Here is a 70,146-nt window from a genome sequence, read left to right as displayed (position 1 = left end):
ACCAAGTTGCCAGCCACACCAATGTCTCTCAGCAACATTACGCAGATCACAGTACACAGAGTAATTCTATATAAAAACAAGGTCATATGATGCACAAGATAGATGGGATGTATTGTGGGGTTTATATGTCATATATGGGCCATTCTACCGAATTGGTGCAAAGTGCGGTCCAACAACAATAAAAACTATTTACCAAACAATTCAGAAATAGATATTTACTAAGAATATGTTATGGTCTATTTAAACCCAAGACATTAATTGAGATAGGGATTAGCTAAATATATACAAAATCATCATTTATAGGGTACTTTCTATTGGGAAGTAGCTGTCCCTAACCCTGGCATCTAAATTTCAATGTCTGTAAATAACACTTTTTAGATTTTTTAGATTTTTTTCAATGATGTAATTTCAAAGATCTTTACGATTAAGTTTAAACAGAACTTGGACGATTTAGATTTATTGTGGGTTTAATTGAAAAAAAATAAACTATACTCAAAAAATCATGTCCATAGTTTTCATGTCACTACCGAAACACAGGAGTTTTAGTCCATTGGCTGAGCCTGTTTTTTAGCCACACCCCTGCATTTATAACCAGGCAGTGATACTGCATCCCTGTCCCTCATGGCTGAATGGTAAGTAGCTAGATCCCATACTTTTGATATAACTGTGTTCCAAAGTCTGTAAATCAGTGTGTAACCTTAAGAATGGTCACTACCGAACACATATTTTTCTTCAATTAAGTAAACTTTTGGGGGTTTTATGCAAAGTATTATGTTTGTTTGTGTGTACACCTCTTCAAAGATTTGTTTGCTAGCCATGTACTTGCTAGAATTATTTATTTATGCTCAAAATTAGCTAGAATTGTCACTACCGAAACAGTCACTACCGAAACAGTCACACTACCAAAACATATGGTAACGTTTCGGTAGTGACATGATCGTTTCGGTAGTGACAAAATGGAATGGTAAGATGAATTGTATAAATTGAACTTTGAAATGTGGTAAAAATTTCATTTTTATTGATTTCATTGTGAAAACCTTGAAGAAATATTTGTAAAAATACTCTTCAGAGAAGGGAAGGAAACACAATCTGAACATGTTAATAATAATACTCTTTTACCATAGTGTATTACTATGTTTCGGTAGTGACAATTTTTGGGATAGGAAAAACATTCCAACACATTCTGAAAATACAACATAAAAATTGACGGTTCTTTTACTAGAAATGTGTGCTTTAGATATGGTTCAATATACAAACGGACAAAGTTTTGGGAATAAAACATACAACTTTTCAAAATATTTCCAACCTGACTTTGCACCAATTCGGTAGAATGGCCCATATTGGATATATCACCTTCTATCAAATAGCTGGTCCTTTGGAGTTCCACACCATCAGTTCAGTTGACTTAAAACATTAATAATTAAGTTGTACTCATTATGTTTAAAATATGCTCATCAAATTTGCAGTGGACTGATTTACTGATGACCCATTAATCAATGCACACACTTGTGATGGACATCGCAGAGACGTTTCCAGACAGGGTGTAGTTAAACGCTCTCCAGTTGATCAAATCATCAATGATATGAAGATTTGTTGACGGCTGCATCTGCATGAATTGTGTGACCAGAGAAGTTGCCCTTCCGTATCCCCAAAGGTAAACATCACTGATCTCTCCCACAAAGCACTGTGTGATATCAAAGTGGCCGCCATAAGTATCTTGCTCCTGACCTAACATCACTATAGGTTCCGTCGGTATGCCCTTGCCTGAGGCGAGATGTCTGATACTAAACATTTCTCCATTCAGCCATAAATAGGTCTCCCCACAGGTGCTCCAGCTGGCACAGACTGAGTTCCACCGATTAGGCGGGCTTGCGTGGCGTGTACGTGTGATATCATTATTAATGGAAAATGAAAACTTGCCAGTCCTTTCAATGAACAGCAAGACAGCATTCTGGTAGTCAGACGTTGAGAGAGAGAACAGAGATTGCTCTTTTAGAGAAAGTTTTGTGAAGTACCTCATGCACAAAGTTACATGTGTGAGGGGGTCCTCATAGTCAGGTGTTATCTTGACATAAGATGTTTTAGTATGCTTGGGGAAGCAAAACTTCTGGTCCTGCATATCTGTCAGGAAGCAACGGCAATAATCAATTATTCATATTGGGGTAGAAAACATGTTTCATTCGATACAGGAATTGGAAATAAAGATATGCAACAGAATAAAGTCGTTTGAGCTGAAAGAGTAGTGAAGGTGAGTGAATTCTGCATATTGTCAACTTATTATTAATTTATGAGTCTTACTTTGGCCACCGTTTGTGGGCAGCATGGTGGTTGTGTCTCCCGTCTTCTTGGTCGAAAGCACAATGATGCCGATTAGCAGAAGAACACACAGCAGACCCAAGACTACTACCAGTGCTCTCAGTATACTCCATGCGCGGCCTGTATGAATGTAATAATGTGCCAAAATAACATTAAATACATGTGTGTGTGTGTGTGTGTGTGTGTGCATAAGTGTGTGTGGTGTGTTCATACCTGTATGCTGAGACTTGCCAGTATTTAGTATCATGTAGATGTTGTCTTTTGTATCCAAGCTTGTCTCACCATTGTCAGTGAACTCTTCATTTTCTGAAAGTTTTCTATATGTCTCCTCTGCCCTCTGTGTATTCATTATAATTGCTGTTGAATTAAATTATTTGTCCAGATTTGAAGAGTTCAAAACTGGTTGAGTGTCTGAGTGGTTGAAAGTTGAGTGTCTTCTGAATTCCTCTTATTTTGTTCATCACCAGGTGCAGGGCAACTACTTTAGCATTTCCAAATCCTCTTCTTCCATGGAAAGGAGGCAGATTATTTTGTCATTCCTTAGTTAATGTGTAACGCGCTGTAAATTGCTTTTTTTCATTTGACTACCTTTGGCCAGTAAGAAGAGGCAAAACAGTTGGTTGTGAACAGTCTGTGATTTCTGTAAACTTCTGTAAAAGTCAGGGTCATTACGTTCAGGGCATGTTTTATTTGGCAATGCATTGAGGGAGATATCTGTGTGGCTCTCTACAGCATGCCCAACCTCTGCAAAACTATTTTTCTCAGTCCAAAAATATCTGTGTCATCTGTGTTATACCACCACCTTGTGGTTAGGCATGGTAGTTGATATACACAAAATAAGTGACATTTGGTGGTTAAAACTGGCATCAGTTTTAAAAATGTGTTAATGTGTCACTTTGTGGTTGCTCATGTAGATTCGGAAGGATATAGACAAATTGTACATATCACATACATAAAACACACATAAAACTGATCTCAAAGACATTATTGTTTCATCTACGCAATATTGCCCAAAATGAGGAAAGTCCTATCCCTCCAGGATGCAGAAGAACGAATCCACGCTATTATGTCACAACTAGACTACTTCAATGCTCTCCTGTCGATGTAGCATCAACTCAATAAAGAGCCTCCAACTACTACAGAACGCTGCTGCACACTTACTAGAACTGAAATATATGAACATATCAACTGTACTTGGCTCTCTGTTTAAAGCAGAATTGATTTCTAACATACAAAGCCCTAAACAGCTTAGCTCCAAATCACTTCAAGAAATGAGTTGTCCCCTACCGCCCACCAAGACCACTTCGTCCTCAGAGTGCAGATCTCCTTGTAATTCCAAGAATATCAAAAAGCATAACAGGAGGCAGAGCCTCTGCTATCAAGCCCCCCTCCTTTGGAATAATCCTCCTGCTTCCATCCGAGAAGCAGACACCCTTCCATTCTTTAAATCTACAATAACGATATTCCTCTTCAGTGCACAGTCATGAGTAATGCATCAAAAACCCGACACCTGTCACAACATTCTTCATACTTCTTGTCAGCCATGTTGTTGTGTTTAGCAGGAGTGGCCTACAGACAGTGCATGTTGTACTGTGAAGGAGTGCTCTCACGGATCCCAGGTACAGCATGCAGCGTAGGTTGCGGCTGCAGCCAGCCAGTTGTGCACTATTGTGTATCCTGTCACCCTTGCTATCCTTACAATTTGCATGCACCATGTCAGCCAATCACAACTAAACATACTGTAACTCTAACTAAACATAAACAAAATTCCCATACACCTTGCCGGGCAGCCTCTCCTTCTATATCATATTCTGCTAATTCTGCTACTGATAAAGTGGCCATATTACCTACTGTTAATTGTTTACCTAAATGTATCTCTTTATCTGTTTATCAAATTGATGTTTACTAACCAAATTCTCTCTCTCATATAGCGTGACCTTGGCTTGCAAATACTGATGGCTGTGCAAACATGGTCCTCATCATATCCATGAAGTGCATATATGCATATTAGGCAGTCGAACTCCACCCACTCACTTTGTCTCTTTCTTTCCCTCCTAGGCTAGACTGTCTCCACTGTGGGATGCTGCTGTATTCTCTTCACCTCATCTACTTGCAGAAACCCTGGGCCTACACCTACCCACCCCCACCACACTGTCATGCACTTATTCCACCCCATACTCTGCTAGCCTTTACCTGCAATGTAAATAATTGCCACCATCGACATCATTTTATGTTCCATTACTCTATACATCCCTGTAATAGTAACCTTACGAGCACACTGTATACTCACTAAGCTGTTCTACAATACTTAGATGCTCTCTCCCCACCTTATCCACTATCAATTGTGTATGTACTGTAGGTTCTCCCTATACAATCATGTTGTTAGGGTCAGTGATCACGTCAGAAACATAAATGTGTTCATATTTGGGTGTCTTTCTTTTCATGCAGACAATGTCCAACCAGGAAGAATCCTAAAGAGGTTATGCCCTTTGGAAGAATGTTTGCTTTACATTTTAAAGACTGGAGAGAGTGGAGTTTTTATGATTGTTTCCTCCAGAATTCATAATATTTAGAATCATGAACCTAAATCATTTTTCCGGTTGTTTTGCGTGGTCACCATGTTTGATGTGGGCTAATTTGACCTTCTCATTGTTGCATTTGACTGTGACTGATTAATATGCATGGTGAATTAAGCACCTCTATGTTTTTTTTTTTTTTTTAATATTTATTCATAAGACATCATGTAAAATACATTTTTATGATGATACAAATGCAGAATTTCTGAAAAAAGTGAACTTGTCACAAAACATTTTTTTGTTCTCATCGAAATGTTCTCATCTGTTACTCAAGATCTCTCGACTGAGTGAACTACATTTAATCAAGTGTAGTACATTCAGAAGCCTACATCTCACAGAATAGTGTAGTCTTTCAAAAGGCTAAAGAATGGGATCTTTCTCAGCTTTTCACGTACTTTTATCCGTCGCCAGGAACACAACTTTGTTTGGATTTACAAGCGAAAACTGTATGTTGTCGCCACAAGATTGGGAATTTATCTGCCTTTTCTTTCTCACTCACAAATTCCATTTTACTTAATTGAAAAGGTAAGAATTTTGTAAATATTTTGAGTGAAAGACCAAGAGGATAAATAGCAAAGACACATTTTTTTATAGCCTGTTTTGCCCGTATTCACTAAGGGTGCCAATAATTGTGGAGGGCACTGTACGTATATACCATGTTATGTTTGCATGTATTGTGTACATTTACCACATGTATTCTAGCATGCTTATCCTGATGCGTGTATGAATTCATATGCTATGCTTCTGATTGACTCCCCTCCCCTTCTCCTCACTTGCTTGCTCCATGGGGGTTCAGGCCACGGGCTCTGTAAAGCGCCTAAAGACAATGTTATTATTGGCGCTATATAAATAAAATGTAATTGAATTGAATATAGTCATATTGGAATTAGTATGAGATTGGCTTCGGCAAGGATGGCAGTGAAGGACTGACACTAATATGCCTGTGTGTCAAACTAGCACATGAGACAGAAGACACACAGGATGAGCTCAAACTTTAATTAATTGAAAACCACATACAGACATCCAAGCCAAATCATTCAAGCTAACCTTACCATTTATTGGCTATATGTCCCTCTACTCCAGTAATGAATAATCCCATCTTTCCTCATATAATTTAATGATATACTGCTCATGGAGAAGTCATAGAAGTATATAAAAAATTATGAACAGGACAAATGAATAGACGTTCTTTTAAGTGCAGTATCAAATTAGTCTTAGTACTTATTGGGAGTTCATGCCGGGTGATTGCACACGGTTGTGCTGGACATCACCAGGACGTGTCCAGATAGGGTGTAGTTTAACGCTCTCCAGCTGATCAAAAACTTGCCGTGACTTGGTGACGGTTTCATCCACATGAATTCTGTAACCACAGCAGTTGGCCCCTCATGTCCCCAAAGGTAAATATCATTGACCTCTCCCACGAAGCACTGCGCGATGTCCAAATTGTTGCCATAAGTATCTTGTTCTTGACCTATCAGTACTATAGGTTTTGTCCTTATGTTACGACGTGTGGAGATTTTTCCAAGGTCAAAACTTTTATCATTCAGCCACAAATGCGCCTCTCCACAAACGCTCCAGCTGGCACAAACTGAATTCCACTGGTCAGGCGGGCTTACGACGTCGGTGTATATTTCGAATGCATTGACAGTCAATGAAAACTTTCCTGTCCTTTCAATGAACAGCAAGAAAGCGTTATCGGTCGAATAAGTGGCGAGAGAGAACAGAGACTGCTGCTTTCGGGAATACTTGGTCTTGTACCTCATGCACAAAGTTACATGTGTGAGGGGGTCCTCATAGTCGGGTGTTATCTTGACATAAGATGTGTCAGTATGCCTGGGGAAGCAAAACTTCTGGTCCTGCATATCTGTTAGGAAGCAACAGCAATAATCAATTATTCATATTGGGGTAATTTAGTTAGCAAAAACATGTCTGAGAAATAATCAAAATTTTCATTCGATACAGGAATTGGAAATAAAGATATTCAACAGAAGTAAAGTATTTTGATCTGAAAGAGTAGTGAAGGTGAGGGAATTATGCACATTGTCAACGTATTATTAATTCATGAGTCTTACTTTGGCCACCGTTTGTGGGCAGCATGGTGGTTTTGTCTCTGGTCTTCTTGGTCAAAAGCACAATGATGCCGATTAGCAGAAGAACACACAGCAGACCCAAGACTACTACCAGTGCTCTCAGTATACTCCATGCGCGGCCTGTATGAATGTAATAATGTGCAAAAAATTGAATAAAATATATGTGTGTGTGTGTGTGAGTGTGCACATGTGTGTGTGTGTCCATACCTGTATGCTGAGATTTGCCAGTATTTAATACCATGTAGATGTTGTCTTTTGTATCCGAGCTCACTATTGTCACTGAACTCTTCATCGGCTGAAAGATTTTCATAAGTCTTCTCTGTCCTCTGTGTATTCATTATAACTTCTTTTGATGTCCAGATTTGCAGAACTAGAAATTAGAAACTTTTGAGTCAACAAAAGAGACCAGCAATACCTTACATGTCTTACAATTCAGTCTGTCATTCTAAAACAAACATTCCATTTCACCAGCTCAAATTCCCGTGCACAGATGACATGATTTTGTAATTCTTGAGTTAATATAACTAAACAAACCTAACCTAATATTGTGTCTTTGCTGACTGTAACCTGGGGCTGGTATTATCACCAGGACTTTATACTTCACCAAATTCTATAGAAAAGGTTGATATCATCTTGCCTTTCAGTTTGGATACTGAACTAGAAGGTCCACATGAGCCACTTTGCTGAGGAGAGAGGAGAGCCCTTTCCACCCCTCACACTGTGTGACTGCGTGTGAAGAGTCATGTACATTGGATTCAATAGAGCAGGTGTTTTTTCTCAGTATGGTGGCGCGTGGATCAGTCTAAAAGTTCCAAACATTGTCTAGTGCAACTTCACAGAGGAGAAGTACATTTAACAACTGTGAGCAATAGTTCTGTTTCATTGTTAAATCTGAGTTTTAGGGCATTTCATCTGTATTTTACTCTAGAATTTTCACCACTTATTCTGCCTTGACTGGAGAGTTATTTTGTGATTTTGCTGCCATGTTTGACTGCCACTGTAAACGCTCAATGGCCCTTTCACTGATGACCACCATCTTCTTCATTGAGGAAAGTCAATCTAAAGTTCTCTTGTATGAAGATGATAACCCCAATAACTTTATCTGTGTAGCTCCAAAAAAGAAAGAAAATGATAAATGAACCAATGGTCATTGCATAGCAATGGAAATTAATGAAAATAAGACCCCTGTAATTTCAGCAATACTTTAAAACACAGTTTTATTTATGCTTCTCTATCTCACATACAGGTAGACTGACAAACAGACTGAATCCTCTAACTAGGATACATCTCTAAATGCTGTCCTACCTAGCCACAATGAGTTGTTAACATTAAAGCAAAGCCTGTGATTTGCATTCTTGCTAACAAAGAAACGAATTAACCTGTATTAATGATATCCAAAAGCAAAATCATCAGTAAAGATGTATAACATTTGTGAAACAAATAAATATATTCTTTAAATGATAAAAAAACAAATCCTACATATAACAGAAAAACTAAAGCCATATACAAAATCCAGAAGATTTTGAATATCATTAAAAGTTAAAAGGTGTTAACAGAAAGCAAGTACACTTTAATCATAAACATCCAACATTAGCTAAACGCCATGAAATTAATTTGCTATCCCCCCGTGAAGGAACAAGGACAGGACAGAAAATACCAACCATGCAAAACAAATACAAAACAGGTAGGGGAAGGGAAATTGTTCTTGAGTAACAGTTACAAGAAAGTCAGAGCATGACACACAATCACTACAATTTCTCATTCCGCACGGAGTTAAAGAGACTGGGTGTGGGTGTTAAAGTCAACAGCATACAGGGAAGTTTAAAGGTGGTGTGGATTTCATGAAATCAGTGTATAAGCACAAAACAGGCATAAAGTAGAGATAGGGCTAGCTAGCGGATTGGTGCTTTGAGTGCAGCATCCACTTCCTCTTCAGGCTGGAGGGTATGCCATTGGGCGATAGGGCGTCTGGGATTGGCCAGCATATCTGACCAATGACGCAGGCCAACGCCCGTAGCACCATAGCCAATGAAAATTTTACCAATGGCATCATTGCTGCCTAGGCTGTCATAATCGTACACTGTGACGATAAGCTGGACTTTCTGAAAGGGACGAGAATAGAAATAATTAAAATGAGCCAGTTTTTAGAAAATATTCACTAGGTATGTGCATTTTCTACAATAATCTAAAAAAAAAAAATGGTAAATAAGGGGGCTTACCTGTATTTGCCCAAAGGGAATCTCAAAGCTGAAGCTTTCATTAAAATATGGGTTCAACGTATTCTTCTTCACCGTCGTCTTCTTCTTCTTCAGCCGTTTACCATTGTGCTGCAGCACTATCTTCACAAAAGGATCTGGGGAAGATCAGTTTGATTAGATTCAGTTTTATAAAGATCCCTACAATCTTGCTGGATTGGTCGACCATAAGGCCATATGAGTCTGCTCAATGAAGCTAGCAAAGAAAATTTCATGTGGCGAGTATGAAGACATTCTGATGTAAAATAAATACGACAACATACTCCTGAAGTGCAATGCACAGTAATAGTATTGTTCTTCTGGAATCCAGTGATATTATACCATTTTGAGTTGAACTAACAACTAACCCTGCATAGGTTTGGAGAGATTCATAGCTAGAGGCATACGTTTAACTCTTAGGTGACATTAGGTGATCTAATCTCTAAATGAAGAGAAAAGAGAAGAATGACTCTAAAAATATGTATTACCAGATAATCCACCAACATCCATCTTCTTGAGATTCTTAGCCTCCATAATGCAGACGGTGAGTTTGCCCGCTGTGGGGACGTAGCGGAGAGAAATGCAGCAGTCACCCAGCTTCTCTTCCTGGAGGAGGGGAAAGACAAAAGGGAACAATCAAAGGTCAAAGGTCAAACACACATGTCATGGGCTCGGAGAAGAACCAAGAAGTTAGATCTGATGAGAAGAAGAGAGCACAGCGACACAAACCTCCTCTTTCTCTCCATTCTCCAGATCTCTCCACTCATGCAGAGGCTGAGCCATGTCAAAACTGTTCATGGGGATCGTAATCTGGCCTATGACGTCATGTTTCCCGAAGCGGTCAAAATCAAACACCTGGAGCACCAGAGTCTTTCCTCCGAGTTCAGCATATGGGATCTAGGGTATGGAATGAGAAATCAGTTGGATCTGGTTAGGGAATTCAAGTGATAACCATGACAAACATGGTTGACAATGATGGGGTTGTTGCTTTATACTTTATGTATGTAAGTTATGTAAACTGTGAATAGTGAATACCAAAACACAGTATGTTGTAAATGACCAACATATCTAAATGACATATTTCTTTTGAATTTGATGGAGAAATACAAATTCCACTCAGTATTTTAATACATTCAGGGGTACCTTCACAGGTGTCATTCAGAGAACGACAGACAAACTATTGAGGGGAAGCAAAGACGTCTGGGGGCTCAGGACGTAACACATGTAGACACATCATCAACATCCTGGAAAATGAGGACAAGCTGCTACAGACACAGACAGAGAGAGAGAGAGAGAGAGAGAGAGAGAGAGAGAGAGAGAGAGAAAACAACAGACGCGGACACATGTCTAAACTTCTAAACACACACCTACTGACATCACATTGAGACACCTATAGGGTCAGCTCTAGCACAGCTACTACACATCAACAGCCACGGAACCAAAACATGCACAAAAACACTGTTATGCAACCTTAAATGTGAAGGTCTCATTGAAAACAGGAGACAGATTTTTGCGCTGCACTTTGGTCTCAAACTTCTTCTTTTTGTCGGGTAGGAGGTAGACTTTAACATAGGGGTCCGACGTGCCGCCGATGTCCATGGCTGGCAAGTCCTGCGCCTGCAGAACTCCTACAGTTAGCTGTGGACACAAAATGACCAAATAATTATGAATCAATTATAATTCAATGAATCAATTACCTTTCGTTAGGTTGCTACAAAATTTTGCAAAAGCAACTTGAGTTTGATCACTAAGAACTGACGCATTGAAAGGATGAATTCATTAATGGATGAATTAATGAAGATATTAAATCATATTGTAGCTGCTTAATCAAAATGTCTCCAGTAGTACCCCGCCATCTGTGAAGTTGTAGTCCACAGAGAACTCCAACTTTCCCAAATTTTCCTGTTCTGCCTTCTCCTTTTCTGACTTCTCTCCGTCTTCCTGCAGGAAAGAACAAGGGGCTGTGAAGTACTCGTCACGTAAGACAGACATTAGCTGTGAAGTACTCGTCCCGTTAGACAGACATTATTTCCCTTCAGCCAGTGTCATTGCTGTACCTTTTGCTCTCCATCCCCCTCTCCTTGATCTCCTTTTTTCCTCCTGCGGCCTCCTCCTTTCCTCTCTCGAGCCTTCTTTGATTTTTTCTTCTCTCCAAAACACTTCTTGAAGACACAGAAAGCGAAGCAGCCAGCTAGAGCCAGGACCACCACCACAATGGCTCCCACTGCCCACATGGGCACTGCAGTGGAGGCAAAACCATTACGCCATTCAGATGAAACAGTCCGATTCAAAACAACCTACAGTCTCTCATTGTACATGCATATGCAGCCATAAGTATGGTGTGTTTATGGCTGCATTAAAGATACAAAGAAAATTATAGATTTTATTTCATGTTGACTGAAATAAAATCTACGTTTGCATTTACTAAAGAGACACATATCTGGGTGATGCGAAATGTGGTGGCAGAGAATAAGCAGTTACTGCTATTAGTAACAGGGGAAAGAGGCATGACTACAATGACTGAAGAATGAACTGCTGCTAAGATACTAAGATATGTATGGTTGCTATGTACAGATAACGGGCAATGCTATAGGTTGGTTCATCCCCCTGGCAACACATTTGACTGAAGAATCTACAGTTAGAACATGGTTGACAAAGGAGAGCTACTTGGGCAGATACATGGCTGACTAGCAAACATCAATGATGAAGAATATACAAAAACTTACTTCTGCTGTGTTCTGTTTAAAAGACATTAAAGATGAGATTTGTTTACGAATAATATAGCATAGCACTCGTGTACAGTTATACCTCTTGACTGCTCTGTATCAATAGCTTACGCTCTCTCTCTCACACACACACACACAAACACACACACACGTCCACACACATACACACATTTTGTTGTGATGTTAAAGACTGTGTAAATGCATGAGATGGTTAAGAGGATTTGGATTTAGTAAAGCTTTAAAGGTTACAGAAAATGATGAGTATCTACGACTGATCACCAAAGGAAACTTTCACTTTGTTATTTACTCAAATATTAACTGAAAGAGATGAATATAAAGAAATCAATGTATGCATTTAAGTGTGGCAATGAGGCAATAGTCATTTGTTCTCATGGAAATCAGTAGGGCTGCTGTGGGATGGATATGTTGTTAAGTTAGTGATGGAGGCGGCGTACTCACTTGGAAGGTGGCCTAGCTCATTCATGAACTTAGACTTCATGTGATCAAAGTTGTGGTGTGACGACAGATGAGGGGGAGGGGGAGGGGGCCGGGGTTCTTCCTCCGGTTCCACGGGTTCTGCTGCCCTCCGGGTACGCAGCCCCACACTGGCAATCCTCATCTTGGCTACACACACAGGAGAACCATGTAGAAACATGTGGTGACTCTAAAGGGCTACCAGGTAGGCAAATCTGTCCCTCGGCATCCAGCATTAGTTATGATGCAATCTCACCGTTGTTCATTTCTCTATTGTTTGTTTTAAAGCACCACAGCACTGACCTTTTTAGCACATTAGTAAATTGCTTAAAAGAGATGTGCCATTTAGGTGTCTTTGTGAGTCTGGATACAAAAAATAGGCAATGCTGTGCATGTATTTGTATACTTTTTATGTATTTGTGTGTAGTAATATATCACAGGGAAGCCCTGGCTGACCCTAATCCTTTCACTACATCCCATCTCTCCCTCTCTCCCTCTCTCCCTCTCTCTCTCTCACTCACTTACTTACTAACACAGGCTGCAAACATAGCCTCCTTCAGCTGCTGAAGCATAACAAGATTAGGAGCAAAATTAATCCACACCCAGACCCTAAGTAAATAGGGGAAGCCTCACCTCCTCAAGACCATAAACTCAACTTGCTTCTCAACTCTACACCGTTCCCTTTCCCCCCCTCTCTCTCTGTCTCGCTCTCTCTCTCTCGGCACAGAATGATGCACAGCTGTGTGGACTTGATGGGATTGAACAAACAGATATTGTGCCCAGTGGGTTAGTGGATGTTTACATCAGTCAGAACTGTGTATGGATTATCTAAGATTTCACCATGCACCTGACTTCGATGGCTGTCACGGTTTCAGTGGTCACCAAAAACGTGCCTTGAGAATGTTGCAAAATCAATGTTCAAATATGTCTTAGGGATGCCAAATTATATCAAGTAGCCGATAAGATAGGCCCTGTAATCATGTGAAAGGTGCGCAACCGGCACCACAAAAATGAATGGGATTAGCTGAAAAAAAAAACTGCAGATGGCAATATGAAAATGCTTCGGTAAATATATGAATGTAACGTAGCTAATAAATACGTCTCAACATTACTAAAATTACTTACATCATACAAAGTAGGTAAAATGATTAATTGAAATGGAAATACATTGATCTCACAAACTCATCTTAACCTCAGCTATTGTTTCCACGACAAAACGATTACTTGCGGATGCTGTCGGCGATGTAATGGAATGCGCTTGCAAAGGGTTTTGAACGATGTTTTTTTTTTATCAAGAAAATAGTCATTCAGGAGGTGCGCATTAACTGACACTGCAACAGGTTAGACATAGCCAACAAATGTTGACATGGCAACAGTTTTATCCAGAAAATGCACGGGATCATACTGTAAAATTACAATTACTTATTTTGTACCACGACCTTTCTGAAAAAGTGCCAAGCATCTTACCCGTAGGGTTTCCCCCTTCCTCAGTACGGTATTGATAACTGGCCAAGCGAGTGATCAACTGTTGCACTGCAGAGTGCACACACCTACACAGAACTACGCCTTAAAGTCACGGCAACATCCACTATGTCACCTTTCTTCTTGTCAACATTCCGATGACTGTTATCCTACGAATCCCCCTCCTCATCTCTTTAAGCTAAAGCGCTGTCAAATCACTAAATCGGAGCTTGGCTGTAATCTCCCTCGCCCCCACCCCCCGCATCTGCTGCTAGTCATATTTTTATAAATATCGATTTCAAACAAACAGTGCAATGCAGTTTTACTCACATGTTGTTGGACCTGAGATTGATAAAAGTGTATCTAAATCACTTTTGCAATTGTTTGTGCGTAATCTTCGTCCTGGCTCATTAGCTTACACACGGGCGCTTCCAGCCATGGTCCTCTTTATCTGTCATGCCGCAAATGGAAGTGCATCGGTTGCCTCCCACTGCCCGCTAATCCCTGCGACATAAAGCATCGTTCCCATCATTATTCAGCCATCTGCGAGAACAAACACGTCTCAACAGTCTATTATAATCTAGCAGACCACAAGTGGGGAAAGCACGTAAGTGGTGTGCTGCGGGCTCCCAGTTTTCCAGTAATTTTTCAGCATAAATCATTCACAGAATTTATCCAATCGATATCGAATATGATTTGTAGCTGCCACGGTGATCATCTCTCCACCATCTCCCCCAGCGCTATAGAAGTACTGCAATTTTCTCTAAGTTATAGTCTAAATCTTTAAAGTCTTATATTGGCATGATGTCAAATTCTGTGCATGAATACAATTGTAAATACTGCTGGGCACTGGAGCTGCTGCTCCGGAGCTTTACTCATTAGCTAAGTGCTTTTGCTAAGCACTCCAATAGCTTGAAACTGGGTGTGGGTGGGGGGATACCAGGGAGGGAACAGAACAACATAAGAAAGTCCTTATTAGACTCCTTCAAATATATATTTGTATATGCTGTTTTGAATCACTGAAAAGCCGTGCAGCTGTATGATACTCCATCAAAGATACATGCTGTATCTGAAAAACAGTGCAGCAATGACCGGGATGATTACTTGTGGTTTCACCCGAACACCTTCACCTCTCGCCCTCTGTCGAAGTCAAACATGAGCTCCATGAACAGCAAAGACTGACATGCAAACAGGTGTTTTAAATTACACTCTAATTGCGTCATTTTCACATTTTCTCAACCACGTTATGGCATGCTATATTCACATGCATTTTTTTAATGAACGAATTACACGTTTACTGTAGTTTGACAGTAAATACATTTGACAAGGTATCTGCATTAATAGTCTAGAGAGGGTGGCATTAATAGTCAAACCATAATGAAATACTGCAAAGCATAGTATGCACAACCAAAAGTCTGTCTAGAAATCTGAATAAGGATTAGGCAGAAAAATCCTCTAAAATCTGTTCCTTTTTTGTAAATCTTAACATATGTACAAAAACATTGTTGCAAGCAGTTCTAGAAGCATCTGCTTAAATTGATTATATAATACAGCTTCATTTCTCATTAAAGTCGACCTACTATGCTTTTCCTTTCCTTTAGTGCATTATATAGCTTTTTGTGCATGTAAACAATCTATAAAGTAAAAAAAAAGCCAGAGGGAGTAGCTCTCTCCTGCAGAAACTACTCTTCTCATCTGCCTGAAACACCTGGTTGGAATACCAGCCTTTTCCTCTGTTACATGATGATGCAATCTCGTAAAACAATCCTTATTGGGGGGCTTAAATAAAGTGTTTCAGAACATTTAACATTGTGTTTTTGGAACATTGAAGCATGTGAATCTAGTAAGAAGTAAATCTCTAATAATCCCCCCCAAAAAGAATTGTGAACTTAAGAGGTCCTCTTTAAAATCAACAAATGATCTATATCATTCTAATCATAGTTGTTACGACCCCCTGCGCCCCTGCAGACGTTGCAATGGCCATGCATGGACTACAGGCAACGGTGGGGACGACTGACTGATTACCCACAGGTGTAGGGGATAAAAAGGATCAATGGACACCTAACTGCCTCTCTCAGCATACAGACGTCAAATCCCCTAGACACGTCGCCTTTGCGTTATAATTGTATGGACTGAATAAACACACATGCTTTTGTAGAAAACCTTTTTGTCGTCTGCCTCCAATGTTTATGTTGCATCACGATAATCATGCTCACTTGCTTGTCAGCAGTAATGCAATCACCGTTCCTGCCTTTTTGACAAATCCCAGTGTGAAGGAGATACCTATTGATATCACCTGCTCATCATTCCCTGTTTACCAGAACTGTTGAAAAACCGCCCAATCACCGACTGCAGAATAAAGGTTTTGCCATGGCCATCACAGTCCCCTGACCTAAGCCCCATAGAAAATGTGTGGGATGAGCTGAAGAGGAGAGTCTACACGCGTCGACCTCAGAATCTGAAAGATCTGGAGAGATACTGTATGTAGGAATGGTCTCAGACCCCGTGCCATGTAATGCGTGATGACCAACCTCATCACGCATTATAGGAGAAGACTCAGAGCTGTTATCTTGGCAAGGGGTGGCTGCACAAAACATTAAATGAAGGGGTGCCAATAATTGTGGCACACATATTTTTGAGACAAATATTTGTTGCATGATAAGAATGCAATGTTTCTTTCAATAATGTTACTTCAATTAAAGGTTCGGTTCAAATTTTTCGAATGAAAGATCATGAGGATAAACAATAAAGAAATGTTTTCGCATCTCGTTTTGCTCATTTTTACTAAAGGGTGCCAATAATTCTGGAGGGCACTATACATAACTACATGGGGCATATCCTGGATGGCTAGTGGGAAAGACAAAGGTGTTTATTTGTCCTTCACATGACCATATGCTATCAAAATGAATTTGAGGATGGTATCAAAACTAGTTGCCTATAAAACCATACCTCAAAAAGTGTCTAGTGTTACTTTAAGGGCTGCCTCATGTCAGGCATGGGAAGAGCCAGAGAGTAGTGAGCCAGGGAACCATATAATCAGGGAATTAAAGTTAAAAAGTTATACCTGCTTCTTGTGAGGCAAGGGATAGCATAGCTGTTTAGTTTTGGTCCAGGGATATGCAGGGTTGCCATGTTTGGTTCATTGTATAGATCATTGCCTAGTTTGAAACGTTGCCTAGTTTTGGATCCTAGTTTTTTTTGGGTTCTACGTCTGGAACCGTTTTGGTTGATTTTGTGAACAACCTGGCATTTATAAAACTAATAAATACATATATATTTGTATACTGGAGTCCCATCTCTTGCCACCTTCTTCCACATCATCCAGGAGCACACCTCCCCAAATGTGGGGTGGCCGCCTCGGTCCCTCACACCCAGCTACAGCACATAGGGAGGAGCCAGGATGAGTGAATGTTTCTACAGTAGCCCAGAATGGAAAAAACAAAACACTGACACTAGAGAAGGCCTTGTTCGTTTTGATGGCACCCGAGGGCCACCGTAGCTTCTCATACATGCTTGGAAAGGGAGAAGTATTTATTGGTTACAATCTGCAGCCTCACCGCCAGAGGCCACTATGTCCCACATGCTGCACCTTTAAGTCAGGTAGTCCTAAAATAGAGTTAATTTGGCCTCTGGTTTCCCATTTCCTGTTTCCCTATGTTTACTGGGTATGTTTGTTTCCTCTACAGAGCCAACATTGTGTATGAACACTGTTTTGTTTTTTGAGTGCACACACTGAACAGACAGCTGGAGGATAGTGTGGAGCAATTTGCTGAATTTCACAAAAAGTATATTGAAGTATAATTACGGACCACTCCATTAAAATTTCTGTTCCTAGAGTCCCAGTCATCAGGATCAGTTGATCAATGGACAGTTACTTCACCTGACCTGAGTGGGTGAGCTTAGAAAAACACATTAACTTATTCAAACAAAACTCAGTGTGCTTCTGAGAGGTCCTTGGAACAAACACGGCCCTGGATGTTTTGGTGCCCTACACAACCTCATATCTATGCACCAGATTATTGTTAATGTTGTTTCTTTATTCCGCTACTCAAATATTATTCTGCACTTGAACAATATTAACTTACAGTTTTAACATGAGGTCATGGTAGAGACTAAACTCCTTTTAGGCAGGTAGGTTGTATTACAATTATTATTAGTGTGTAACTTTATGTCTGCCTACAGATAACATGAACACATACCATTGTGAATTGTTTTTGTGAAATTTTAGGCAACTCTAGGCAACAATATGTTACAAACCGCCACTGCTGAAACAGATGGACAAAAGGACAAGTTACACAGATTCAACACTGGTGCCTATTGACTGTGAGCCCATAGCACAGATACAGTGCCCTCCACAATTATTGGCACCCCTAGTGAATATGAGCAAAACAGGCTATAAAAAAATATGTCTTTGCTGTTTATCCTCTTGGTCTTTCACTCAAAATATTCACAAACATTAAATAAATATTTTTCCCCAAAACATGTGTGCCACAATTATTGGCACCCCTTAATTTAATGTTTTGTGCAGCCTCCCTTTGCCAAGATAACAGCTCTGAGTCTTCTCCTATAATGCGTGATGAGGTTGGTGAACACATGGCACGGGATCTGAGACCATTCCTACAAGCAGTATCTCTCCAGATCCTTCAGATTCTGAGGTCAACGTTTGTAGAACGTTTGTAGACTCTGCTTCTGGACTGTGATGGCCATGGCAAAACCTTTATTCTGCGGTCGGTGAACCATTTTTGTGTTGATTTTGAGGTGTGCTTCGGATCATTGACCTGCTGGAAGGTCCAACCACAGCCCATTTTAAGCTTATTGGAGGGGGCTGTTAGGTTTTCATTTAATATCTGCTCGTATTTGATGGAGTCCATGATACCATGTATCCTAACAAGATGTCCAGGGCCTTTGGAAGAAAAACAGCCCCACAACATCAAAGATCCGCCACCATACTTCACATTGGGTATGGGGGTCTTTTCTGTATGGCTATCTTTCTGTCTACGCCAAACCCACCTTTGATGTTTGTTGCCAAAAAGCTTTATTTTGGTCATCTGACCATATAACTCGGCCCCATTGAAAGTCTGACTTACATTTGGCAAACTGTAGGCGCCTTAGTTTGTAGTTGATTGACACCAGAGGCTTTTTTCTGGCAACCCTCCAAAACAACTTGTGGTGATGTAGGTGGCGTCTTATGGTAGTTTTGGAGACTTTCTGACCCCAAGACTCAACTCACCTCTACAATTCTCCAGCTGTGATCCTTGGAGATTGTTTTTCCAGTCGAACCATCCTCCTCACGGTGCGTGGGGTAAATGTACACACACGTCCTCTTCCAGGCTGATTCTTAACATCTGTCGCTTTAAACTTCTTAATTATTTCCATGATAGTGGAAATGGGTATTTTCAACTCTTTAGAGATTTTCTTGTGTCCATTTCTTGATTTGTGCAGCTCCACAACTTTCCGTTGCACATCGTCACTGTGTTCTTGGGTCTTTCCCATAGTGATGAATGACTAATGGAATTTGGCCTGTGTCACCTCATATTTGTACGCCAGTGGAACAGGAAGTCATGGTTGACCTCTTAAGAGTTCCTTATCAAACAGGTGAACTTAAAAATGTAAAACATGACTGGAAATATACTTCAGTTAGATTTTAATTATAAGATTTTTCTAGGGGTGCCAATAATTGTGGCACACATGTTTTGGGGAAACTTTTTATTTAATGTCAACAGTTTTTTTTTCTTTCAATAATTTTACTTCAATGAAAAGGTAAGATTTTTGCAAATATTTTGCGTGAAAGACCAAGAGGATAAACAGCAAAGACATATTTTTTATAGCCTGTTTTGCTCATATTCACTAGGGGTGCCAATAATTGTGGAGGGCACAAGAGCTGTTTCAAACTGAACACAATGTTTAACACTTTGAACAAGTTTGGTGCATTCCCTACATTCCATTAGCGGGTGCCGGAAAACAACTAAGAAAAACACCTGAGAAACATACTTTGACTACAAACTCACAGAACTAGAATGGCGGAAACAGTGTCATCTACTGGAGCAAAATAGGCACTGAAAGAAAGTCCCAGGATGGTATGGAAGGCATGGGAATCTGTAAAGCAAGAGATGTGGATGACATCAGAATACCGTGGGAATAAAAGCATGACTTTTGTGTCAATGTGCTGAGAGAGTCCTGGAGTTAATAGAGTTAATTTGGCCTCTGATTTCCCATTTCCTGTTTCCCTATGTTTACTGGGTATGTTTGTTTCCTCTACAGAGCCAACATTGTGTATGAACACTGTTTTGTTTTTTGAGTGCACACACTGAACAGACAGCTGGAGGACAGTGTGGAGCAATTTGCTGAATTTCACAAAAAGTATATTGAATTATAATTACGGACCACTCCATTAAAAACTCTGTTCCTAGAGCCCCAGTCATCAGGATCAGTTAATCAATGGACAGTTACTTCACCTGACCTGAGTGGGTGAGAGAAAAATACATTAACTTATTCAAACAAAACTCAGTGTGCTTCTGAGAGGTCCTTGGAACAAACACGGCCCTGGAAATGTGCTGAGAGAGTCCTGGAGAGCCCAACAATCTGGAACACAGACACACCGTTCTTGGATATTTACTCAGTTACTCAGTCTAAAAGTATATATTAACTATAGTTACTCAATCGTACATTAGGAACATACCCACATTCTGTGGAATTTCATTGAAGCTTGTTCAAGATTTACAGTAAAAGTTGCACTAATGTGTTACAATGTTGCACATCACGCTATTGTGTTACGATGTTGCATATCAGTCAAACTGAGTCTTCTGTGGAACAAGTTCACCATTTACACACACACACAGACACACACACACACACACACACACACACACACACACACACACACACACACACACACACACACACACACACACACACACACACACACACACACACACACACACACACACCCTATAGAGGGAAACTAAGTAAGTAATATCTAAAGATCACCACACCTTTGGACTTAAAACTGTCATCAAACTAATTGGCTCTTGTGCCCCAGCATTTGGCTAATGTAGGCCAGTCATTAGTGCACTAGAAGAAAATGTTGCTGGGTAAGCTGATCAAAGCTGGAGCTGCACTAAGCTCTCCTATTCCTTCAGACATACCCTGGCTTCTGGGTGAGTAGGACATGTCAGAGGTTATTCTGAGGGTGCATGATGTCTCCAAATAAGAAATTAAAGAAAGCTGCTTCCAATTAATTACAAGTTGTAGAATTAGTTTATGAAATGGTACATGAACTTAAAATGAAACTCTGGAAGCAAACATGTTCTAAAATGCATTTCAATACTCAAAGATTATACATATGTTTCTTTCAGAGGAGATGAATGTCATAAGCAGTTCAGAGGCAAAAAAAAAAAATCCAAATTAGAGGCAACATAAGCTATTTTACAAAAAGATTTTTCCCTGGATCTCCCTGGACCATTTGACAGTTTCCTATACTCAGATAGTGCATTTAACTATTTTACTACTAATAATCAATTAATAGTTATTATTTATATAAATTAATTAAAAATGTATAGGTAAGCAGTATAAAGAAGCTAGTAAAAAGTCATAATACATTAACATGACATATCTGAGGTAAAGTGACTATAAAGTGAGAGCTTTGTCATTTATGTTAGGTGTGGTTCTTATACACTAGGGCTAGGCCCTCCACTAATTCTTGAATCATTTTCCTAAGCATTTGAATTAATTACTGAAAGTATGTGGCTTTGCAGGAGGAAACTAAAAAAATACAATTTATAATAAAAAATATATTTCATAAAATATCTAATTGATCAGCATTTGTGAAAAGATTATTGTGCATTTAGATATTTTGCTTGTGGATACGGCTGGGAAAGCTGACTTGAGGACTGAAGAACTCCTAGAGCAATGGTGTTGTTGGCATACATTTGTGTCAGCAGTTTCACACACATGATTCAGCTGGACTTTTATTTGTTTCCTGCAAAGTAAAGAATTGGTGAATGATGAATGTCAGATGAGATTACAATGTAAGAAGATGGCAATATCGCCATAGGCCCTAGACAGTGATTGTTAAGAGTGCTTTTACAAAGGAATAAACTGTAGCGCTTCTTCTACTGTTAAAAACAATTACATTTGTGGACACAAAATTGTAGCTTGTCAGACCTGTTATATTGACTGTTATTTTCAGGCTATGTGATTTTGAGCCTGAAAAAAATAAGCTGTTTTGCTCACTTGGATTTCAATGACAGGGTAATGTTATTTTTGTCGAAATCAATATATATATCCAATTCTGGAGAATTTATTTAGGCCTAGAATTTAAAATGTCCAAATATGCGAAACGTGATACATATTCAATTTAACAATCTAAATCTGTCTAATAGAAAACATTTGCAACTTTGGAGCTAGGTACTAAAAGGAAAAATGTATAGGTCAGCCTACATCTTTGGTGAAATGGTAAATGTTTCAGTAGACATTCTGGCTGCAGTCTGGAGCAGAAATGTTTTCAGATGGAACCATGGGTTTTCTCAGTAGGCTACTTTCACTCTTTCCCCCAATAAGATGGCCTATGCTTTTACTGGAACAGCATACCAGGTTCATCTCAGGTAATTATGGTATTTGACGTTAATTAGAATAAATTCTATCCTTCACATGGCTTTTTAAAAATTTGAATTATTCTGGGAGCAAATTGTAGGCCATTTAGTGCAGTCGACGAGTGAAAGCCTGTTAAGATGAACATTTGATCAATAGGAGAGAGTAGGATGTGTCTAGCATAGGCTACAAAGCATTCAGAGACGTACATATGCAGTTAGTGGAGACTTTTTCCAGACATAATTAGGTTTCGGGTAACTGTCAGCTACTGGTCATTTCAACATATTCACACAAATAATTGTGAATCATTTGAAAATGACAGAGAAACAAATTTACCAGTGACAGCTGAAAACTCATCCCATCTGCTCTACAGTCCATCAGACACGGTGAAGAGAGTGAGTGTGTATTAAGTCCAAGGGGAGAGAGATGAGACAGTATTGCATCACTGTGGTCCTTCCATCTGATTTAGTGAGGTCTATTCCATTGATGTACCTCAGTATAATCATAACTTGTATTGTTCACTTTGGTTCACTCCAGCTCAAGATGGAAACTGCATGGTCTTATTGTTAATATAAAGACACAGTGTCTTCTGCATGGGCATTCTCAGATGACCAGGGTTGGGGGGAAGAATTCTAGCTTCATCAGGGCATCAGGGGCAGAATCTGGCCTTAAGGAATTGGTTGGTGGCAAATGCATAGCAATGGGTCTTATGGTACAAAACCAAGCCCTTTAGAGTGTTTGCTCTCTCTCTCTCTCTCTCTCTCAAGTCATATGCGCTGTCGACAGGCATGAAGTATGCAACGAGTATTGTGTCTCTGTAATGACAGTGGTGCTTTGGCTTAATGCTTTTTGCTGTGGAGGTTTCAGGGATTGTGTTGGAGATAAGGTCAGACATCAGAAAATGCTCCTAACAATCCCATTATCTACGCAGACAGTGATTACCTTAATGGTGGATTTATTGATGAACACAAGGCCGTTATTACACAGGCTACAACCACGGCAAATAATGTTGCTGTTTCCAAAGAACCGCAAGCACAAGAGGGCTCAACAACAAGTAACTTTTCCTCATATCCAGGTGTCCCCGCCCCCCGGCTACTCTGCCAGCCCCCCGCAGTGCACGGCAACCTGTACATGAGCTGCAGCAGCTGGCAGAGAGCAAGGACATAGGCACACAGACAATTCCATGCACACACAACATGAACACATTACACACATCCAGGTCATTACACTAATGTGCATGTCTTTAATTAAAGCTCTAAAAATATAACAAAATAAACAGCAGAGGGCAACAGTGAGTTGTGGTACAGGGCTTCAAGAAGTTGTCTGAGTCTGCTGAAAAAGCGAGCCTGTGGTTATGGGTGAGGCGCTCAGAGTACAGTACTTGCATGTGACTGTGAGAGGTTTGGCCGCTGAGAGAAGCCCTCAACCAATAACATGAGGAATTAAACATCTTTTCCTGTGTATAACTAAAATAAAGCAGTGATCGGTTCATGAATATGTCCTAAAGCAGTGTGAGATGTCACTCGCATGGTCAGTACTGATTTGAAAGCCGTTTTCTTATTTGTTATGTTATGCAGTTATGTACATGATTAATGTGTACATATAGTTGTTACTTGTTAGTTCATAGATAGTTAAAGATTGTTTTAAAACCCTGGGTTGACTCAAGGTGTAGTATGCAGCAAAGCAAGGTGTATGCAGCAAACAGCATGACAAAAACATAAGGACAGAGAGCAAAGAGGGCCTTTATCCACTAACTTGAATCAGTCTGAACTCTCAGAGTAATTACTATATTCCAAAACACGTGAACAAAAACAACCTCAACAGCACACCTGAGGTGAGATCAGTAGTCAAGGACATCTACACCATGGAAAGTGCCAAGTGGTCAAGCCTATGTGTGTGTGTGTGTGTGCTAATTTGAGGGGTAAAGCATACCAAATTACACGGTTGCCTTAGTCATTATGAGGTCACCATGCTTCTTACACTAGTATGCATCTAGCATGAGTCTTGGCAAAAACAAAATAGGACAGCACCACTGCATTACCACAGATGAACTAATTCACTGGAATCTTTTTGCTGACCCAGGCATACAATTTCCACCCAAAAACTAAATTCTGCACGTATGGCAATTTTGGCACCAACCACTTCATGTCTTTATGTTAGATTGTATAGTCCAGGCAGGCAACTAAGCAATGAGTCAGCACTCTGTGGTTTCAGAGTCCCATCCTTATCTGTTGGGTGCCAGACATACAATTATAAAAACAGTCTGTACATTGCAGGGAGTGTACATATAGAGTAGAACAGAGTTGAGACAGCGTCCTATGGTGCTGAAAATGGCATTTGAACTCTATTCCATTCAGCTATACTGTAAATGCACACACTGTGCACAGACTGTAGTTTGGAAATATAGTCCACTATACACTTTTACCAATGAATTCACAATAATTTAAATATACTGTAAATTAGTGGAAATACTGAGAAGAGTTGATCCCACTGAGGCTCAGTCATCCTACATTACACATTATATTATGTTGAGTTGTATATAAACCATAACAGTTCTAAAACCAAAATAAGAGAAACTAGGCCCACTACATGGTCATGACTTTCGCAGTTGAATACAGAGTTCAGTCAGCAAAAAATAAATAAAAGCATATACTACGTAATGCTATTAGAATCTCCTCTAAACAGTAGTATGCTACGATTTTCTTTTTTCAGAGCAGGCTTCTTTGGAAAAAAAAGCAATTAAAAACATTCTACCTAAATACAAAAGTCAAGTCTACCTAAAGTATATAATCCTCACATTCAGTTATTAATCCTCACAAGCACAAAGGGCATAACATCACAAGTATTAAAATTATTCAAGCACAGCAGATTTTCTCTACCAATCATACACAAACACAAATACAAATAGACATTTTGTTTCACTGTACTTTATTCTTGTTAATCAATGTCATGTTCCAAAGGGCAATAAAAATAGGATGTACAGAGCTGTGTACATTAGGGAATGTGTAACCAAGTAACGGAGAGTTTACGGTCAAGGTGAAAAGTAGGAATTACAAAAAACACCCTGCTGAAATGCTTGATCTATCTTTAACATACGCTGGTAACTACTCTAGTACTAAAAACTATGAGAAACTATCTGTGTTTGAGCTTGAGGTATTGCACTGGAAAAGATTCAGGTTTGTGCCAAGGTGTGTACTGAGGTATGGCGGTCATTATTCTATGGCAAGAGAACTAACTTCACTGCAGAGGAGATAGTGTGCATGCATGCGGTTTTACATCATATTAAAACAATAAGCATTAGAGCCAAGACCTCCACTCCTCAAAATGCCTTAAAATGTAAAGCAGCACACATGCACACGCTACATAAAAAGGTTGTTGTGTACCACTGTATTCCTGGAGTTGAACGGCTCAAGTGGCACTTTAGATGTTGTTGTTCACAGAGTGTGCTTATCGAACAGGTATTCTCCCATATTGCCGTGTGGCTCGCTGGATGTGAGGCGGGTCAGGCTGCCAATGTAGTCACCCAGCTTCTTGATGGTGTCGTGGCTGTCTGTCAGGAAGTGGCTCTCCAGGTAGTCACACAGCTGGAACACAATGGAAAGGGAAGTCTAGCATGCTAATCCCTCGCAAAAAAAAACGATAAACAAACAGGGGTGTAGACACCACAAGCCATGTTATCTCAATCAAACATGCATATAGACTTGGTGTGACTGCAGTTATTTTTTTAAACGGTTTATCTCACTTACATGGGGATCACTGTTAGTGCTGGCAATGCGATGGACGTCGAGGAGGGAGTTGTTTAAGGCCTTCTGATATTCCAAAGAAAAAGTGATTGCATCCAAACCACCACGCCAATCCTCACGAGTAGGCTTCTGCAAAATGACAGACTCATTACAAAACTCTTGTTGCATCAAGGATCATTACTGAATACCAGAACACATACAACAGCCAAACTATGTCAGCTGATGTGAATTCAACATCTTAAATGGCATGCATCTTTATGAAAGAACATGCTGCCCCTTGATACACAACAAAAACAAAGTAACTTGTTCCCAAAGAATACAGTAAAGACTGGGCAATGTTGTGCTGTGCCACTTTCCCGTATTCACAACTGTTCCTATTCTGTCTGTCCCCATGCTTCTCAGTCACAGTAACTATCACACGTCTGCATGCGAGCACACACACACACACACACACAAAAGTAAGTAAAAGTCATACAGCAATAGGCTGCAGTAAGATTCTGCCTCCCCTGCTGTTCTGGAACTCAAGCAGACTCTCTGCCTGTTCCCTCTCCTTCACAGAGCGATCAAGGAAGAAACTAGAGAAGTTGGGAAGAGCCACATCATCCCTGTCAAAGTACATTCCCTGAAAAAAATCAGAAGATATCTTGTAATACCAGCACAACAGCAAGTCTAGCTATACATTTAAATTTATAGTAAAAACAAAAATACAAGTACAATAAAAGTAGTTTACCAGTGCAAGGTATGTATAGGATGCAGTCAGCTTAGTGTTGACGAGTTTGTTGATGTTCGCCTCACTCTCCTGGTGAAAATTCTGTTTCACGGCGGACTGCATTTCTGACCAAAAAAAAAAATGGAGACAATACAGGAAACTTAGCAAGCACAGCTGATACTACAATCGACTAGATCACAATGTGTTGTGGCGTAGCCTACATAATGTGCAACAATCTCTCTTGAGAACGCCCCCTTGGGTCTTACCTTTCAGCATGACACAACAGAATAGAAGTTGATATGTACCCTGTCCTGTGCTTATATTGCCTCAACTTTACTACAAAATCAGCAAGGTCGTTTTGCTGCTCACATAACACTCCATCATAAGCTTGTGATCATATACCAGGAGCTCATGTGACAATCAACCGTCCGTCCGACTTCGGGATTTTCAAATGAAATAGGCCTATTATTCTTGAACGGAACGAAAGAAAATCCTACAGTCTATTCATAACCGATCTATTGATTAGGTGTAGACCTTCCGAGGGGTTAAAATAAATGGGTTTGATAACAAAGTTCTGTGTAGGCTGCAACGCAGCGTCCCTTACAACAAAGCTTGGTGTATCACGGAAGTTCACATTATGCCATGAATACATAGGTCAACACAATACATTAGGCTAAATATTTGCAAGCATCGGTTAGGGAAGCCACGCGATAACAAAATACAGTAGCCTACCTGACAGTTGCTTTTTCGTGTCTTTTCTTTTTACTGTCTGTGGTCTTTTCGCAATAAATAGCAAATTATCCAATATGGCCGCCAACTACGCTTCTATCGAAATAAAAGACCCATGACTGACAACGTTCTTGTCCACATAAAGTGTATATCGCTTGAGTCTCCATATAGGCTAAATAAAAAATAAAAATAAAAATGTGTATCACTTCTAGCAAACAAACATCATCCAAGTCATCTCAGATCAATGACGGGAGCTGAGCTGTCTAAACTATTTTAATGAATTGGATAACGTTATCGCTTGAGACAAAAATCCTGGTATGTTGTATGCTGAGGTATTTTATGCAGGGTCTGCATGACATTCAGTCAGTTGTGTAAGATCGTTAATTTCAGGTTTCATTGGGTATAGCCCGAAGTTCACCTATCAAACCAATTGCAGGTGTCAGGGTCTATGGCTGTAGCCTACAGCTAATTGTTTGCCATAGGTCTCGCCTGTGCGTCATTGAACCATTACTGTTATACTAATCATTATTGTACAGTAGCCATAGTTAATGACACATTTCTATTTTTTGTAATTCACGTATGGTTGAAACGTGTAATATTCTATATATCTTATGAAGTGAATACCTCTGTCATAACCTACAGTTAGTTATAGCTACAGTTTAACCGTCTCCTTTAGTGCTGTTGTTACATAAGGGCTTCAGCGTTGCAATATTGTTTTCAGCAATGCACGTGTCGAATGTGACTTTTTGTGATGTATACAAGTTTAGTCAGCAATTGTATTATGCCTAATTGTATTACAGAGGTTCAATATAGCTTGTGTTGTATTGACAAGCATGTTATTTTCCCATGACCCATGTAGGACTCCCAAATATTTTCTGACTGTGTTGTGCCTCTGTGATGTAATTGTATATAGGTCGCAGAGAGCCACAAGTGGGCAGCAGCATGATCTGCACTTCTTGGGGCTTTCCCCATAAGCTTTCAGAGGGCGCATTCACAGCTCTGAGCTTGGGAACTTGTTCCAATTTATTGAATCACTGAACTGCTTTTAAGATATGACAGAGCAAGCAAGTTAATGCTTCATCCTTTATGCCACTTTTTTTTTATTATGTGCTTTGATGTTGACGTTTGTTTGCAATCTGGCTGCTGATCGATTTCATTTCCTGTGTATACATTCGTTTTACAACTAGGTATAATACTGCCATCTGTTGGGTGGGAATACTCATTACACGGCACGCATGTTGCATCTATCTTCATACTCATTTCCAAATCGTTCACTGTGTCTATACATATCGTCCCCAAATACTTAAAAAAAACAAAACATTAAAATAAAACCATTTTACATTGTTGTGGTACTTATAATAGTTGTGGTAGGCCAACTTGTTCTTTGGAGTAACCTCTCACTACATGGAAGAATAATAATGCCAACGATCTCTTCACATTCAAAGACTATGATAAATGATTAATGAAATCATGGCAAAAAGTAGTGCCAACAACGTTGACTTCTCCTTCTCCCTCTTAAATTCAACCCTAAACGATAAAAAGCATCACTGACCTCCGCTGGATCTGCACTAATGAAGCTACTTTGAGCTCAACCTTGAGACAGAGCAGATAGGTGTTCTCTACACTGGTATCCCTGTTTAGTATCAAATAATTCTGTAACAACTTCATTGCTCATTACTCATATTATTATTATAGTTTTCAAAAGAGTGAATAAAAAGAGCAGCAAAACAAGACCTGTCCGCAACCGTGAACATTTGTGTGTGGTTGCTCTGGTTGTGTACAAGTCATGTGTGTGTAAGTAGCCTTTGATTATCTTCATTTTTCTGGGGCTTACAAATTAATGTCAAAATGTTACCGTTAATTATGAGTTCAGTCATTTCGATTTTGCCATATTTTCTTTTTCTTATTTTTACTATTTCATTTTGGGGAATTTGAATTTGAAGTCAAATTTTAAAATTTAAATTAAATCTTTAAACTTTCAACGTACACTATATATCTTCCTCTTTTGTCCTGTTCTGACCCAATCATACTGTTGCACTGTAACTTTAGTTTAACCAAATCTACTATGGCAAATCAGAATCAATGCATTCATATTCGGGTTTGGTGTCACAAAACACTTGTTGGATCCACTTAATCTGTTGGGACAGAATATTCATTACATGGCACGTACATTGGATCAGTCATTATGTCTGTCTATATTTTCTCCACATATTAGAAAAAAAAACATTAAAAGTAAAACCATTTTACATTTCTTGTATTTGTTCTGAAGACTTGGCTCTCATAACATGAGATGATTATGACTAATTATCTTGCCAAGTATGGACAGCATCACATAAATGTTCTGATTATTCTCAGATAGGCTCAGCCTTTTACCACACAATAATTGTGTGATTGTCAAGTCAGCACTGAACCCAGCTCCTGCCACGCCCCCATCGACTTCAACTTACCACCTCGGCTAAATTCACAATCACCTGAATACTTATCACACTCACCTGTCACCATCCCAATTGCACGATTACCTGCAACTGTCACTCAACTATATAAACTCCAGCACCTATATTTAGTCATTTAGCAGACGCTTTTATCCAAAGCGACTTACATATGTGCGACTTACAATGTATACACATTTTACATTTACACTGATGGCACACTGCACATCAGGAGCAATTAGGGGTTCAGTGCCTTGCTCAAGGACACTTCGACAGGGAATCGAACTAGCAACCTTCTGATTACTAAACGACTTCTTTACCTCCTGTACCACTGGTCTGGCATGGAGACCCCTCTGGATCAGTCCACCATCAGTCTACAGATGGGCACAAACAAAGGAGCCAGCCAGGTAAGAGCACACTACCATGACTTTATTTTGACCAGTAGCTCTCTAACCCCATACCAAGGTGTTAGGTGATACAGGAAGTACTACCCTTCTATCAGAATTTCAAACCCTTACACCAGCCCTTCGTTGACCTTAGCCTCAACTACCAACCAGTCTTAATTTCCTGTTTCCTCTTTTCAGGTCCCAAATTCTACTTCCACGATCTCCTTCGTTCCCTGGATTCCAGTTCCAGTTCCGTAGAGTGTCTCCTTGTTTCTGTTAGGAGCCCGTGCACCCTGTTTCCTGAAGTTAGTTTATCTCCTTAGTTCGAGTTTAGATCTCCCGAGTTTGTGTTTCCCTGTGGTAAGGGTATTTCCCCCTGAGTTCCATCTCTGGGCGTTTTGTTTCATGACTAGAAAACTCCTGTGTGTTAGTGAAATTGATTTTTGAGTGCTTCTTCTGAGCGTTCTCCCCATTTGTTTGTTGGTTTTCCCTGTTTCCCCGTTCACTGACTGAGCCATAATAAACCCTGTTGAACATTTCATCTCTGCATCCTGAAGTCCCGTGATGGTGTTTGTGAAACATTGGTCAGAGCAAAAGGGAAAAATGGAAAGTTTTGTCCTCAAACATCTTGTCTTTGCTAGCCCTATTAACAAATCTTACTTATTGTATTCAAAATTGTACAACTGGTGAAGTTGAACAATTGCTAAGAAAAATAAAAAATGGATGAATCTTTTCTTTTCTAGTCATTAACAATTTGTGTAGCTGAGTTGTCATGCCAATAGCCCAGTCTACTGTAGAGCCTTTTCTGTGGAGATCTAGCATTTAATTTGTGTTGTATACGTTGCCTTCATTAATCTATAGTTCTGTGCCATGGTTTTCTGTACATTTTACCTTGATTTTGAAAAGAATTGTTCAAATAAAGTCATTTTCTAATTAATCATTAATACACAGCTTTCTTAATATTGGAGTGTATTTAACTCAGATTAATGGGATGTGAGTTTCTGACATTCTAATTGGCATCACCTCATAGTTACTCATAATTGGTGTAGCTGAGTTGTCATAGTCTGTGTTTAACAAAATCTACAAGAATACACTAACAGATAGCCTTCATAAAATGCATGTATTATTTATCAGCTGTGCTGTTGAGACACAAAGGATGAAAATGGTTATGGTATTTAGCGGACACTTATCTCAGATCATAGTAATGTATATCAGATCATAGTAATGACTATAATAATATTAAAATGGTAGGGCTTCTAACAAATATATTGGAATGAGTAGGTGAGTTTTAAAGAGGTGTTTTTAAACGCTTTGTAATACTTTTTGAATTTAGGCAACCAGGGCTGTCACTTGATGGATAACACTAGGTAGGTTATTAGGAAGGTACCACTAATAGTCTTGATTGCCATCACCTGCTGTGGAGAGAAAGCAAAGACAACAGACGTCCTTAAGAATTAAGTGGTCAAGTTCTTCCGACTGATTGATATTGATTAATATTGGTCATTGGTCTTAAAGATTTGCGACCCTGTTGCGAATTGCGAATTGCGAATTGCGAATACTGTTCAATGATATTTATAACTCATCCAACAGGTGGTAGGCGAGTCGCACCTTTCTTTCATAGGGCGAAGTCTTCCATGTAACGGCATAGGTTACGGTATGCAATGGCTGCCTGGTGCTGCTGCACAATCATATTCGCATTTTCTTGCAGAAATGCATCTCTGGTTCTGTATTGATGTATAATTCCTCACCGCTTCCTCATTGCTGCCAATCAAGTCAAAGTACCTAGGGTCAGATGTTAATGACTATGATATTTTCCCATAACACATAACACATTTCCCATAGCTGGTTGTAAAGTAATTTATTTATTGATGAATTAGATTAGAGAATTTGAGAATCAGTGATACACATCAGATTCTCTACAGTTCAACAGCTATTTGTAATCAATGTCAGAAATCACTTTGTAATAAGCAGTAATGTTACCTGCAATTTATCTGTACGTTATTTGCGTAACTAGTTTATTACTATAAGGTCACGTGTCCAACACACACACACACACACAGAGAGACTCATGGAGAGGTAATAAGGAAGTATAAGGATGTCAATGGCCAGGCCAAAGGTTGAAAAAAAAGAGAAGTAGCAATACCCGTGCTTATTATTCACCATGACCTGACAGCAGGGCGTGAGAGAGAGACAGAGACAGACGGACGGAGGGCACTCAACACAGGAGACCCTGTTTAAGTTTAAATAATTGAAGAATCATTATTTTAGTGTTAAAATTACATCTGAGAAATAGACGAAAGAGGGTAAGCTGAACCAGAGCTGAAGCGGCCTTAACCATGAGAGCTACTCTGTGGTTGGTCTGTCTGTGTACAGCTCGTGTGTGGGTAAGAAATATTTCCTTAACAATATTTTGTGTGGTTGACAAATTATTGTGTTGTATTGTTCACTGATCATGAAGAAAAATATAATCATGATAGTACACGTAAACATAATTCAATTAATTGCAAGTCTGTCGTGGGATTTTTTCTCACCAGCTTTTAAACGGTTTCATACTTTTTCAAACTATTTGCTGCTGTCCCCTTTAAGTCAATCTTGCATTTAAAGCATCCATTCAAATCTGTTGTATAGGAAACTGACATGAAAGTGTGTGTAACCATACTAATCTGTCTAACCAGACCAAAAGCCTATTCACTGGTTAGGCTTAGTAGGCTTGAAGTTATTTCATGATTTACACCCTTATCATTTACAGTTATAGTTGCAGTTATCCTAACATGCGTATTCATTTATTCGAGGCTATTTTATTATAATTTTTTATTTTTTTATTTATGGATTTTAGTTGATTAGATTATAATTTATTAGATGACTGGCACTGGTACTTGTCGTGAGTGAGATATGAGGAATTTGTAATAATTCAACTTGGTATTTAACATAACATGAACCTGGCAGGTCAAGAAAGGTTTGCCAGATTGAGAAATTACATGTATTCCTCCATTGGCAACTGTGATTGTATTGCTGTTATTTTGTTTCTGACAAGTTCCACTTCTGTTCCATTATCACTGCTATTATTAGTTATGTTTTTTTTTAATGATAAAACCACAGAGTTAAATGGATAATGATTGAATTATCAGGAAGCCATAGTATGTATATATACTGTATATACAATTAAGAAGCTGATACTGTATGGTAGACCTACTGGTACTGTATGGTTCCACCAGAACAGCTCAGCAAGCTCATAAAAAACTGAACCTGCATAACACTTCTACACAAGAAATTTCACAGTAACATGTCGTTGTATTTTTCATTCAGGGAAAAGCACTACACATATTTTACACATGTACAATTTGTTTTCAAAGGTTACTTTATTTCCACCATTGCTCATTTCTATTTTATTCCCTATTTTTTCTATTATCCTTGTACTCATTTAATGCAGTATCATTACAAACTCATATAATGGTTCATACTAGCATACTTATACTTACAAAGCAGAACATGAATGAAATGATGCAAGATGTATGGAGATCATTAGTTGAGATTAGGGCTGCAACTAACGATTATTTTGGTAATCGATTAATCTATCGACTAATTTTTCGATTAATCGACTAATCTGATGATTATTTCCCATAGCAAATTAAAATAACGACTCAAAATGTTGGAATTTGAATTTCAAATGTATTTGAGTAACAAATGTAATCATAATACATAAATTAAATAGTAATACAAATTAAAGTGCAAATATGCTTTTAAAAGTAAAGAGAAAGTGCAAATAAAGTTTTAAAAGTAACTCAAATTAGCAATCAAGCTTCTGCAAGTACAAAATAACGCAAGAATAACTGGGCTGCAAGTGACATTCAAATTCAACTTATGAAATATATATTTTTTCCACAACTGGTAATTCACTGATTTACTACATTGCACTTAACATAAATGAAATAGCGTTAGCAAGCATCCTCCATGAGACGTTCTGTTTTCCAACATGTAAGCTTAAACCTTACTATAAGTTATAGATATATCATATATGTCTATGATAATTGCTGCTAGACACTCACTGTTCTTGTGCTCCCACAGCTCATTCTCTTTGAAATACTGGAATAGTGCTTCTTTACCTACTAATAATTGACCAGCATTGAGAAAAATGACAACTTTTCTGTTAGTCATATCTCATATGCAGCAGCTACTAAAGCTAGCTTTGTTTATTGTTTCCATGGTAACATGAGCCGTCTCAGAATAATTCGCTTTTCAGTCGGCCATTTCTGATATGCAGCACATGAAGGTACGAGAACGGAGGGCAAAGAAAACGGTGCATGATTTGTATGCTAGGCTATTTGCAGATTCGGTTCCATTTTTCTCAATGATGGTCAATTATTATTAGTTAAAGATGCAATATTTCGCACTTCCTATAGTGCATTGCAATTCCGAATGAAAATTACCGGTAGCTCTGCTAGCGTCTGCCAAAAAAAATAAAAAATAAAAAAATAAAAAAATATATATATATTTTTTGGTTTATATATATTTTATGACGCGTCGACAATAAAAATCATCGTCGACAATTTTTCATAATCGACATCGTCGATTACGTCGACTAATCGTTGCAGCTCTAGTTGAGATGAGCAGCCGTAAAAAGCATACAGTTGGTCTTGAGGTCATGTTTTGACTGAAGGATTTCTATTCTTTCATGTTTTTAGAGTCTCTTTCAACTTATTTGGATAAGCCTCTTAAATTATAATTATAAACATGTGTTTGTAGCACATGGTAAATGCTCTTCTTACAAAAAATTTAATAAATAATCCCTCTTTCAGTGTCAATCCACCTCCAGTCCTGCTATTACACCAACAAGCGCACCAACTATAAATCCAACCACAATAACTACTGCTGCACCAACTACTACACCAAGACCTCGTGAGTTTTTCATTTGCCTTCTATCCCTCTCTGGTGGCCTGATGTTAGACTGTTTGTCCATAGAAATGTTCTCTCAGAGAACCCAAAGGCCCACACAACACCTCTGAAATTGCTGGTAACTTGCAGTTTCTGAAATTAAGCGCAGAGATTATGAATGACAATATACCCAACATGGGTTAACATACTTTTAAGAACACACTACAAAACACAATATTTAGACTAGATCTATGCTCTATATTCGGAATTGTACACCTCACATTTAATTGAATATTTCTGTCATGTAGAATGTAGTTATTTCTTTCAGGATCAGACTTAGAACCACAATGCCATGCCATAAAATGAGGTACTGTACCTCACATGCATCAAACATACATTAAATGTATTATCAAACAGGAGAAATAACCTTAGGGAAGTGAGGACAAAAGAGTTCCTACTCCACACAATCTCATTCCAACTATCAGTTTCCATTTATAGTTACGTCATCTATAGAAAATGTTCTGGCTCTCATTGAGATGACGAGGGAAAATCCCACTAATGAATCAATCAATCAATCAATTTTGTAGACATGTTTGACATACAAAGGCAAGATGTATTGGTATTTACATCCATCTAGCCCTTCTACTCAGGGTTTTAGTTTGACATTGTGGGTCACCTAAAAATCTCATGATCTCTGTCCAGAACTGGGCCTCCTAAATCTTTGTACACTCTGATTTACATTATTATTGAATTAGTATAAACAAAAATATTTTCAATGCCTCCCTTTCAAAAGATTTTATTTCAATATTGTATTTTTTTAAAGATGTATTTTTGGGCTTTTTTGCCTTTAATGGATAGTGCAGTGAAGAGTGGGACAGGAAATGAGAGGGGGAGATCTGACATCGGGCCAGATTCAAACCCGTGTCCTCCATGGGCATCAAGCCCGAATGTGGTTGGGGCTACTGCTTGCGCCACAGTGCCCCCCTTTATTCCAATAATTGGAGGCATATAATATTTGGAGATAAAGTGAGGACCAGTTTCTGTCTCTGATCTCTGAATCTAAATAATCTCTCCTTTTTCAAATGGTCAATTCATATTTTAATATCAATTTATTTCATTTTTGTCCCACATTCCTCTTGCAGTCTCCATTCTAAATGTATATCTCTCTTTTCCTATGACCTTCGATCTGTCTGTGTTTCTGTCTTGTCCACCCCCTCCCCTTCAGCTCCTCCTGATGTTACCGAGGTAATTGTGAAAACCCGCAATGAGACTCACATAGAGCTAGAGTGGACCAAAGTCAACAACATCAACACTTACATACTGAAACCGAGCGGTGGAACAGAAACCCCCATCACTGGATCAGATGGGAACACAGTGACACACACAGTGTCATCTCTCTCTGCTGGAACTAAATACTTGTTCACTCTCTTCACGGTGTTTGAGGGAGTGAAAAGCACAGGATTTGAGTTCTCAGCAGTTACAGGTATGTCTCTTTTTTTGATTGCGAAATTTCAAGGAAGTAGCTTTTTTTCTCCGCAACACTTGCTGTGTCAGCTAGCTCATAATAAATGACACTGTCTAATGTATATTAAGCATGTCGCCAACAATATTTTATTAGATTTACTCATACTCTACATTCAAACGCTTGGAAAACAATGTGAATGGACTGAAAACACGAGCAGTATTTCAGCTAAATAAAAATGTGTCTTTTTTTCTTATTCTTTGGTTATGTTAGCGTTCATCTCCGATGTCACAATAAATGGAACTATTTTTTAAATAGTCATATTTGTGTAAATAAAATTGAGCTCACTAGAAAAAATACCAATTCTTCTCGAACGGGGCTTTAAAGCACTAAAAGTATTTAAGAAATGCAAATATACTGTATACATATACCACATGCATTTTCTAGCACAGTTTTAAAACACTGAAGAGCACCTTTTTTCAACTCCTCTTGCAGTCTGCATTCTAAATGTATATCTCTCTTTTCCTATGACCTTCCATCTGTCTTTGTTTCTGTCTTGTCCACCCCCTCCCCTTCAGCTCCCTCTAATGTTGCCCTGGTGATTGTGAAAACCCGCAATGAGACTCACATAGAGCTAGAGTGGACCAAAGTCGACAACATCAACACTTACATACTGAAATCGAGCGATGAAACAGAAACCCCCATCACTGGATCAGATGGGAGCACAGCAGTGACACACATAGTGTCATCTCTCTCTGCTGGAACAAGCAACTCGTTCACTCTCTTCACAGTGTTTGAGGAAGTGAGAAGCGCAGGATATGACTTCTCAGCAGTTACAGGTATGTCTCTTTTTTTGATTGCGAAATTTCAAGGAAGTTGCTTTTTTTCTCTGCAACACTTGAAAACCTGTGTCAGCTAGCTCATAATAAATTACACTGTGTGATGTATATCTAGCATGTCGCCAACAACATTGTATTAGATTACTCATACTCTACATTCAAACGCTTGGAAAACAATGTATATGGGCTGAAAACGCGAGCAGTATTTCAGCTAAATAAAAATGTGTCTTTTTTCTTATCCTTTGGTTATGTTAGCGTTCATCTCCGATGTCACAATAAATTAAACTATTTTTAGAATAGTCATATTTGTGTAAATAAAACAGAGCTCACTAGAAAAAATACCAATTCTTCTGGAATGGGGCTTTAAAGCACTAAAAGTATTTAAGAAATGCAAATATACTGCAGACATATACTACATGCATTTTCTAGCACAGTTTAAATACACTGAAGAGCACCTTTTTTCAACCTGGGCAATATTTATTTTATTTGTATTCCAGATTCCTCTTGCAGTCTGCATTCTAAATGTATATCTCTCTTTTCCTATGACCTTCCATCTGTCTGTGTTTCTGTCTTGTCCACCCCCTCCCCTTCAGCTCCCTCTAATGTTGCCCTGGTGATTGTGAAAACCCGCAATGAGACTCACATAGAGCTAGAGTGGACCAAAGTCGACAACATCAACACTTACATACTGAAATCGAGCGATGAAACAGAAACCCCCATCACTGGATCAGATGGGAGCACAGCAGTGACACACATAGTGTCATCTCTCTCTGCTGGAACAAGCAACTCGTTCACTCTCTTCACAGTGTTTGAGGAAGTGAGAAGCGCAGGATATGACTTCTCAGCAGTTACAGGTATGTCTCTTTTTTTGATTGCGAAATTTCAAGGAAGTTGCTTTTTTTCTCTGCAACACTTGAAAACCTGTGTCAGCTAGCTCATAATAAATTACACTGTGTGATGTATATCTAGCATGTCGCCAACAACATTGTATTAGATTACTCATACTCTACATTCAAACGCTTGGAAAACAATGTATATGGGCTGAAAACGCGAGCAGTATTTCAGCTAAATAAAAATGTGTCTTTTTTTCTTATCCTTTGGTTATGTTAGCGTTCATCTCCGATGTCACAATAAATTAAACTATTTTTAGAATAGTCATATTTGTGTAAATAAAACAGAGCTCACTAGAAAAAATACCAATTCTTCTGGAATGGGGCTTTAAAGCACTAAAAGTATTTAAGAAATGCAAATATACTGCAGACATATACTACATGCATTTTCTAGCACAGTTTAAATACACTGAAGAGCACCTTTTTTCAACCTGGGCAATATTTATTTTATTTGTATTCCAGATTCCTCTTGCAGTCTGCATTCTAAATGTATATCTCTCTTTTCCTATGACCTTCCATCTGTCTGTGTTTCTGTCTTGTCCACCCCCTCCCCTTCAGCTCCCTCTAATGTTGCCCTGGTGATTGTGAAAACCCGCAATGAGACTCACATAGAGCTAGAGTGGACCAAAGTCGACAACATCAACACTTACATACTGAAATCGAGCGATGAAACAGAAACCCCCATCACTGGATCAGATGGGAGCACAGCAGTGACACACATAGTGTCATCTCTCTCTGCTGGAACAAGCAACTCGTTCACTCTCTTCACAGTGTTTGAGGAAGTGAGAAGCGCAGGATATGACTTCTCAGCAGTTACAGGTATGTCTCTTTTTTTGATTGCGAAATTTCAAGGAAGTTGCTTTTTTTCTCTGCAACACTTGAAAACCTGTGTCAGCTAGCTCATAATAAATTACACTGTGTGATGTATATCTAGCATGTCGCCAACAACATTGTATTAGATTACTCATACTCTACATTCAAACGCTTGGAAAACAATGTATATGGGCTGAAAACGCGAGCAGTATTTCAGCTAAATAAAAATGTGTCTTTTTTTCTTATCCTTTGGTTATGTTAGCGTTCATCTCCGATGTCACAATAAATTAAACTATTTTTAGAATAGTCATATTTGTGTAAATAAAACAGAGCTCACTAGAAAAAATACCAATTCTTCTGGAATGGGGCTTTAAAGCACTAAAAGTATTTAAGAAATGCAAACATACTGTATACATATACTACATGCATTTTCTAGCACAGTTTAAATACACTGAAGAGCACCTTTTTTCAACCTGGGCAATATTTATTTTATTTGTATTCTAGATTCCTCTTGCAGTCTGCATTCTAAATGTAAATCTCTCTTTTCCGATGACCTTCCATCTGTCTGTGTTTCTGTCTTGTCCACCCCCTCCCCTTCAGCTCCCCGTGCTGTTACCAAGATGATTGTGAAAGACCGCTCTGAGACTCACATAGAGCTAGAGTGGACCAAAGTCAACAACATCAACACTTACATACTGAAACCGAGCGGTGGAACAGAGACCGACATCACTGGATCAGATGGGAACATAGTGACACACAGAGTGTCATCTCTCACTGCTGGAACAAAATATTCGTTCACTCTCTTCACGGTGTTTGAGGGAGTGAAAAGCGCAGGATATGAGTTCTCAGCAGTTACAGGTATGTTCCCTCATGGTTCACTGAGTGTTATTCATGGACAGCTGTCCACATGCATTTGTTAATGAGCTGAAGGATTTGGAGTGGCTGTCATCTTCTTGGCTGGTTCCAAATCCTTTAGCTCATGAATCAGTGTGCTCAAGCATTCCACAGAACTCGGTAGCGAGCTAATATCTTTGCTTACACCACCAAACAGCAAGCTGGTTTGTTAATGTTTGTTGAGAAACATTTGTGTTTGTGAAGAAATGGAAAGCTCAGTTTTTTCGTAAATTCATTTCCAGAGTGCCAGATTGAATTTATGAATGCACCCCAAGTAATCAAGGTTATTTGTAATTACTAGCAACAAGTACCTCAGTAGCAAGGTACGGCTCATTAACTGCACATATATTTGAATGCTTCCTATGCTATTCATTAACTTACATATTCCTCAGAAATTGTAGAACTGGTTTCAGATTACTCCAGTGGTTCCCAAACCTTTAATGATAACAGGCATCACACATTTAAACATTTTTAATTCCTCACTGGGTGATGAATCCATACAGTGTATATGTTAGGCACATGTCCGTTGTATTAACAATTAGGCTATCCCTTCCAACATATAAACAGTAGGCCCTGACCATATCATATAAATACAAAGTAGGCTATAAACTCATTCCATTTTTTTACCCCTTACCCCCTTGCTGTAACTTGCACACTGGGAACCACTGCATACTCGAATGGTCTTCAAGAATATCCTCTGACAGCATATGGAATTTTCCTTCCCCTGTTTCTAACCTAATTGCATTTTCCCCTCTCACCTGTCTCTCAGTGCCCTCTGATGTTGACGATGTCACTGATAAAGAGAGCTTTGAGACTCACTTAGTGCTTCAGTGGACCAACGTGAACAATGACACCAGTTATAATTACACACTGAGAGACAGTGACGGCAACAACACCTTCATCCCTGGATCAAATGGAGGGAACACAGTGACACACACAGTCCCATCTCTCTCCCCTGGGACTAAGTACACATTCACTCTTTTCACTGTGTTTGAAGGAGTACAGAGCAAGGGATTTCACTTTTCAGAGGCTACAGGTAAATTCCACTTAACCGTGTTTGTTAAGATTCAGTGCAGTTGAATCCAGTGCAGGACAGCACAGGTCACACATGGATAGTTTTATTAATGTATCCACATCTCTGGCTGGAATTTCTGAATTTTCTCCTCTCAATGCATTTCGGTAGAAAAAGTTTGACAACTTAAAGATGCTGACACAGCACATTTCACTGTAGGGTCTTACACATCACCTGACACTGTAAAAAAGACACCATAATCAAGATGTATAGTAAACTTTAAATAATTCACCCTTGTTCTGCTTGTCACTGGACCTGTGAATTACACTTCTCTTTCCATCTCTCAGTTCCCTCAGCAGCCGAAGTGAAGGTGACAAATCGGGCTGAGACAGAGTTAACACTGCAGTGGAGCACAGTGAACAGCACTGACTACATACTTTTGGACAGCTCTGGCGAAAACATCTCATTCTCCGGTCCACTAGAAAGAACAATGACACAAACAGTATCATCTCTCTCTCCCGGGACAGAATACAGCTTTACTCTTCGCACCATCTTTGAAACTAAGACTAACGAATATAATTTCTCTTCTGTTACAAGTAATTCATTACTAACACGTGTTTCCACATTACTGTTGATAAAAAAAAATGCTGTCACAACACTAGCTATGTAGCTAAAGCACAGTGTAATGCTGTCACCACCCACTATGGGTTTCCATCCAACTATTTAATGCAAATTTAAAACAAACACTTGAACTTAATCTGAAGGGATTAGAGAGTGGTGTAATTTGATTGGTTGTTGAGCTCAAATGTCAACAACCTTCCACAAAACCAAAAGCGAAATTACAAAAATCTTTTTCTGTGCTAATTTGATCCATCTATGTCACTCAGTTACACACTTAACATCCTTTGATGACCTCCAAATTACGTGTCTATCGTATAATGTTTTAATATGATGGTAACAACACTTCTTTGTTTGCCTCAAAGCAATCGACTGTGCTGCCTCAAAGTGGACGATCACCAACTTCACCATTAAGGCAGAGGTTGTGGGGCTGTTCTCCACGGCAGCAGCTACGAATGGGACTGATGTAACTGGCACAGTGGGGGAAAACAAAGTGTCCTTCACTGATCTTTACCCTGGGGCTACTTACAATGTGTCACTCTATTATCAGTTAAATCAACAAGATCTTTTACAGTGTTCTCACAGTTTAACTTTAAGTGAGTTTGTTTCTTTCCCTCATCTTTCATTATACAATATTCACATTGTATTCACACTTTTTTATCTGATATTGCAGGTATTCCCAGGTATTTCTTTTCATTACTCTAGCCAGTATCCAAAACAAAAACCTCCCTCTGTGATTTATGTTGCTTGTTGCAGTTCCTGCCGTAGTGACCAGTTTGCACTGTGAGCGTGGAGACTACTCTGTGAGACTAAAGTGGGAGAAACCATTTGGTGTGTGGACTGAAGTGGAGGTGAATGTGAGTGGGAGAGGTTCTGAGTCAGTATCAGGAACAGAACTTATAGTATCTGGACTTCAGCCTGCTCAGACCTACAGCATCAATGTCGCATCACTCTCTGGAGCTATGAGGAGTTCACCTGAAGGCATCAGCTGTCATACTCATTCAAGTAACAACCTGCAAACGACATGAAATATATGCAAACTAAACTACTTGTGCATTTCTGTCACGCAATTTTGTCAGTTTTGGAATTAGAGTAATATATTTAATGAATTACCAATTTTGTACAAAATAGTTTTCCACCATATAAATGATTTGAGATGCTGTATGAGTTCACCTGGGGTGTAATGAGATCTCATGTGTTCCTGTTTTCTCTGCTCCCCCCAGCGGTGATCTGGCTACCAGTGCTGCTCATCATCCTAATGGGCCTCCTGACGGCCCTGGGAGTGTTTATGTTACGAAGAAAGCCCGAATTACTCAGGTAACTGTTGGACAAAAGAATTTTACAAGAAAACAGAAATGACTAAGGAATATCATAAATTGGACTATTTACATTTAAAACAATAATTCTTAACTTCAAAATGTTTGCATTCTTTTCTGGACAGCAAAGTACACATGCCGATGTCCAAAAGACCCACCGAGATGCAGTCCTCTCAAGGAAAATTTGAGTAGGTTTTATTTATTAATGATGGTTTATTCAATAATAGATAAAAACATGTTTGCACCATGATCATTTGATATGTTGTTGCGTGAAACAGAAGCAACAGTTTTGAGCGAAAAAAAAGAAAATGCTGGACTTTCCTATTTCTCATGTCATGTCAATGCATCCATAGAAAGTCTTGACACAGTCAATGATTTGTGTTTATCAAGGTAGCAAATGCCTGCTAATTTCTCTAATTCACCATACCAATTGACTGCTTTTTATCCAGGGCAATTCCAGTGAAGACATTTTCAGAACATTTCCACCACATGACCCGTGATGAGAACCGAGAGCTCACAGCAGAATATATGGTGAGATTAGCCAGAATTGACAGAAACATCTGAGGATTTAGTTTTAGTGTGGATATGAAAGCATGGCAGTGTTTTGTGCATTGCAATCATTTGCCAAACAGTATTTCCCCAGACACCAGCGTGTACATTTGCCTGTGTTTCACAGGGATTTAACACTGCAGGAGCAGACCAAACACAGCGTGAAGCCACTCTTTCAGAGAACATGAGCAAAAATAGATTCACCGATATACTACCATGTGAGCAAATTGCACCCTCACCCTCAAACCTACACCAACACACATCTTTCTCCTGACCAAATACTCCTAAATCTTCATCTCCACATCTTCTTTTCACCTTCTCTCTCCAGATGACTCTTCTCGTGTGAGGCTCAATACACGTGGCCATGACTCAGACTACATCAACGCCAACTACATACCTGTAAGTCTACACGACTTCACAAGGATTGCTTATCCACATTCATTAATGTGCCCATGGCTCTGAGGTCGTGGTCCTGTACTGCTAACTGATTATATTAGCCATTATCTAAATCAGTGACAACTAGGTAAAGACAGACTGTATTCTCGTCTATAAGGGCTATGGGCGCAAGAACAAGGAGTACATTGCGACTCAAGGTCCACTCCCCTCCACTGTCAGTGACTTCTGGAGAATGATCTGGGAGCAAAAGTCAGGACAGATTGTCATGGTAACCAACTGTATAGAGAATGGAAAGGTGAGTGTGAGTGTGTGTATGTATGTTTGGGATGATAGGTATATAACAAGTTTAAATATGTCTAATCAGATATGTTATTTTTCTTGTTACCATTTCGTGTACCATTTTGTTTTTTATCCTCTGTCTCTCAGACTAAATGTGAGAAGTACTGGCCCCAGGATCATACTCCATGCCGCTATGATGATCTGCTCATTACCATGAAGTCAGAGCATAAAGAGACCTACTGGACCACGCGTGAATTCATTGTGAAAAATGTAAGAACTATGAGACTCTTATGTAATGCAAGAACTACTCAGAACCTAACAGCATTTAGTATTAAACACGTGTGTTTTTTGTATGTGTGTGTCAGGAGGCTAGCTCAGAGGAGAGAGTGATAAAGCAGTTCCACTTCACGGCCTGGCCAGACCATGGCGTTCCTTATGGGACCGAGACACTGATCCAGTTCCGTGGACTCATCCGGCATCACATTGACAATTCTCAAAACCCAGGGCCCACAGTTACGCACTGCAGGTACAAGAGCCAGCTACCAGTTTATTATAGCGGTTCCTCACCATGCAGTTTAAAAAGTAAAACAAAAAAAATGAATTGTACCCTATGTGGCAAGAGGCTGTCCATAGCGACTCACTGCTTTTACTTGTACCAAACTAGCTGCTGTTGTATGTTTTGTGTTGCACGTTGCTGTGTTTATAATCTCTCTCACTTCCCTCCTGTCTCAATTTAGGCACTATATTTTCAAGTTCATACCGAAAGCATGGAAAGTATACAGTATATTGTGTGTGTAAACCCTGCAAACTGTTGTCTGTGTGTGTGTGTGTGTGTGTGTGTGTGTGTGTGTGTCAGTGCTGGAGTTGGCAGAACAGGCACTCTGATAGCTCTGGATGTGCTCCTCCAGCAGCTGGAGAGAGAGAAAGCCGTGGACATTGCAGGGTTTGTCCATAGCATGAGATGCCGTAGGCCCCGCATGGTGCAGACAGAGGTAATAGCACACTCGCTAACACTTCCTCACAGATGCTAGAATGATAAGAGAAATAAGCCTTTCCATATCCAACACAAGGAAGAACAAGAATAAACATTTAGCTTGTCTGAGAAGTGTGTGTGTGAAGTGAGTGCTCTTTAGCCTTTACTGATATGACCATGGTTTATGGCTACACGTAATGCGATATACTTCTTGTATTGCATGGCTTACAGGAAAGGCACTGTACGTTACTGGTTAAAGAGTAACTGCAATAAAACTCTTGATTACATAGAGAAACAGAACTACACGCTCACACACCCACAGAGATCCATTGTAAAGGGTCTCTAGCTGGGAAGAAGGTTTACATATGACCAAAGGTAGTGCAGTGAGTTAATATTTGTGGGGTACTTTACTTTTCTTTAAGCCTCTCATTTTAGAGTTGGGCACCAATAAGCAATACATTACCACACTAGTTTACAATATATTTATTTTCAGAGAATGACACTGCTTTTATTTTTTTTTCTCTCTATTTGTTTCTGCCTCCTCTCCTATTCTTTTCCAGAGCCAGTATTTATTTCTGCATCAGTGCATCAAGGACCATCTGACAGAGAAACCAGTGGAGCCGTTATATGCCAACGCTGTGATTTATGAAAACGAAGAAGCCCTGAAGCAGTACCGTTCTGACCAGATAGCAGGTCGATGATATTCATCAGTTGTTTCACAAGCTTACAGATAAAGAAGACATTTCAACAGATAATGACCTTTGAACTCAAACTGCCCACCAGAACTACATGCACTAATGCCACTATATCATGACTGTAAATAGTTTTTGTTCACTCATGTGCTCAGGTTTGATTTGTGTGTTACATCTTCTGGTCAGTTTCGGCATGATCTCAAGTCATGAACTCACTAAGGCAAACAAAAAAAACAAGCTTATTATACAAAGCAGTGTAGAATATAGTGCAATCTGGACATTATGTAGACTACCTTTCAGCGCAATACCTATAGGTCTACGTGACCAATTGTTAGACAAAGTCTTTGTAATGTTAATGTTATGCTTTACCACTTGACAGAAATAATGCCTGAAGCTGTGTTTTGTGTGTCCTAACTTGAAATGGTGTGTGTTTTATGAAAAAGCCAGACATAAGCCAATTCTTCACAGCTAAACATATTCACAGCTAATTACTGCTACTCACAAACTATGCTTGTGGAGGGCAAAATGCACTGTAATTAATTTCACTTCAATTTGAAGGCAATAATCCACCACAGAAGTTTCATTTTGTTTTCAACACTAGCCTCTTTGAAAAGGTACTCTCATTCCTGGGGAGATAACGCTGCTCTTTGTGCTGCAGACAGAAGTACCCAGGCATAGGCCGCTGATATCATTTAGTGCATGACAACTTCCCTTTGGCAGGTGTAGTCTGAAAGGCTTCTGTTCTAATCATCTGGGAAATCTGTAACGTGGGAGTTCAGGTTTCAGTTGTGGATAATTTAAGCATGGTTTTAATTTTACAACCTAAAACCAAGATTGGAAGAACATCTTGGATTATGGAATGGAATGATTAATAGTTGTAAAATGTAAATAAAACAATTTTTTCTCATCTTTCTTCTATTTTCTAATCATTACATCTGTATTAGTCTCAGTAGACCCGTGTATTTTTGCTGAAGTGTATACAAATTATTTGAAGTGCAGAAATAACTCCATAAAAGCTCCTAAAATATAATCTAAAGCTACATTGAATTCTAGGATTGCATTGGGTTGGTTTGTGTGTGGTGTTTGGTCTGTAATATAAATGAGCACAAGTCAAGATTTGATTACTTGTTTACAAAAGCATGTTTATTCTCAAGTGTGGTTACTCACATTCAATGGTAGCATTAAACAGTGTTACTCAACACAGCATAAATACTGAGGGAGAACTGTAAACAGAACTGAGATGTATTTGGATTGTTTTCCCTGGTTAAGTAGGAACTTGTCCATGGTCCATTTGCTGTTGACAGTAGAACGGTCTGACACATAAACTGAATATGAAGCCTTTTCAATCAAACCAACAAAATCCTCAGTAGTCTCTGTTTATAAAAAATAAAATAAAAACAGCTTAACAAGTGGTGGGGGTTTAATGTTTTAGGCTATTCAATCTCAAAAGTAAAAAAAAAAAAAAAAAAAAAAGGAATGATAGGTAAAAAAAATATATCTTTCAAGTTTAGCCGTCTCGTTCTTGTGCATAAAGTCAGAAGTTTTTCTCTCATAAGGACACCTGCCTGCCCTCCTCCTCCAAACTCCCCTCCTGCAGACCCTCTTCAGCAGCCTGTGAGGGCTCCTCAGAAAGGTTGTGGAAGCACGTTAGGATCATGTCGTCTTGTATTGCCTTTGCTTCACTGATGGTGGCACAGTCAGACCTCTCTGCTGCATATGGCACTGGGTGCGCAGTCTCCGGCACCAGCTCCCGAGGCAGTGGAACCGAGAACTTCTTGGCAATGTTGTGGAGGACACAGCAGGCATAAATGACCCGGGCCACATGATCCAAGGAGCCCAAAAGCACTGGGCCCAGATCTTCTAGGCAACGGAAGCGGTTCTTTAGGGAGCCAATGGCCCTTAGGCTGCGGGAAAGGGCCTGGTTATGGGCCGCATTGTAGGATGAGCTGTCCGTATCCGTGACCTTGGAAGGATGTTTGGGTGTCAACACGTACGTGCTTAACTGATATCCATGACTACCTGAACACCAGAAGGGTACAAAAACAGGGCCATGAGAGGATGACTTGTTTGTATACCCACTGTTCTTTCCCTTCTACTCATGGTTAAGGACTAAGTGGAGCTTGTGTATTTGGATTTTGTGTTTGATATATTGTCACTTTTGTCACAATATTGTCACAATGCCTTTTTTTAAGGTTGTATAGCCTTTTCACTCTAGCAGGGGGACTGCCAATGGAAACTAGCCTTTTGGCTATAATTGGGTGCATTTACATTTTAATGTTCATGAATGTACACTGTCCCTCTTGATCAAATAAAGATAACTTACTTACTGTACTGTATGCAGCTTCTCTGTGGATAAAGTGTATTGGAACAGTAATGAAAGCCAATGATGTGAGCACACACAAACGATATACTATACAGGGCAATCCTGATTTCAGAAGCTAAGCGTATTATGTTCACTTAAAGTCATGAGCATTGAACACAAATATATAAGCCTGTGCACAAATATTTACAAGCGAAGGATTCTTCATGAAGTCACACAGAGAGTGATGGAAACGTCAGATAATGGGTATATCGGTACATTATTACTTAGAAATTGTGATTTCTTACCAATGACCCAAGTGGGTCCGTTGTATCCTTGTTTGAAATACTGGAAGATTACTGAGCTCTCCCAGACCTGCTGCTCAGGGGTGCTTCCTGGACAACATTTTTCCACCGCCAGAAGATTACCATCAACATCGCAGATTGTCTGAATCATGACAGAATGAAAATCTAGGGAGTTCTTGTACAAAGAAACCTTTTCGGCAGGTGGTGTCACCTTGACATGCATACATCCAAGTACACCCACAGCATTTGGAATCCTACTTAAATCCTTGATGCCCTGTGCTACACACACCCGGTCATTGTGACTTCCAGGGAAAGTGATGAATTTCCCTGCCATGCCTGCCAATAACTTCGATACAACATTGACGGCTTCAGTCGCCGCTGCTTTATCAAGTCCCACCAAGTCCATAATTTTCTTAGACAAGATGCCATTTGCGTAGAAGTAAAGAGCTACTAGCACCATAGCATCCACCTGCTGGTAGTCCTTACGCTGAAAAGAGACATTATTGTGTAGGCTGACCCTGATTAAATCCGCAATGAATGTCAGGCACGGTCGGTTGAAGTTAAAGTTATTGAACAGAAAAGCATCATCGAACTGGTCCAAAAGTCTTTGAGTGGTTTGGCCCTGGTTATATTTCGCAGTATTGCAGTTTGCAGTTCTGAAAAAATGACTTTGCACGGCAAGCCACACAGCTGGTGCATATGCCATAGTTTCGAGATATAATGTTAATTGTCCAGGTTTCTGATATGCCAAGGCAACTTTCTTTAATCGACACACAACTACTTAGACCGACTTTCTTTTCAAATTAAGCAAGGAGGGGGTCGCGTTTTTGTCGTAACAAAAGGCTATAGCTAACTACTCAGTGGTTAGTAAACAGCTTGTTAACACATTCCTTGGGTTTCATTACATCTCTGACTTTCTGTCTTCATAAATACATTTTGTTTAACTGTAGTAAACCTTAACTATCGCAAATTTCCCCAAGTTGTCCTGAGTTTAGCTACAGTGCAGCAGCGTTTCGTGAGCATCAGCCCGCCCAACTTCCGGCCACAGTAAAACAAAACTATACCAAAATAAAAGTTATCAGTTTAAGTATTTAAGAATCATCAGATATATTAATTGCACGATAACAAAAATGAATGGACTAAAAATGAACTAGCTCATGTCACAAATGTATGATTGTATTGTTTTAAAACAGGAAACGTTGATAAACTAAACAACAATGTCTTCCTATTGAACTTAATGTTAAATGATGCTAGTATAAAACAATGGATTGTGTCTTAAAGCAAGATTATGTAACAATTTTACCTTAAAATAACATAATAATCAATAATCATTTTGATGGTACACTGACTTGTAATACTGAGAATTGCGTCTGTGCCACTGCCACAGCACGCCTGCAACTTTGCAGGGCGCAATGGCGCAATGATGTTTGGCTGTGTTAGTAAAGTTGTCGAAAAACACTAGTTATCTTAAACAATCCTGCCAATGTTATTTATGAAAACAACTCACATAACTGAAGACACTCAAAATTAGCAGGGCACTGTAGACAGTCATGCCAGATGGGTCTGTGATTCACTGTTGTTCTCGTGCATTTCTGCAGACCAGGCACTACTGCAGCACATTGATAGCTTTCCCAGTTCACACTGGTACTGCAAGTTATAAACTTGTACAGGCCAGTGGCCTTCGGAAAAGAAGTCACCTCTCTAGCAGTCTTTTGTAATCTACCTTGGAGAGCTGCCAAGCTCCACCAACCTTATGAGCATAATTATTCTGTCCCCTGTGTATTATCTGCAATACAGGAAAAAAACATGGCTAGCTGTTTCACAAACTCTGCATTCCTCACAAGTGTCCCTCCTTATTCTGCACCTTCAAACAAGGCAGTCCCAGTTTGATTCCGCCTTCCCATATTACCTAAGTACCCCTAGTACAATATGATTCCTTAGAATTATGGTGAAAGAGTGAGAAGATGAAGATGAAGTCTCACCGTGGCACTAAAATATAAGTTTGACTCATGTTTCCCTACAAGAGCAGGAGAAAGACTTGGACTCCTCCACCACAAAGGTTGGGTCCGGGCTCCCCCACGTCAATGGTTGGGTCTAAATTGGCTGATTGGATCAATTAAGCCCAATTAAAGGGTGCCTCATTCCATGAGGAGAGAGTCTTTTTTGGAGAAGCATGAGAGAACCTGCTGTGAGGTCAAGTGAAAACAGTGTTTAGACATGTGAACACTGTTTGCCTAGTTTTTGGTGCCTAGTTAAAATGTGCCTAGAGTTTGCCTAATTTGTAAGAACTGTTAGTGTTTTTGATTTTTGTTTGTTTTGTGAACATCTTTGGGGTTACTGGAGAGAGTACCCTGAAAATTAAATAATATATTTTTCTAAAAAGCCATCATCTCCTGCACCGTGTTTTTCCCCACTTCAACAGTAACTCTAGTCAGTCGCCTCTGTCCCTCACAAGTAGGTATAGTGGCCAGAAAATGGGTTGGCGGAGGTTCCAGAGACAGTCATTTGTTTGCACAGAATTAGCTAAAGGGGATCAAGGGGCACAGGGTGGGATAGTGAGGACAGAGGGGAAACAGAATGGAAGTACAGTAGACTAATTGAAGGATAGTGGTGGAAGAGAAACTGGGGGAAAAACACTTGAAAAATAAGATTCAGTTGCATAAAGGAACAACTAAAATGCAGTCTGTTGCCGAATACAAACTAAACTCAATATACCAATTCTAAGTATGTGGAATTCATCCTCAAGGTGGCATCCCAATGGCTGCTTTGCAGATGGGCTGTGCTGTAGTATTATCCACAACAGCCAAGAGAGCTTATTCTAAACACACCAGACAGGTCATGAAGTTATGCATTAAAAACATAAAGTAATGTCACTATACATGGCTTATTTGATCATGTCCCAACACACACACGGACCATTTTTCCAACTTCATATAAAACAATGATAAAAAACCTCACCACAATAAGCATCCAAACTGGCCTTCAGTTAGTCATAGAATTGGAAGATTCAACCTCTGAAACACTGTAAATAGGAAAACCTTGTGCTGCAATGGGTAGTGCAGATGTTGAAATGTTTTTATTAATCAGTCAGAGATGTCGGTCCTATATGCTAGTTTATATATTAAACGCAATATCAAGACATAATGTTGAAATAGTTCAGGCATCCCTGCCTTTCCAGCTCAATGCAAAACAAAAAAACTGTGGAACTGTCCAAGGTTCTGAATTGTGCAGCTTTGATACACAGTACAGAACCAGACAGATTTAGCATTTTTTCTCTTACTAGCATAATTCTTAGATTCTTAGGTTGTGATCATACGTAATAGCAACAGTGAAGACTGTAACAAACTGTGCTGTTGGTCTGTTGACATTGCATTTCATTTATATCCTTCACAATGAATGTGACCATTAGACTTTAACCTTTAATTTTCCAAAAAAAGGAGAACATTTAGCCTCCATAACTACCGGTCTAAATATTATGCCATGACTTCTCCTGATGTGCTGTCCCCAGACGTGCATGTAGTAATCTTTGCAGACTCTACACTTCATCCAAATATGGAATGAGTACAGAGAAACAGTCAGACCCATTTGTTAGTGCTCCAAATCATACACTTATGGAATTCGTTCCCAACACTGACCTTGTAAACATAGTCAGGAAGTGTAGATCAATTTCAGAAAGGATATAAATGTAATGAGGCGTACAATTTAGTAAGAGTTATTTTCTTAATAGATATCGAGCCGCATATATAACCAAAGGATACCGCATGCAGTACCATATAAAAAAGCAGTAAGATTACATCAGGTGTTGATAATAATAATATATACCGGTATATATATTTTTTCATTAGGCTAGTATTACTGCCTTTTATGTTTTCTATATTTATCTGTTTTGTTATGTCTGTTTTTTATATTTTGTAAGTCAATTTGGACAAAACCATGATCAAGTAAATCATAGATTAAGACCATAGTTTGAAACTATGTAGATTGAATTGGTTATTACAAGGCTCCATTGGAATCTGCATCATAATAGGACCACACACATCAAGTGTTCCATTTTTACAGAAGTAGAATTTTAGGCCACAGGATCAGTCAGAATGACTGACAGAGCGATCGAGGACCAGATCGCTTGCGTGTGAGTATTTTTTGGAATGGTTTCTTGGTGTTGGGGATATTTGGGAAATAGAATAAGAAATGTAATTAGTGTATGCACATAATTAGGTGAATTCCATGGCTTATCTATGTGTTTTTTTTGTCATCTCCCATCCACTCACTTAAATCTTTCTTCTTTACCTCCATCTCCATATCCTTTTAATCATTCAGGTTATCTTCATTTCTTTACATTGTCCCATCTCCTTTGTCTTCCTCTCCTTCTTCTTTCAGTCTTTGCTAAGAGCTGTTCAGACTCTTGTTCTGTCCTCTACTCTTCCTCCCTTTCCTCCTGCTCCTCTTCCATCACCTTTTCATTCTGCCTCCTACCTCATCTTCATCAGTTTTCTCTTCCATGTCATCCAAAATGTCCTGACCCTGCTCTCCTCTTTCCTTTTCCTCTATATTCTATCTAACGATCATGAGTAATCCTTTACTACTGGTTAAAGAAAAATATGTGTTGACCATACCTGTCCATACTGTAGAATGCTGCAAAATCTTTCAAATGCAGTAAAAAAGGGAACATCCTTAAGTAAATGCCTCAGCTAAGGCGAAATGAAGCCTCAAGTGTCATACTATGAAGCCTCAGGTGTTTTGTGCAACTGACCCAAGAATCTGAAACTATGGAGATTGCATTGATTATGACAAGCCTGACAACACACATCAAAAGTTCCAGTATGCAGAAGTAGAACTCCAGACCACACAGACCAGTCAGACAGATAACCAGAGGACCAGGCAAACTGATTTATTGTGTCTAAGTGTTTCTTAGAATAGTAAGTTTATTTTAAAATTCTTCTTTTTTATGTAAAGCCAAGTTTATGGATAAAAAAAGTATGGATATTGTCAAAGTCACATGTTACAAATCCTCCTTTTATCCTCTTCTCCTCCTTGTTTTCATCCTCATCTTACCTTCTGGTCCCTTTCCTTGGTCTTACTAAATGTAAGTATCAGTTGCATATTTTAGTATTTGTTGTCCTGCTTGTATGTTGCAGGAGGTTTGATCCTTATGTGGCTGCAAACAATACTCCTAGCCACAGGAGAACGTGCCAGGTTATTATCTATAACATTGTCTAAAATCTATTATGTAAATATGTACAAATAGTTTTAATACATTTTATTAAAATGTTATTGGTGTTGTGGTCATTACATTTTTACTTTGGTATATTTCAGGCAGAATAATATAAAAAATGCTAATTTGTCCATAAGCTCCTACAGCAGCATAATATTTGATCCTAAGGGGGAAAAGCCAACAGACTGAAGCTTAATTTATGTACTGTACTTTAAGAGAGTGACTCCTGCTGTACAATTAAAGCAATTGCTGTTTTTGACTATTTCATTTTTCACTTGGGTAACTTGCTTCTGCTTTTCAGGAAAAACTATATAAAAACTGCTTTTCTGTCCATAAGCTCTTATAGCAGTATAACATTTGCTCCTAAGGACAAAAGCTAACAAACTAAAGCTACTGTTAATTTATGTATGTATGTATTGTAGGTATACCTGCTGTTCAATTGAAGTAACAGTATGTAGCAATTGTACTTCAGGGTTAGGGTTAGGATTAAAATAAAAGCTTAAAAACATTGGGGTGCTACAATGACGTTTAATATGGAGGATGGCCTCTGTGCCATTGCCATACCAGGGTCCGTGTGAATATTACTGCACTATGTAGGTTTCTGGAAGCCGCCCGGGTACTACTCTCTGCCGAACTAGTAAGTAACTTATTAGCCGTCTTGCTTTGTCTTGTGTTGCACTTGCTTGATGTTTGACTGTGTAAGGAAAGTTGTCAAAGTAATACAATTTCAACAGGTTTCCCTAGGTTTAGCTGCTAGCATCTCGTTAGCGATTAGCAATTCCTCCGTTGTGCTGCTTTAAAGCAATTTGTCTGGTCGGTTTGATGTCATATCCGGCAAAACTGAGTGAAAACAAAGAGCTGTAAAGTCTGGCAACCAACCGATAATGAAGCTTTCAGACCCATGTATTCATGTCAAACATTGACTTTGACAGCTGTTTGTTTTCACTGAGTTGCCTTGCAACGCGGTTGCACAACATCACTTCCTGTTCTTCACCACCTAGCCTCATTGTGAGCTTTTCTGTAAATACCAAGAAGGCTCTCCCCCAACAACATAGGTAAAAGTATGTATAATGTTTTGGTCATGAGCCTGTAGTACACAGCATGAAAGTTCTCATACTTGCACACTAAACTATATACTAGGGTTAGGAGTAGTGTGCAGTACACAGTGTATACTGTACTGGGACAGTATGCAGTATGGCATTTTGAACACAAGAGAGCTCATTATTTTTATGCTGATGGTTATCTCTTGCTATCTTAAGCCAGGGCTTATCAAAGATTATGACACGGATTATTATACTTGTTGAACAAAATACCTCTTTTTAAAGATTTTGTTGCCGTTTTATGACTTCTGCTAAGAAAAAATAGTTCTTCACACAAATAGAACTTTAAAGTTTCAGGTGTTGCGTGGCAACCTATTACTTGCTGACTTTAAGATACAACGAATTTCTGTTAAGTTATGTCGGACTACTCGCGGAATGAAATATGTGAATTAGAAGCACAAAACCCGTTGCCAGCGGTCATTCATTAAATTTTTTTGCAGCGGTCAATACAAAGAAATATCACACCTCCAAACGTGGGGATGGCCCATTTAAATCAGTAGAACTTTTTTCAATATTCTGAGGAGCCTGATAGCTCAACTTCTGTTCGTTACTGAACTAATGTAATATGCAGCAGCATTGTTCACTGACCAACAGGCAATCTATCTCTGTCACTCAAGACCGCTTTGTACCATTGTATACTGATGGAAAAAATATAAATTATAAACAAAAAGGGTGTCTTTGACAGGTCAGGTTAAAGCTGCTTATTTATGCTAGATTTCCAACCACAGAATTCAGAATTTAATCTTTTTAACAAGCACTTAAAGACTTTTAAGATTGTAAGTTAAATTGCCAGGTGCAGTTCTTCACATTAACATGTGCCACTAAGTTTGGCAATTAGAACTTTTCTATATACTCTTTTGATAACATTAAGAATGAACTTGATTTATTTATTATAGTAAGAAATATTTCTGTGTTTGTATTTATTATTATCAGAAGAATTTAATAAACAAAAAAAAACATGTCTAACGTTGAGAATCAAAATAACAGAACCAATCATTACATACTGTAGGAATAAAAAGTAATTTAATTCAGCATTAAATTCCTAGCTGAATTTAAAATGAATTGCTTTAAAAAAAAAAGGGCCATAAAATCTCTTCAGGCGGTCATATTCATTGACATGGGTACTTGTCACATCAAGTTGATAGTATTGTGATTTAGTATTTTGTTTGCTGTTTTTGTGAATGGTATTATATGTGAAGTGATCCTGGGCGTCTGTTAAATAAAATGTATTAGATAGATAGATAGATGGATACTTTATTAATCCCGAAGGAAAGTTAGGTAATTTAACTATTAATGTTAAATAGATTACCGTAGTGATTGTAGATACATACTAAATAAATAATAGATGGAAAGAGGACTAGATGTGCAGAGTAACATGTACACAGACCAGGAGGATGATGCTATGAAGAGTCTTATCTGATTAGTTTATTCAACATGCTTCATGGCGTTTTGAGTTTAGAGGTTTTTAGAAACTCTTTTTGTCACCCCATAGCCTTCGACCCTGGAGGAGAGAGAAGAGAGAGAGTGAGAAAGGATAAAGGATGAGCAAATGCAAAGAGAAAAGAGAAGAAGAGGAATAAACAGGGACAGAGACAAGGCACAACATCTCAAATTTCTTAACACAGGAATTGTATGTAAAAAAATGTAAATAAAATAAACACCTTAGGTTTAGGAAAGAGCCATACTTACCTCTGGGCAGACAGGGCAGCATTGGTCTTTTGTGACGACCCCTGGATAGAGACAGTTTAGCAGGGGGGCACAAAGGGCCAGAGCACATGCTGTGTTTCCATTTGTGGAGATCACTGAGAAAAGTTTATTAAAAAAAATTAAATGTCAAATGATCTTTTATGAACCTCCAAACATAGTGATAGACATGATTCTGTTGTCTTACGGTCATTCAGCTTTGGGCTGGGCGATATATTGGTATGTAAGGTACACCAATATATCAAACGAGATATAGGATGAGACAATACCATTCATAAAAAATATTTGTATAGCTATGTATTTTCTACCACAAAACAGCTCAGGATGTAGCTGTCTCTCATTATGTCAACTATCCCGAATGGAAGCGGCCACAGTTGTCCAGTCAAACTGGATTGCTAGTCCAGTGAGTATCACACTGAGCAAAGTAGGACCCAAGTGCAAGTATGGTGTGCAAAAATCTTTGTCTTTCATTTTTCCCAAAACAAGAAATAATCCAATGTTCAGAAAAAAGTTTAAGCTCAGACGTCTTAAAAAAAAGTATCTTGTTGGGAAAAACAGGGCAGATAATGTCAGGAATTCTGAACATGAAAAGGAAAACAAGAATGTCCAAAGACTTACGGGTTAGACCAACAGGATTATTCAAGCGTGCTGAAAACTCTAGAGGCCAAACAATGGGTGCAAACCGACTCATGACAATATGACTTATTATAATATTATATAATACTAAAGTGAATAAAAGGAACTTTGTGGTAAAAAAATTGCTCAAAAGGTTGTCATCTTAGGCACCAGCAACAGGTTCTAACAGCTAACTGTTAACTAGTGAAGCTAACGTGGTTTGTCAGTCAACTTCAGTCACAACACCCCAAATTATAACAGAGCAAGCAAGTTAAATCTAGACCTTTCTAAACAAACATAGTTGATAGCCAGGTTAACTGGCACGAAACCTCTCACACATCTTGTGGATGCTCGCGCTCCATAGCATCCCATCAAATATAGTATGGTCCTATAGGAATACATGACACCCCTTAATTCATCATTATGGAAAACTGAATGTGACTGAGTGTGAATGAAAATGTGTGATCTATTCGATGTTGTCTTTTGTATGTGAAAGATGGTGAGAGAGACAGACCTATTCATGCTTTATCTGGCAGAGTTATTAAATACCAGACGGGAAAAGATGTATTCTTATCTATGACCCTCCCGAGTATTAACCACAGGGCTGCAGATATTTTCTGAAATCAATGTATAAACCATGGTAAATAGTGAGGAAATGAAAGTATATTTATCATGTTGTCAAGTCCCGTCCTGTTCCCTAGATTATGTTTCCCTTGTGTTGTCATTATTAATTCAGTTCTGTGTTGTGTTTTGTCTATTCATCTCTCCTCTCCTTTCAGACACCTCATGCCCTGCCCTTGTGTGTGTGCCCCGCCTTGTTGATTGTCTGCCCTGCCTTGATTGTTTTCACCTGTCTCTCATCATCTTGTGTATATAGTCTGTGTGACCCTGTTTTCTCGTTGCCAGTTCGTCCTAGTTTCTTTATGTTCCTAGCGTTCCAGCATGTACTTGTGTTTATTGATCTCCTTGTGTTACCGACCCCTGCCTGTTTAACGGATTTCGCCTTTGCCTCTTCCCTACTGGATATTCTCCCTGATCTCCGACTCCGACCGGATCTACACCAAACCCTGCTGCTGCCTGCCCCCTTCTGGATCTGTTTGCTTGTTTATGGACTGAAGTTTTAGATTGCACTTACCCCTGTCTCTGAGTAGCGCTATTGAATCCTCAAACATTACTGCATCCATTACACATGTATCATTTTCAGCATAAAAATACCGGTATATGATTTGTGATCCATATTGCCCAGCCCTTATTCATCGTATATTTTTCTATTTTCATTTCTGACTTGTAATCAAATGAAAAAGTAGATCAATACCAATCTGTGGCAATCTGTCGGACCATTGAATCTAACCGACAGACCAAACTAGTTTTGTCTGGTTCCTCGCGGCGGGGTTTCACAATACACTAGTATGTACATCATTCTGTCTTCCAATTGTTGTCTTCAAAGTTCAAAGTACTTTATTTGTCATTGTCACAAAAACAACGAGACAGTAGAGGCAGCAACAGACAGCAAAACATTTAAATTGCTGTGGACATTAACTGCCACAGCTAAATAATAATAAATAACAATCAATGAATAGATAAATAAATATCCCTGAGTAAATAAACAAAAAGAAATATATACATTGAGGTGCATCAATAGTTGCAGGGTGGAGTGTTAAGAGTGCAGTCTATGAGGCCGGGCCGGGCCGGGGGGGAGGTGGGTTGGTTTTGGGTGAGCTGTTGAGAAGCCTTATTGCACGAGGGTAAAAGCTCTTTGCCATTCTGGAGGTGCGCGCTTTTGTTGATCTGAACCTTTTCCCTGACGGGAGTAGCGGGAACAGATAATGGGCAGGGTGGGAAGGGTCCGTGAGGATGCGATTTGAACGCTGCAGGCATCGGGAGGAGGAGATGGAATAGATGTCAGGCAGCTCTGCTCCGATGATCCTGCCTGCTGTTTTAATCAGCCTCTGGATGGCTGCCTGCTCCGCCTTTGTGCAGCTGGAGAACCATACGTTCAGGCAGTATGTCAGCACACTCTCTATAGCGCAGCGGTAGAAGTTGCTCAGTAGTCTCTGAGGAAGGTGTTCTTTCCTCAACTTCCGGAGGTAGAAGAGGCGTTGCTGGGCTTTCCCCAAGACGGAAGCTGTGTTGTTTTCCCAGGACAACTCCTCCGTCAGCGTTAGACCCAGAAACTTAAAAGAGGTGACTCGCTCAGTGGGAGATGGTGATTGTGCTGAGCAGACTTCCGGAAGTCAATGATCATCTCTTTTGTTTTCTTTAAGTTGAGACTGAGGTTGTGCTCAGAACACCAGGCTGCCAGGTTTCCCACTTCTTGCCTGTAGGCAGCCTCATCGTTGTTGGAGATGAGGCCAAGCACTGTTGTGTCATCTGCAAATTTAAAGATGTAGTTGGATGGGCAGGAGGGAGTACAGTCATGGGTGTAGAGAGTGTATAATAGTGGGCTGAGCACGCAACCTTGTGGGGCGCCAGTGCTGATGGTCAAATTCGAAGAGTGGTGCTTCCCCAGTTGTACTCTCTGCGTGCGATTGGTCAGGAAGTCCAATACCCAGTTGCACAGTGTAGCACTGAGGTTTAAGTCCTGAAGTTTGGAGATGAGTTTGCCTGGAAGGATCGTATTGAAAGCAGAACTGTAGTCTATAAATAGAAGACGGATGTAAGTGTTCTTTAGCTCCAGGTGCTCCAGTGCAGTGTGAAGCAGCAGGGCTACTGCATCCTCTGTAGATCTGTTCGCTTTGTAGGCAAATTGGTGTTGGTCAAAGGAAGCTGGTGTGATGCCTCTTATGTGTTTCATGACCAGCCTTTCCAAACATTTAGCAGGTATGGGGGTGAGAGCCACTGGCCTATAGTCGTTCAGGCATGTGACCGCAGTCTTTTTTGGCACAGGTATGATGGTTGGTGCTTTGAAACATGGGGGGACATGAGAAAGGGCTAGAGAGCGGTTAAAAATGTCTGTAAAAACCTCTGTCAGCTGGTCCCCGCAATTCCTTAGTACGCGGCCTGCCACACCATCTGGTCCTGCCGCTTTCCTGGGGTTGATGGTTTTCAAGCAGAGTCTGACCTCGTGGGGGCTCAGAGTGGGTGCAGCAGCGTCAGAGGGTAGGGGCAGAGGCAGCTGACCAGTGTTGTCCCTGTCGAACCGTGCATAGAACTGATTCAGCTCTTCAGACAGGGTAGCACAGCTGGACGGGGGGGATGACGCAGTCCCTTTGTAGTCCGAGATTGCCCTTATTCCCTCCCATACTTGTCTCGGATTGGTGTGAGTGTGGAAAAGTTGCTCAACACGTTGCCTGTGCTTGGCTTTTGCAGATTTTATGCCTCTCCTCAGTGCTGCCCTGGCTACGCTGTACGCTGGTGCATCACCTGATCTGTAGGCTGCGTCTCTGGCCTTTAATAGTGTACGCACCTCTCTGCACATCCATGGCTTTTGGTTGGGGAACACTCTCACAGTCCTCCTTCTTGTGACATTGTTCACGCAGAAGTTGATGTAGTCCATAACTGAAGATGTGTATTCCTCCAGTGCCCTTTTTGGGTCAACAGGAGCTTCCAGGCTGTTAAATATTGTCCAGTCCGTGCTGTCAAAACAGTCCTGCAGCTGAGGGATGGCATCCTCATTCCACACTGTTATGGACTTGGTGGCAGGCCTTGTCGCTTTTATTCTTTGTTGGTATGAGGGGTACAGGAACAGCGAGAGGTGGTCAGACAGGCCTAGGTGGGAGTCAGACTGTACTTTGTAAGCCTTAACAACATTAGTGTACACCTGGTCTAGTGTCACACTGCCTCTTGTTGCACAGGTCACGTTTGGATGGAATGTGGGGAGCACAGATCTGAGATTAGCTCGGTTAAAATCTCCTGCTACAATGAAGGCGCTGTCTGGGTGTGTGGCCAGTCTTTTACTTATGTAGACATGTAGCTGTGCTAATGCTAGTTTAGCATTAGCGTCCGGAGGGATGTAAACAGCACAGATGAAAACAATGCCAAACTCCCTCGGTAAGTAGAAGGGCCTGCACTTCAGAAGCATAAGTTCCAGTTCGGGGCAGCAATACTTTTCGACAATGCTTGCGTTTGTGCACCAGCAGTTATTTAAGAATACACACAGACCGCCACCGGACTTCTTACCCGAGTCAGCTGTTCTGTTGGCCCGGTAGACGGTGCGGCCTGCTAGCTGGATAGCTGCGTCTGGTGTGGTGTCTTCACATGCTCCATTCCATCGTGTCCATTACGTATGTCAGCACCCCTTCCTGCTACTGTTTAGGCCATGTATGCTATATTGTGGCTTATGTCTGCCTAAAGGAGGTCCCCATGGCCCTGCTAATATGTTTCTCATGTTCCTTGTTAGGACAAGGAATTTGTGTATGCACCAAAATGCATATTGCAGTCATAAGACCTCAGGGACAGAAAAGAGGATCATATCTTTTAAACTTGCACACAGTAAAATGAAAACGTATCTCCATCAAACACTTTACGGTGTAATAACACAAAATTAACCCTTACACTAAGAAAAAAGAACAACTCCTCTAAATAAGAATAAATCTACTTATGCACCTGTAAAACTAACTTCGACTAAACTTATATCAGAAACCAAACTGTAAGACTAAATAGAATTTCAAAGTAATGAAAATTCCCAAACTATAATAACTCTGGAGTGAATTCACAGAGAATGAGCCATTACCATTTTCACATGAACACAGGATGACAGATGAACACATAGCAACCAGGATGTTTGCAAAAAGAAGGAAATATTATTAAAAGATACTAAAGTGCACTGCTGTGAATGTTGGTGTAGGAAGGAAGTCAGGGCACAGATGGGCAAGAGATAAGCATGTTGCACCCAACTTTACAGTCATAATGTCACACACACAATTGCTGTTTTCATGTGCACAAGTCACTAGTTGATGTGGTGGTTGAACAAGTAGTTTTGAGAATTTCAATTTTGTTCTGACAAATGTACCAAAACGACGAAAAACTGTATTACAGGGAAACGTTGCTTACACCTGTCCTGTCTCTCTGTTGTTTTCCAGTCCCATCTTGTTTGTGTCCCTTTGTGACTCATCTCCCTTTTGCTCTGTCATGGTAAAAAGTGACCGGGTGCCAAAAAGAGCCCGGGTGATATAAAGTGTTCCCGGTAAATAAAGTGTTCCATTTCAGCCGTTTACATCATCATTTGCATTTCAATTGAAATTGTTTAGAGTAGAAATTCGTTTTTAAAAAAGGGAGAAAATATACTGATATACGGTGCTTGTTTATCTACCGTTTTAGCAAGCCAGCCAGTTAATTTGCTAACATCTTAAATAATATAGGGTGCTTGTTCATCTACCTTTTTACCAGGCCAGCCAGTTAATTTGCTCACATCTTAAATAATATACGGTACTTGTTCATATACCTTTTAAGCAAGCTAGCCAGTTAATTTAATAACATCTTAAATAATGTATGGTGCTTGTTCATCTACCTTTTAAGCAAGCCAGCAAGTTAATTTGCTAACATCTTAAATACTATACGGTGCTTGTTCATCTACCTTTTTAGCAAGCCAGCCAGTTAATTTGCTAACATCTTAAATAATATACAGTGCTTGTTCATCTACCTTTTTAGCAAGCCAGCCAGTTCATTTGGTATCATCTTAAATAATTTAAGATCTACCATTGTTTGTTGATATAGGCCTATTTAGAAATACTTGGGAGAGTTCATAGTAGCTTGCTAGCTATACACTACGCAAAATAATGTGCCCCAGCTAACGGAGGAATTGCTAATCGCTAACGAGATGCTAGCGGCGAAACCGGTTGAAATTGACTTACTTTGACACTATAACACACTTGTGAGTCAACAACTTTCCTAACACAGTCAAACATCAAGCACATGGTTGTTTTGCTTGGTTTATTGCAGGTAAAATACAGGCAAGCTGGTCTTTAGGTAGCGAAGTATAATGCGAGATGCTTTGGGGTAAATCGCGTTATTGAGGTACGGTGGGTGTCAACGGCACGCGTTATCGTGCTGCTCTCATTGGGATAGAATGGATGCGATTTGCTGCATACTGAGGAAAAAATCGTGTTTGCTGCCTGCAGAAAGTTGGGCATTCTTTAACTTTATGCAAATGAGAGCGATTTGCTGCATGCTGAGAGCCAATCAGTTCGGTGTGTGTGTGATTTGGAGGCCAACGTAGCTCATAGGGGCGGGAGTAATCAAAAATATCGAAACAAGATGGCGGAGTCACGGGACTCTGTTACTGGGAAATATTTTATGTGAATAAAGGTTATCTACACGACTTTTTATATGTCTAATCGACTCGGTTTGTTGTTTATATGCTACACGAATGCTGTGAGGTCAAACAGAATATTGTAGGTCTTGAACTGAAGCTCTGGACTATTACTGTTAGCTTGCCGCTAACACTTTAACCGAAAACCCATTGGAAACACACAGTCGCTAGCTAGTTAGCTGCTAAATAAGTTACATATAACTAGGGTGACCAGACGTCCTCTTTTACCCGGACACGTCCTCTTTTACCCGGACAAAAAAGAGGACGTAAACCTAGCATCAATGTCCAAGCGTGTTATATAGGGTGACCATATTTGAGTTTGTGAAAAAGAGGACACTTTGTCGCGGGGGAGGAGGCAGGGTAGGCTAGTGTATAGCATGCTGGACCCCGCGAAGTGTCCTCTTTTTCACAAACTCAAATCTGGTCACCCTACATAACGTTTTCGTGATTTAACTGGCTGCTATATATGAATTAGATAGATTACATTAACAAATTATGAATCAAATGAATCAGCCCATGACGGACTGCCGCAACATCTATCATTATTTTTTCGTGAGTGCACAAGCTAATGTGCTACATTAGCGCAGCACTGCACCTGAACTTGCTTCTTGAACTTTGCTACACATAGACATATATATGTCTATGTTGCTACAGCCAGTGATTTTTCTGTCCACGCCCCCCAGGCGACTTTACGCATGCGATTTAACGCATGTAATTTGTGCCGTGGACACCCAGTCTGACTTCCAAAAAGAGCCCGGGTGACGTAATGCTAACGTTGGTATAGCAACTGTCACTCAAGAGTCGTTCGAAAGCCAATATTACCTATATCACCCGGGCTCTTTTTGGCACCCGGTCACTTTTTACCATGACAGCTCCATTCCCTTTTCTCTATTTGTATGCCCTTCCATCACTCTCTGTGTGTGGTCTGTCTCTACTCTTCTTTCACTTCTGCATGTCTTTATCTCCTCCTCATCCAATTCCTCATTTTCCATCTTCTGGCTTTGTCATAATTTTTCTATATCCCCCTCTCAATTTCTTCCTCATAATAAACTTCTTTTATTTTTACATTCTGTCCTTATTTATCTTCTGCTTTACATCTACATTTCATCTCATTCTTCGTTCTGCAACTCAACCCCCTCTTCTCTTCCGTATCCTCTCCCCCTTCCTATTCAGTCTGAACCTGATCTCTCAGCCTGACACTCTATTTCCTCTATTTGTCCTACTCTTCAGTCAATTATCTCATCTTTTTTCAACCTCTCCCTCTCCCTATCTTTTTTCTCTCTGCTACTTCCTTTTCCATCACCTCCCTCTGCCCCTTCATCATCACCTCCCTCTGCCCCTTCATCATCACCTCCCTCTGCCCCTTCATCATCACCTCCCTCTGCCCCTTCATCATCACCTCCCTCTGCTCCTTCATCGTCACCTCCCTCTGCCCCTTCATGTCCTCCATCTCCATTCTTTCTTCTCTTGGCTATTTTCTTTTGGTCTTCCGACTTCTTTATTCTTTTCCTCTATCTTTTTTGTCATCCTTTTCTGCTCTCTTTCTCCATGCTCCCATTTCCTTCCTTTTCTTAATCCCTCTCCTCTGTTACTACCCTCTTATTTTGACCTATCTTTTTTTCCCTTCCACAACTTCTCAATCTTTTCGTTTTCAGGTAATTTTCTCTCTGTACCAGTTTTTCCTCATCCTTTCACCTTTATTACCCGTCTTATATTTGTCCTCTATACATTCCTTTCCTTTCTCATTCCTTTAATCTCCAAATATACTACATCCTTCAGTCCCCAGCTCAATAACTCATCTTCTTCCATAACCTTGTTCTTGTTTTTATCTCTTTCTTCCACAGCCTTTTCCATCTGCCCATAACTCAACTCCTTCTTTAATCTATGTTCTTTTTTTCTCCTCTTCACAGGCATGTCCTCATCCCCCTTTTTTCCCTTCTCTATAACACAAGTCCAGGGTGGAGTGGCCCATTCAAATCAATGGAACTTTTTCCAACATTCAAGGGGCCGTATAATAAGCTTAAATTCTGTTCATTACTGAACTAATGTAATATGCAGCAGCATTGTTCACTGGCTAAGAGGTAATCTATCTCTGTCACTGAAGACCGCTTTGTACAATTTTATATTGATGAAAAAAAAAAAAAAAAAACAGTGTCTGACAGGTCATGTTAAAGCTGCTTCCTTGTTTGTGTTAGTAATTTCAATTTCAGAAGTAAGGTCTTTTTGACCAGCACTTGAAGACAGCATAATTGTGAGTGCACACAGGTGCTTTTAACAAAGAAGCCACAGGTGTAGTTCATCACATTAACATCTGCTACTATGTTTGGCAATCAGAACTTCACCATATACTACTTTAATGACATTAAGAATGAGCCTGATTTATATATAATAGCAAGAAACATTTCTGTGTATGTATTTATTATTATCAGAAGAATTTAATTTAAAAAAGAATCACGTCTAAGGTTGAGAATAAAAAATAGAATGAATCATTACATACTTAAATTACATAAAGTAATTTAAATCAGCATTAAATTCATAGCTGAATTTGCTATAAAATCTCGTCAGGCTGTCATATTCAGTGACATGGGTACTTGTCACATCAAGTTGATAGTATTGTTATTTTGTATTTTGTTTGCTGTTGTTTGTATTATATGTGAAGTGACCCTGGGTGTCTGTTAAATAAAATGTATTACTATTATTGTTAAATAGATTACCTTAGTGATTTTAGATACATACAGTGCCCTCCACAATTATTGGCACCCTTAGTGAATGTGACCAAAACAGGCTATGAAAAAATATGTCTTTGCTGTTTATCCTCTCGGTCTTTTACTCAAAATATTCACAAAAATCTTACCTTTTCATTGAAGGAAAATTATTGAAAGATTTATTTTTTTTTGACATTAAATAAAATATTTTTCTCCAAAACATGGGTGCCACAATTATTGGCACCTCTAGAAAATCTTATAATTGAAATCTAACTGAAGTATATTACCAGTCATGTTTTACATTTTTAAGTTCACCTGTTTGATTAGGAACTCTTTAGTGGTCAACCATGACTTCCTGTTTTACTCGGGTATAAATATGAGGTGACACAGGCCAAATACCCTTAGTCATTCTTTAAGATGGGAAAGACAAAAGAACACAGTGTCGAAGTGCGACAAAAAGTTGTTGAGCTGCAGAAATCCGGAAAAGGATATAAGAAAATATCTTAACAGTTGAAAATACCCATTTCCACAATCAGGGCAATAGTTAAGAAGTTCAAAGCGACAGGAGATGTAAGGAATCAGCCTGGAAGAGGACCTATCTGTAAATTGACCCCACGCACCGTGAGGAGGATGGTTCGACTGGCAAAAGAATCTCCAAGGATCACAGCTGGAGAATTGCAGAGGTAAATTGAGTCTTGGGTTCAGAAAGTCTCCAGAACTACCATCAGACGCCACCTCCATCACCACAAATTGTTTTGAAGGGTTGCCAGAAAAAAGCCTCTGCTGTCAATCAACAACAAACTAAAGCGCCTACAGTTTGCCAAATGTAAGTCAGACTTTCAATAGGACCGAGTTATATGGTCAGATGAGACCAAAATAAAGCTTTTTGGCAACAAACATCAAAGGTGGGTTTGGCGTAGACAGAAAGATAGCCATACAGAAGAGACCCCCATACCCAATGTGAAGTATGGTGGCGGATCTTTGATGTTGTGGGGCTGTTTTTCTTCCAAAGGCCCTCAACATCTTGTTAGGATACATGGTATCATGGACTCCATCAAATACCAGCAGATATGAAATGAAAACCTAACAGCCCCCTCTAGGAAGCTTAAAATGGGCCGTGGTTGGACCTTCCGCAGGACAATGATCCGAAGCACACCTCAAAATCAACACAAAAATTGTTCACCGACCACGGAATAAAGGTTTTGCCACGGCCATCACAGTCCCGCGACCTAAACCCCATAGAAAATCTGTCGGAAGAGCTGAAGCCGAGTATACAAGCGTTGACCTAAGAATCTGAAGGATCTGGAGAGATACTGTATGTAGGAATGGTCTCAGATCCCATCACGCATTATAGGAGAAGACTCAGAGCTGTTATCTTGGCAAAGGGAGGCTGCTCAAAACATTAAATTAAGGGGTGCCAATAATTGTGGCACACCTATTTTGGAGAATAATATTTATTTAATGTCAAAAAAAAAAATTTCTTTCAATAATTTTACTTCAATGAAAAGGTAAGATTTTTGTGAATATTTTGAGTGAAAGACCAAGAGGATAAACAGCAAAGACATATTTTTTCATAGCCTGTTTTGGTCACATTCACTAAGGGTGCCAATAATTGTGGAGGGCACTGTACTTAATAAAAATAGATGGAAAGAGGTGTAGATGTGCAGAGTAACACAGACACAGACCAGAAGGATGACGCTATGAGGAGTCTAGTCTGATTAGTTTATTCAGCATGCTTCATGACGTCTTGAGTTTTTTAGAAACTCATTATTTCTGCTTTTTGTCACCACCATGGCCTTCGACCCTGGAAGACAGAAAAGAAAGGGAGTGAGAAAGGAGAGAAAGAGGATAATGGTTGAGCAAATGCAAAGAGATGAGAGAAGAAGAGGAAGAAACAGAGATGAGGCACAACGTCTCAAATTTCTTAACACAGGAAATGATGTGTGACAGAGAAGTAGAAACTCCCAGTCACGGAGTGAACTCTGTTTAGTAGTCACACTCATGGCTCAATGTACTTCCCGCTAAATGGTTTGGGATGGCCCTTAATGTGGCGGACCCTCCACATGAACGCACACACGGAGTGGATGTGGGTAGGGAGAGGGTGTAGGGGCAAGTTTGGAAAAGGCCCATAGTCTCAGGAATGGGAGTAAAAACTTACACTTTGTTGGATATTTCTTGGTTGTGGTACAATAACTTCTGGATAGAATTCCATCTATGAATGTACAAAAGTATATGCAATCACTGTTTTAAAAAAAAAAACAAAAAAAAAAAACATCTTAGGAGCAATATTTACCTCTGGGCAGACAGGGCAGCATTGGTCTTTTGGGACGACCCCTAGATAGGGACAGTTTCGCAGGGGGGCACATAGGGTCAGAGTACATTTTGTGTTTCCATTTTCACACATACAGGACGTACATGGGTTTGGCTGCCATCTCTCCTGGTCATGGTATGTTTTACCATCATCCTCGCAAATCCTCGTTTTGGAGATCACTGAGAGAAATGTATAAACAAAGATTGAATGTCAAATTATCTTTTATGAACCGTCAAACATAGTGATAGACATGATTCTGTCTTGCGGTCATTCGGCTTTGGGCTGGGCGATATATAGCGGTATTTAAGGTACACCAATATATTCTACAAACGAGATATAGGATGAGACAATACCATTTATAAAATGTATTTATATCGTTTTTCCACACGACACATTATAACAGAGCAAGCAAGTTAAATCCAGACCTTTCTAAACACAGTTTAGTTGATAGCCAGGTTAACTAGCATGAAACCTCACACAGATCTTGCGGAGGTTCACGCTCCATAGCATCCCATTAAATACAGTCTGGTAGAAATACACAGCACCCCTTACGTCATCATTATGGAAAACTGATTGCGAGTGAGAATGAAAATGTGTGATCTATCCGATGTTATCTTTCGTCTGTGAAAGAGGGAGAGAGAGACAGACCTATTCACACTTTATCTGGCAAAGTTACTGTGCGCATTACTAAATACCAGGCGGTAAAAAAAAATAATCCTGTATCGGACAATTTCACGTTTGTTGGGCTGGAGAAATGTTGCGAAATCAATGTATAAACCATGTTAAATAGTCAGGAAATTACAGTACATTTATCATGTATCGTTTTCATCACAATAATACCGGGATATGATTTGTGGTCGCCCAGCCCTAATTCATTGGATAAGAAATTAGATTGTTTTCTTTTACTCAAGGAATATTTTTTCTATTTTAATTTATGTCTTTTAATACAATGAGAAACTGCATCAATACCTCATTGTGTAGTTCTAATTCATATACCTGGAAGGTCTATTTGAAATATTTCACCCTCACTTTCTACTAAACCCAGTCCCTTCTCTACAAATCTTCTACTCACATAAACCAATTCTTACTTACCACCCCCATGCACTAGTAGCAATGAAGCAGAAACCAGTAGAGCTGTATATGCCAAGGTGAACATGATGTTCTTTCATGTGGTAGTATTTAAGTGAGACTCTATGTTCCTCTAGTCTGCATGAGGTTATACATCTGTTATGGCCCGGGCTTTTATATGCTAGACGTTGCAGAAAAGCAGATGTTGTAAGAGAAGACAACCCGAGAAGTTGGGGTGACAATCTCTGTGACCATCAAGTCTTGCACAAACATCAGACAAAAGTCAGTGTGAATCAGCTTGTCATAGTTAACGAAAACTAAGACTAAAACTAAAACTAGCAGTGAAAAGATAATTCTGTTAACTGAAATAAAAATGAAACATGAGAAGTAAATAAAAACTACATTGAACAATACCACACAAACTAAAACAAAATAGAATTGCAGGTACAATCAGCTTTCGTTTTCCCTCTTGATTTGCACTGTGGTTGCTATACCACTTTGTCCAGTTCT

The 70,146-nt window shown here is 39.5% G+C and overlaps 7 protein-coding genes across 15 annotated transcripts in view; 1 reads left to right on the top strand and 6 right to left on the bottom strand.

Annotated features, from left to right (window-relative positions):
• Positions 1–2,883, bottom strand: part of LOC105905412 (serum amyloid P-component-like) — a 22,989-nt gene extending 20,106 nt beyond the window's left edge. The window contains exons 1-3 of one of the 4 annotated variants that reach the window (XR_006151559.1): positions 2,530–2,883; positions 2,299–2,436; positions 2,016–2,121 (exon numbers count right to left, since the gene is read on the bottom strand). Coding sequence is in view for 3 of the 4 variants with exons in the window: in XM_031560892.2 (XP_031416752.1) it covers positions 1,490–2,121; positions 2,299–2,436; positions 2,530–2,665 (906 nt within the window). In the remaining variant the exon portion in view is untranslated. Of the gene's footprint in view, positions 1–1,223; positions 2,122–2,298; positions 2,437–2,529 lie in introns of those variants that run through there. The other 3 variants (XM_031560893.2, XM_042703163.1, XM_031560892.2) reach the window with 3 other exon arrangements.
• Positions 2,884–5,874: 2,991 nt separating this feature from the next.
• LOC122128701 (mucosal pentraxin-like) lies at positions 5,875–7,725 on the bottom strand. Of its 2 annotated transcripts, XM_042703268.1 has the most exons (3): positions 7,190–7,725; positions 6,965–7,102; positions 5,875–6,756 (listed from the first exon to the last, which is right to left on the bottom strand). In XM_042703268.1, the coding sequence occupies exons 1-3, from the start codon at positions 7,290–7,292 to the stop codon at positions 6,125–6,127; spliced, it is 873 nt and encodes a 290-aa protein (XP_042559202.1). In that variant the 5' UTR covers positions 7,293–7,725; the 3' UTR covers positions 5,875–6,124. The 2 variants fall into 2 exon arrangements, with proteins under 2 accessions (XP_042559202.1, XP_042559201.1); XM_042703267.1 differs by having other exon boundaries at positions 6,965–7,725.
• Positions 7,726–8,182: 457 nt separating this feature from the next.
• On the bottom strand, positions 8,183–14,734 carry syt5b (synaptotagmin Vb). Of its 2 annotated transcripts, none has more exons than XM_031561291.2 (10): positions 14,208–14,734; positions 12,402–12,566; positions 11,943–11,954; positions 11,274–11,455; positions 11,065–11,157; positions 10,687–10,854; positions 9,946–10,113; positions 9,705–9,822; positions 9,202–9,335; positions 8,183–9,084 (listed from the first exon to the last, which is right to left on the bottom strand). In XM_031561291.2, the coding sequence occupies exons 2-10, from the start codon at positions 12,559–12,561 to the stop codon at positions 8,875–8,877; spliced, it is 1,245 nt and encodes a 414-aa protein (XP_031417151.1). In that variant the 5' UTR covers positions 12,562–12,566; positions 14,208–14,734; the 3' UTR covers positions 8,183–8,874. The 2 variants fall into 2 exon arrangements, with proteins under 2 accessions (XP_031417151.1, XP_031417152.1); XM_031561292.2 differs by lacking the exon at positions 14,208–14,734 and adding an exon at positions 13,884–14,090.
• Positions 14,735–25,377: 10,643 nt separating this feature from the next.
• Positions 25,378–27,800, bottom strand: zgc:56095 (Ferritin, lower subunit-like). Of its 2 annotated transcripts, none has more exons than XM_012833436.3 (5): positions 27,651–27,800; positions 26,940–27,043; positions 26,685–26,831; positions 26,213–26,338; positions 25,378–26,050 (listed from the first exon to the last, which is right to left on the bottom strand). In XM_012833436.3, the coding sequence occupies exons 2-5, from the start codon at positions 27,039–27,041 to the stop codon at positions 25,901–25,903; spliced, it is 525 nt and encodes a 174-aa protein (XP_012688890.1). In that variant the 5' UTR covers positions 27,042–27,043; positions 27,651–27,800; the 3' UTR covers positions 25,378–25,900. The 2 variants fall into 2 exon arrangements, with proteins under 2 accessions (XP_012688890.1, XP_012688889.1); XM_012833435.3 differs by lacking the exon at positions 27,651–27,800 and adding an exon at positions 27,185–27,634.
• Positions 27,801–32,606: 4,806 nt separating this feature from the next.
• On the top strand, positions 32,607–46,976 carry LOC116218651 (receptor-type tyrosine-protein phosphatase H-like). 2 transcript variants are annotated; one of them, XM_031561016.2, is made up of 18 exons: positions 32,607–32,846; positions 35,259–35,358; positions 36,560–36,817; positions 39,939–40,196; positions 41,002–41,268; positions 41,592–41,840; positions 42,228–42,458; positions 42,619–42,867; positions 43,086–43,179; positions 43,304–43,366; positions 43,628–43,709; positions 43,855–43,945; positions 44,056–44,126; positions 44,281–44,418; positions 44,550–44,672; positions 44,768–44,928; positions 45,259–45,394; positions 45,936–46,976. In XM_031561016.2, the coding sequence occupies exons 1-18, from the start codon at positions 32,799–32,801 to the stop codon at positions 46,074–46,076; spliced, it is 2,760 nt and encodes a 919-aa protein (XP_031416876.1). In that variant the 5' UTR covers positions 32,607–32,798; the 3' UTR covers positions 46,077–46,976. The 2 variants fall into 2 exon arrangements, with proteins under 2 accessions (XP_031416876.1, XP_031416877.1); XM_031561017.2 differs by lacking the exon at positions 39,939–40,196.
• Positions 46,977–47,188: 212 nt separating this feature from the next.
• On the bottom strand, positions 47,189–50,571 carry si:dkey-197c15.6 (putative nuclease HARBI1). 2 transcript variants are annotated; one of them, XM_031561018.2, is made up of 3 exons: positions 50,179–50,571; positions 48,675–48,813; positions 47,189–48,086 (listed from the first exon to the last, which is right to left on the bottom strand). In XM_031561018.2, the coding sequence occupies exons 1-3, from the start codon at positions 50,221–50,223 to the stop codon at positions 47,617–47,619; spliced, it is 654 nt and encodes a 217-aa protein (XP_031416878.1). In that variant the 5' UTR covers positions 50,224–50,571; the 3' UTR covers positions 47,189–47,616. The 2 variants fall into 2 exon arrangements, with proteins under 2 accessions (XP_031416878.1, XP_012688859.2); XM_012833405.2 differs by lacking the exon at positions 50,179–50,571 and having other exon boundaries at positions 48,675–49,719.
• A 17,394-nt stretch (positions 50,572–67,965) lies between these two features.
• On the bottom strand, positions 67,966–69,805 carry LOC116218694 (collagen alpha-1(I) chain-like). The gene is made up of 4 exons (XM_031561152.1): positions 69,661–69,805; positions 68,551–68,747; positions 68,416–68,469; positions 67,966–68,061 (listed from the first exon to the last, which is right to left on the bottom strand). The coding sequence occupies exons 1-4, from the start codon at positions 69,722–69,724 to the stop codon at positions 68,041–68,043; spliced, it is 336 nt and encodes a 111-aa protein (XP_031417012.1). The 5' UTR covers positions 69,725–69,805; the 3' UTR covers positions 67,966–68,040.
• Between the last annotated feature and the right edge of the window lie 341 nt (positions 69,806–70,146).

Source organism: Clupea harengus, chromosome 23 (assembly GCF_900700415.2).
Source record: "Clupea harengus chromosome 23, Ch_v2.0.2, whole genome shotgun sequence".
NCBI lineage: Eukaryota > Metazoa > Chordata > Actinopteri > Clupeiformes > Clupeidae > Clupea > Clupea harengus.
This window is presented reverse-complemented; position numbering and strand designations above follow the sequence as displayed.

Bases quoted from the DNA above. Each gene is read 5' to 3' on its own strand.
- LOC122128701 (XM_042703267.1), bottom strand. From the start codon at position 7,292: ATGAAAATCTTTCAGCCGATGAAGAGTTCAGTGACAATAGTGAGCTCG. The intron at 6,757-6,964 runs GTAAGACTCATG...GCTTCCTAACAG, and splicing joins GCCCACAAACGGTGGCCAAA to ATATGCAGGACCAGAAGTTT.
- syt5b (XM_031561291.2), bottom strand. From the start codon at position 12,561: ATGAGGATTGCCAGTGTGGGGCTGCGTACCCGGAGGGCAGCAGAACCC. The intron at 11,158-11,273 runs GTACAGCAATGA...TCTTTCCTGCAG, and splicing joins AGGGGGATGGAGAGCAAAAG to GAAGACGGAGAGAAGTCAGA. The intron at 9,823-9,945 runs GTTTGTGTCGCT...CCCCTCCTCCAG, and splicing joins AGAATGGAGAGAAAGAGGAG to GAAGAGAAGCTGGGTGACTG.
- zgc:56095 (XM_012833435.3), bottom strand. The intron at 26,339-26,684 runs GTATGACTTTTA...GTCATTTTGCAG, and splicing joins TCTTACTGCAGCCTATTGCT to AAGCCTACTCGTGAGGATTG. The intron at 26,051-26,212 runs GTAAGTGAGATA...ATTGTGTTCCAG, and splicing joins GCACTAACAGTGATCCCCAT to CTGTGTGACTACCTGGAGAG.
- LOC116218651 (XM_031561016.2), top strand. From the start codon at position 32,799: ATGAGAGCTACTCTGTGGTTGGTCTGTCTGTGTACAGCTCGTGTGTGG. The intron at 32,847-35,258 runs GTAAGAAATATT...TCCCTCTTTCAG, and splicing joins TGTGTACAGCTCGTGTGTGG to TGTCAATCCACCTCCAGTCC. The intron at 43,946-44,055 runs GTGAGCAAATTG...TTCTCTCTCCAG, and splicing joins ATTCACCGATATACTACCAT to ATGACTCTTCTCGTGTGAGG.
- si:dkey-197c15.6 (XM_012833405.2), bottom strand. From the start codon at position 49,377: ATGGCATATGCACCAGCTGTGTGGCTTGCCGTGCAAAGTCATTTTTTC. The intron at 48,087-48,674 runs GTAAGAAATCAC...TCTGGTGTTCAG, and splicing joins CGGACCCACTTGGGTCATTG to GTAGTCATGGATATCAGTTA.
- LOC116218694 (XM_031561152.1), bottom strand. From the start codon at position 69,724: ATGTTCACCTTGGCATATACAGCTCTACTGGTTTCTGCTTCATTGCTA. The intron at 68,748-69,660 runs GTAAGTAAGAAT...CATTTCTCTCAG, and splicing joins GCTACTAGTGCATGGGGGTG to TGATCTCCAAAACGAGGATT. The intron at 68,062-68,415 runs GTAAGTTTTTAC...TCTGTCTTCCAG, and splicing joins CAAGAAATATCCAACAAAGT to GGTCGAAGGCCATGGTGGTG.